General features: G+C 43.2%; 4 protein-coding genes across 5 annotated transcripts in view; 2 read left to right on the plus strand and 2 right to left on the minus strand.

The window, feature by feature from the left end:
• Positions 1-24,957: 24,957 nt before the first annotated feature.
• LOC310788707 (acyl carrier protein, mitochondrial-like) lies at positions 24,958-30,032 on the minus strand. Its single transcript, XM_083650253.1, has 5 exons — positions 29,840-30,032; positions 28,673-28,792; positions 28,267-28,354; positions 26,488-26,602; positions 24,958-25,174 (listed from the first exon to the last, which is right to left on the minus strand). The coding sequence occupies exons 1-4, from the start codon at positions 30,008-30,010 to the stop codon at positions 26,511-26,513; spliced, it is 471 nt and encodes a 156-aa protein (XP_083506379.1). The 5' UTR covers positions 30,011-30,032; the 3' UTR covers positions 24,958-25,174; positions 26,488-26,510.
• A 453-nt stretch (positions 30,033-30,485) lies between these two features.
• Positions 30,486-34,893, plus strand: dctn5 (dynactin 5). The gene is made up of 6 exons (XM_083650260.1): positions 30,486-30,626; positions 30,839-30,907; positions 31,720-31,838; positions 32,119-32,230; positions 33,549-33,651; positions 33,815-34,893. Exons 1-6 carry the CDS (start codon positions 30,579-30,581, stop codon positions 33,910-33,912), a joined length of 549 nt encoding a protein of 182 aa, XP_083506386.1. The 5' UTR covers positions 30,486-30,578; the 3' UTR covers positions 33,913-34,893.
• Positions 34,894-38,990: 4,097 nt separating this feature from the next.
• Positions 38,991-51,046, minus strand: LOC310787450 (HUWE1-associated protein modifying stress responses-like). The gene is made up of 5 exons (XM_083648874.1): positions 50,731-51,046; positions 49,534-49,614; positions 48,143-48,210; positions 47,529-47,739; positions 38,991-41,694 (listed from the first exon to the last, which is right to left on the minus strand). The coding sequence occupies exons 1-5, from the start codon at positions 50,924-50,926 to the stop codon at positions 41,360-41,362; spliced, it is 891 nt and encodes a 296-aa protein (XP_083505000.1). The 5' UTR covers positions 50,927-51,046; the 3' UTR covers positions 38,991-41,359.
• A 7,829-nt stretch (positions 51,047-58,875) lies between these two features.
• The window catches only part of usp7 (ubiquitin specific peptidase 7 (herpes virus-associated)), an 82,200-nt gene continuing 72,536 nt past the window's right edge, over positions 58,876-68,539 (plus strand). Inside the window, exon 1 of one of the 2 annotated variants that reach the window (XM_083649731.1) lies at positions 58,876-59,295. In XM_083649731.1, coding sequence (XP_083505857.1) covers positions 59,211-59,295 — 85 coding nt within the window. In that variant the 5' untranslated portion in view covers positions 58,876-59,210. The remainder of the gene's footprint in view (positions 59,296-68,539) is intronic. The other variant, XM_083649730.1, reaches the window with a different exon arrangement.

The raw sequence follows: 68,539 nt of genomic DNA on the forward strand, positions 1-68,539 counted from the left end.
CTGTGAAATTGGAATAACAGTTGTCAGAATTTTGTAATTTTTCCATCTACCTATTACTCTTTCAATGTGTATTCTCACATTAGACAAACGCCTTGATGTGTCCACTTCTTGAGCAGAGAGCTGCTTCCTACCTTTGGTAAAATGAGGGATCTTAAGGGTAGCACCATGTGCGGCAAGCTCATCTCTGATGGTAAAACCACGATCTGCTAATATCTCATCATTTACCTCTAGAAGGTCATAAAATCCAGATTCAGCTGTAATTTGTTTATCAGAGACACGCCCGCCCCAACCTGCAGACAGAAAAGTAATGCTTCCTGCAGGTGACATTCCAACCAAATACTTAACCGTGTTATGGCTTTTATAAGTCGAATATGTTTGGGCTCTGGACGTTAAATTTGCGGGTCTGTTCATAAAAATTTCTGTGCAGTCTATAATGCACCTGCAACGCTTGTATTTAGGTTTAAAACATTTTGGCATATGTTTTAATATTGCATGTTTGCTTGGCCACTTGATGAGCGGTTTTAATTTCTGAGATATAGCAGGGAGCCAACTTCTCAAAATTCTAGAGATTTCACATTCTGTAACATTAAATCTGAATGCAATATCCTTGTTGCAGAGCCCTAATCGGAGTTTCATTAGGATAACCAATAGATGGTCCTCACGGCTCATACAGTTACGCACAACCTCTACACTGTCTTTAAGTTTGTGGATCAACCACTCAAACATGACACTTGTCAGACCTGTGAAAAACAGAACTTGTACTGCTTTGCTCTTGATAGTGCTAAATGAAAATTGTGTGTTTCCGAGTGTTTGTTTGAGTTGCTCATTCTCAGATTTGAGTTTGTTAATGTCCGAACGCAGGTTCTCACACTCTGTGGAAAGTTGGCTGTACTTCTGTTTGAGATCATCATGGAGAACCTTTGGGACAGTGGCTTCTGAAATATAGATTAAGATTATAGTTTAGCATTCACCGTCTTAAAGATGCACTGTCACATTTGTTTCAAATGAGACTATTTGGATTAAATGCTTACGTTCTGTATGTTCCTATTCATATTAAAAATGTATTCCTACTTTACTGATTTTCTCTATTATTGCATACAGATGTTTTCAGACATTTAGACTGTATGTTCCAAACAGTATCCTGTTCCAACTTCCAAATACGTTCAAACAACACAGTTATGCTGAATTGACAAAATGTGTAAATGTGATGATCTAATTGACTGCCCTACAGTAGTATTTACCAGTGCAAGGACCAGCACCGGGCTCCATTCTGCAATCATTTGGAGACAGGCAGGCATCTGTGGATTCCGATGTTACCTCATCAGTAACTTTGGTGGACTGATGTCCATCAGCTGGTGGTCTGTGGGTGGTTCCATCCCGTATCCTTATTCTCTTAAATCTAATGCACAGAGAAGAGAACAGTCACTAAAAACAGTTAATTTGATCGGTAAACCACATGTTTTTCATGACCCCAACAGACATAATAGAAACTATTTGGTCTAACAGATAATCTTGAAAAAAGATAGTGACATTAAATTACTCGCCAGACCTTCTCTGCACTTCAAGGCATGCACTTCAAGGCATAGTGAGCAACTAAATCAAGCAAATGTGGGCATATTTACCTCTCAAGTTTTGCATCGCCTTTGTTGCATTGGGTTGAGTAGGAAAAGATAGACGGTGTAAAGTCGGGACTGCTGGAGTCCATCGATGACTCTCCTGAACAAATAAAGTTTATTCTAGTGAAAGATATGACAGTATGATATATTATATTGTAACAGTTAACGTTGGTCTGAGTTGTCCATATGGCTCATGGTAGTAGGCCTACTAGCAACAAGTCAACGTAGCAAAATTGAACCAAGGTGTTAGCTAAAACTACTTTGTCACAAGCTAGTAGATAGTTATTCTGTAACTTGCAAAGATAGATCGTCATGTTGATAATGCAGACAACTCAATAATGACATTATTTAACGTTACTTGGTTGTTAACTAACCAAGCGATGTGGCTGTTAGCAGCTTACCTGATGGGAAATGAGCACTGCAAAGTCAGGCGTTTTTAATCGTGTCCTCGTTCCAATCAGTTCTTCTAATCGCTTGCAACCAAAGACGCCTACGATTAGCATTAAAAGTACTATGATTTGACGGGATACGGTAAAACTTTAGTCCTTTGTTGATAGATCTCCGATTCTGGCATCCTACTGCACAACACGAAGACATGTTGAGGTTCCAGCCGCAGATCAGCTACTTCCAGGGCTGCGCGGACTGTGTCTTTCTGCCTCCGTCATGCGCATCTGACGCTGTTTGTTGTCATTGTGACGTAGGCGTATAAGGGGTCTATTGGAGAACATAAAATAAATAAAAACATCAAATAGATGTTACATTATATTCTCTTAAGTAGCATTTAAAGCTTGAATCGAAGCAGACACAAAGGAATTCCTATATCTATTTTTCTTAGCCAAGGGAGCACGAAGACGAAGGCCAGATGGAAGCAGCTCATATTCAGAGCTCAGCGGATGGGCATTGTCTGAGCAGATAGCCCTTGCTTTTTTCAGCAACTGCAAGTTGAAAATGTGGTCTAGGCTCCCAAAATGGATTCCGGCTATTTTTGAAGCCGTTTTCACAATTCTCCCTAGGGAGTTCCTATTCTTGATGTCGAGGCTGCCATACCAGCAGGCAATAGAGAAGGTGATAACAGATTCAATGAAAGCGCTGTAGAACAATTTCATCAAGGTCTTGTCTACCTGGAATTTGGCAAGTTTCTGGAGACAAAAAAGGCGCTGCTGACCCTTTTTGCACAGCGACTCTGTGTTTAGATCGAACTTCAACTTGCTATCAATTACAGTGCCCAGATATTTATATTCAGTGACCAGGTCAACTATCTGACCATTAACAATACTACCTTTCGGAACAGGGGGGGAGCGTCTGAAATCAATGCAAATCTCTTTCGTTTTTGAAACATTGAGTTGCAGAAAGGCATCTTCACACCAGGATACAAAGTCGTCAATGACTTGGCCATGGCCGACTTCATCATCATCAAGCAGGCTGACGATAATAGAATCATCAGCATACTTGATAATAAATCTATCGGCATAGCGACTACGACAATCATTGGTATACAAAATGTACAGAAACGCAGATAAAACACAACCCTGAGGCGAGCCAGTCGAGGATGTTAAAAAACTAGACAGTATCCCATTTACTCTTACCTGTTGAGATCTGTTGGTAAGAAAATCTAAAATCCAGCCAACCAAACATGGGTCTAGAGTCTAGACCAAAGCTGTCAGTTAGTTTTTCAACAAGAACATGTGGCTGAATGGTGTTGAATGCTGATGAAAAGTCAACAAAAAGCAATCTGGTGTGATTCTTACTGCCCTCTAGGTGTTTATACAGGAGGTTCAGCAAGGTGGCTGTAGCGTCTTGCACGCCTCTTTTCGCACGATAAGCGAACTGAAAGGGGTCGAGCAAGCACTCAGTTTTAGCTACGAGCTCAGTTTTTACTAACTTTCCAAACTGCTTCATGACAAGCGAGGTTAGGGCTACTGCCCTAAAGTCATTCAAGGTTTTGGGTTTGTTGCCCTTGGCAACCGGAACCACAGTGGACTGTTTCCATAGGGATGGCACCCTCTGCTGGCAAAGTGATGAACTAAAAATATAATTAAAAATAGGGCCTAGTTGGTCAGCACAGACCTTTAAAAGTCGCCCACCCAAATTGTCAGGGCCAGGACTTTTTTTGGGTTTGCACGCTTTGAAGCACTTGACAACATCATTTTCATCAAAGAAGGGGCTTACAGGGGGAGCTAGACGGAGGCTGTCTCTGATCTCCTGGTCTTTCTCACTAAAATCATGAACATCGAATCTACCATAAAAATCATTAAACTCTGAGCCAGCTGGACATCGGAGTTGTACCCATTTAACTGGATGTTTCTCCTGCCGCCCTCCTTGATCCCAGTGATTGTTTTCATGCTGTCCCACACTGATCCTAAGTTATTCGGAGTTGAGACTCAATTTTCTCTTTATATTTATTTTTACCAGACCAGATTGCACGTTTAATCTCTTTCTGCAGGTCACGCATGACTAAGAGGTTACCCTCTCTAAAAGCTTTTTTCTTCCTGCTAAGGAGCAATTTGAGGGACTTGGACAACCAGAGCTTATTGTTGGGGAACAATTTAACAGTTTTCACTGGGATGACAATATTTTCACAGTATTATGAGCAGCTACTGACAACATCGGTTAATTCATCAATATTCGAGGAGGATTCTATAAACATGTCCCAATCTGTAGCATCTAAACAACCTTGGAGAGCCAAGCAGGCATCATCATTCCAGTCTTTAATCAAGATCGACTGCACTTTCCGTTTTAATACGTTTTAATGCAGTCTGATATACAGGAATGAGGTGAATGCAGTTATGATCAGACATACCCAAAGGTGGGAGGGGGATCGATTTATAAGCCCCTTGGATAGATCCGTAGCATAAGTCCAGAGTTTTGTTGTGCCTGGTTGGACATGTGATATACTGGTGGAAATCACTCAAAGTTCTAATTATAACTATAACTATAACTATAACTCAAATGACTCTTGGGCCCACATACAGTCCTACCCTCTCCTTCCTTTCTTTTTGTTGTTTGTCTGTGTTTTATGTCTGTCTCTGTTATGTTTTATGTTCAGAGGTTGGCTCTGCTCCGGTTGAGTGAATGCTGGCGCGTTTGGCTGCCGCTGCTCTCTGGTTGCTATGGCCAACCCCCCCCCCCCTTTCCTTTCCTTTTGTTGTTTGTCTGTGTTTTATGTCTGTCTCTGTTATGTTTTATGTTTGACCCATGTATTCTGTAAAGCGACTTTGAGTTCTTGAAAAGCGCTATATAAAATAAATGTATTATTATTATAGTTCTCTTCAGCGTGCAGTGGTTCATGTCACCAAGCACAAAATTGGGAGCGTCAGGAGATATTGATTGGAGCCTCTGTACTACTTGATGGATGAGCTCACAGGCGTTCTTCTCGTTTGCCTTCGGGTGGATGTAAACGACAGTCACAAATAACTGGGGAAACTCCCGAGGCAGGTATGGGGGACGTAGTGAGACTGAGAGCAATTCAACATCAGCAGTACAGAGTTTCTCACGGACAATGACTGATTTACACCACCGTTCGTTAATATACAAACAAACCCCGCCACCCGCAGACTTGCCTGTTTTTATGGCGTCTCTATCCAGCCGGATAGGCACCCCAAATCCATCCAACTCCAGGTCCTTGTCCAGGTCCCTGTCAGACAGCCAAGTCTCGGTGAGAGCTAAAATACAGGCATCCTTGAAGTCGTGATTGTAACGGGCCTGAGCTTGAAGCTCATCGGATTTATTACGCAGGGACTGAACATTAGCAAGAATTATTGACGGTAGCGGTATGCGGGAAAGGGATTGCCTTTTCCTCAAACGAACACCGCCTCTCCTCCCTCGTTTCCTGATCTTATGTTGTTGTCCTCCGGGAGGGTTCTGGTAGTCGGGTCTCAGTAGATCCGCTGGATTGGGAAGAATAAGGTCCACTGGAGGGTCTTGTGTATTCCAGCGAAGTAAGGCCTCTCTGCTGTATTGAATACGGCTGGGGCGGGTGGGAGGCTGTAGCGTAAGGTGACCAGATTTCCCAAATGAAAATCGGGGACATTTTGTGGTCTGCTAGGGGGGCCGAGGGGGGGCTGTGCCCCCCCGGCTTTTAGAAAATTGTGTACATTTTACAGTAAAATGCATAAATCTGGTGCACTTTGAGAGCAAAAGTAAGAGGCTAGATCTATGAAGAACTTTGTGATTTTGAAACAATTGAAAAAGAAGCAGTTTACAATGGTTACTAGTTATCTGGCACATTTTACCACAAATTAGACAGCCTAGGTAATTCATGGGAAATAGGCTACTGGTGTATTGTGTAGAGTGGCAGGAACATAGAGAGGGACAACTTCTCTCTTTGACCTCACCAACTGGTGGATAATTTATTTCCACAAAACAAAAACATTACAGTAGTGATTTATTACCTCAGTAAACACTTTCCTTGAGTTTAGGGTGTTGCTCACCAGTTTCAAGTATTCAATGGCCACATGACCATATTAACTGCTAATTTAATATTAAATGCTGACAAAATAATTTAAAAAACCATGTTAATACTAAAAGGCAATTTTAATGATTAAAATTGTAATCTAGAGATAAATATGACCTATTGTGTTAATTTAAACCAGGGGTTATCAAAGTTTTGATGGCTGAAGGCCAATTTAGGGAACAGTAGGCTAATGACTAGATAACAATGATCCATCACCAATCATGTTAAAAATTGACATTTTTTTCAATGGAGTTTGGTGTACATAAAAACGTTACTGACTTCTTTGCAAAAACGTTTTGAGTTAGTTACTGCACTTACTTACCAGATAGTTTTACTGTACTTTTAACTATTCAAAACAACTGGGATGGATAACCCGCTGAATGGGGTCCGGTAAACAAGGACGGTAGCAAAAGCAGCAAGCAGACGGCCGCCTCTCGTTCGCCACCTCTGGGGCTTCGGTTGCGGGCGGCTGGGTCCTGGGAAAACCACGGCACGGGCAGAGGGAGAACATCTACTCTGTGATCTACTCGGTAACGCTTTAGAATACAGCCCGCAAATAAGCATGTAGTTAGAGTATAACAACGGGGTTTAGGGCTGTAGTTATAGTCTAACTACGGGGTTTAAGGAGTGAATTATAAGATCTGTACTTATAGTCTAACTACGGGGTTTAAGGAGTGTAGTTGTAGTATAACAACAGGGTTTAGTTATGGTATAACAACGGGGTTTAAGGAGTGTAGTTATAGTCTAACAACGGGGTTTAAGGAGTGTAGTTAGAGTATAACAACGGGGTTTAAGGAGTGTAGTTAGAGTATAACAACGGGGTTTAAGGAGTGTAGTTAGAGTATAACAACGGGGTTTAAGGAGTGTAGTTAGAGTATAACAACAGGGTTTAAGGAGTGTAGTTAGAGTAAAACAACAGGGTTTAAGGAGTCTAGTTAGAGTATAACAACGGGGTTTAAGGAGTCTAGTTAGAGTATAACAACGGGGTTTAAGGAGTGTAGTTAGAGTATAACAACGGGGTTTAAGGAGTGTAGTTAGAGTATAACAACGGGGTTTAAGGAGTCTAGTTAGAGTATAACAACGGGGTTTAAGGAGTCTAGTTAGAGTATAACAACAGGGTTTAAGGAGTGTAGTTAGAGTATAACAACGGGGTTTAAGGAGTGTAGTTAGAGTATAACAACGGGGTTTAAGGAGTCTAGTTAGAGTATAACAACAGGGTTTAAGGAGTCTAGTTAGAGTATAACAACGGGGTTTAAGGAGTGTAGTTAGAGTATAACAACGGGGTTTAAGGAGTCTAGTTAGAGTATAACAACGGGGTTTAAGGAGTCTAGTTAGAGTATAACAACTATAACTACAGCCCTAAACCCCGTTGTTATACTCTATATATGTTATACGTGTCTATTCCTGGTTGTCATCAGACGGCTCAGGTTCTTATCAGAGATACCGACGCAGACGAGAAGAACACACAGCTTACAACGGGCTGTCCACGGAGGATTCGGGGAGCGACGGGCCAATGAGGGGCTCCAGACGGGAGCCTTTTTTAGGCGTACCCCCACAACGCAGGTACCAGACCAGAATATGGGCTTCAAACGCCGCCCAACCCGAAGAGGAGGCAAGCGACACCGCCAGCACCGGCAGAGGGAGAGGGAATCGGCGGCAGAGGGGGAAAACGTGATCAACTTATCCAGCAGGTCCCTGTCTCCACAAGAAGCATCCATCCTCTCAAAAGCTTTATCCTTTATTCCCTCTGCTAAAGCTGATTCTTTTAGAACTAGGATTGAAATGTTTAAATTTTTGAGAAACATTAAACTGCGTGCTTTCTTTGATAAGGGAGCCCCCCACTCACGTCCTTGTTTGAATCCTTCACAGACTGTTCCTATTTCCACGTCTGAACCAGGCCTGAGGGCTAAAAGTAGGCTACTTTTGTTCCGCCTGCCCTGAACCCCTCCGTGGCCACCTTTTGCCGACTGGTTGAAGAGGATGTAGCTACAAAGGTACACTTGTACAAAAATAAAATGAGACTCTATTCTAATATAGAGTTGCAAGAAAAGAAAGCATTACGTGCACTTTCTATTGATTCGACTATTGTTATAAAACATGCCGACAAAGGGGGCGCTGTTGTCATCCAGACTAAAGAAGCGTACACAACAGAGATCTTGAGACAACTTGAGCCACTTCTTAACATGCAGTGGAATCCGTATTATAACCTGCTCCTAGCCGGTTGGCCTGCATGTTAAACAACAATTAGCCGGCCTACGCGCACTCCCGCGACTCCGTATCTTATCTACCTCGACCACCGGTATAAGATCCGCTTCCACGCAATCGCACCTCATGTTAAACAGTGGCAGGTCATTATCCGCAGATCTGAGTGGGCGGGTGTGACTCACTTCACTTCACTTCACGTTCACTAGTTTATTAATTAATGAATCGTTCGGGCAATCGCTTATATCAACGTGCAAACTCACGGTTTCCTCAAGTGCTGCAAAAAGGGCTTGAATTGTTTGGCCGTGTGGTCCCAACGCGCTTCAGCTGCAGCCAGGCAGCCAGGTCCATTGCATCAGGAGGGACGCTTACTGCTGCGCTGCTTGCTTGCTCCCATGTCAGAAAAAGCCTAACTTTTGTGGAGAGAAATACATTGAAAACTAGTCAGATATGACTTGAAATGCCACTTGTAAAATAAATCACCCACAGTGATTGACGACAGTCCGACCACTATTTTGACTGGGCGGCTTTATGTAGGTAACCTAGGCGAAGCGCTCATTTTTGGCACATTGCCACCCCTCGTTGGAATGGACTCCGTTAAAACGGCACGTTTTTTGAAGTCTCCAGATTTGTCGCTAACGTGATGCAGCCAATTCTATTGTGTGAGGCAGGCAGTGTTGTGTGACTGTGCGTCCACACTGCGGAGAGGATAGGAGCTGACGGACTGATAGGCTATCAAACTTTTGTGGGGAGAAATACATTTAAAACTAGTCAGATATGACTAGTTGCCACTTGTAAAATAAATCACCCACAGTGATTGACGACGGTGCGACCACTATTTTGACTGCCTCATAGCTAAAGCTGTTTCCTATCACATTTCTTGTTTTCGATCCCCCCCCCCCCCCCCCGGCCGCCCACTGGCAGAAAAAACGGCTCATATCCAGTTGTTTCTTAACAAAGACCCCTCATGTTTAGAAAGGCAAAACCTGAAAATATCCTGTTCTCTCTAGCTGGACATGATCCAGAGTTCATGTTTAAAAGGCACTTTGGTAATACAGATTTTTATACTCCCCTAATGGGTGACCCCACACTTAAATTTTTTCAGAATGTTGAGCATTTTCTTAGTACAGCCCTTGCTAATTCTCTTATCAGCCAAAACGAATTCAAATTCTTGTTACAGAAGCACCCTGTGCGACCTGTGTTCTATACTTTACCTAAAATCCATAAGAGCTGTGTTGAGCCAGTGCCTGGTAGGCCTATTGTGGCTGGCACACAATCTCTTACTGAGCCTATTTCTCAATATCTTGACAGACACATTAAAGTGTTGGTATCTGATCTTCCTTCTTATTTGAAAGACACCACTGACTTTTTGAATAGGTTAGGTGCTGTACAGCTCACTGATGAGAATGTATTCTTATGTACCATGGATGTCAACAGTCTATACACTAATGTTCCTCATGTGGAGGGCTTACAAGCTCTAACACATTTTTTGAATAGAAGATCGACGCTTCAGCCCCCGACTGACTTTTTGGTTGATTTGTCAAGATTGATCCTTAATAGCAATTATTTTAAATTTGAGAATTCTTATTATCTTCAATGCCAGGGAGTTTCTATGGGTAGTCCATGTTCCCCTAATTATGCAAACCTCTTTATGGGAAAGTTTGAAGAAGACTTTGTATATAATAACAACCCCTTCTCCATTTTTTTGAAGTGTTGGTTCAGATATATTGATGATGTATTTTTTCTGTTTTCTGGGACACACTCTCAACTAGAGGAGTTCAATATTTATATTAATTCCAGACTACCATCTATTAAATTCTCTCTAGAATACAGTGAAGACACTGTCTCCTTCCTTGATGTTTCTGTAAACAAATCTGAACAACTACTGACAAAGGTGTATAGAAAACAGACAGACAGGAATAGTTTCTTGGACTACTCTAGCTATCATCCCCCCAGCCTCAAAAGAGGTTTGCCATACAGTCAACTTTTGAGGATTAGGAGGATTTGCAGTTCTGACCACATGTTTGAAGAGCAGGCTGCTGAACTATGTACAAGGTTCAGGGTAAAAGGTTTTAACAACACAATCCTTGAGAACAGCCTACAGAGAGTTAGGGGGTTGAAACGTGAGGACCTGTTGGTCCCGAAGTCCACCCCTGCCCGAGGGTCTAGAATAGTGTGTGCTGCTACTTTTTCACCTGCTTCTCAGGAAATAAAAAAATGTGTTTTAAGTCACTGGAATATCTTACAAAGTGACCCCCAAGTGGGCCATTTATTTGGCGAGCCTCCCTTGTTTGCTCAAAAACGGGCAAGAAATGTACGAGATATGATCGTTAGAGCTGACTGCTACACACGCCCCCCTGGCCCCTCCCATTTTTTGTCTGATGTACAGAATGGTAATTTTCCTTGCTTTAACTGTATTCAATGCAATGCTATGATCAGAGGAGAGACATTCTTCCATCCTCACTCTGGAAGAAAGTACTCAATTAAGAGTAGGATATCGTGTAAAACTAAATTTGTTGTGTATCTATTGAAGTGTCCATGTGGGCTAGTATACATTGGAAAAACTATCAGAGAGTTGAAAACTCGCATTTCAGAACACAAGAGTAGCATTAGAAACAGAGATATAAAATCCTCTGTCGCCAGGCATTTTAATGAGTTTGGTCACGACGTGTGTTCCCTCAGGTTCCAGGGTATAGAACAGGTCAGTCCACTGAAGAGGGGGGGTGACAGAGACAAGGCCTTGTTACAAAGAGAGGCATTTTGGATACATACCTTACAGACAGAACACCCCAAGGGCTTGAATGAAGAACTTTTGCTAGGTTGTTTTCTTTAGGGGGTGCGTCGGGTGGATGTGCTGTGGGTTCACGCATGATGCTCTTGCACTGTAAGGCAGTGTGGGAGCGTCATGTGTGGACCTGCAGTATCTCTATCCGATGCATTCACTTATATGCATTTTATTATGTATTTTTCTAATTCTATTTTAATATTTTCTTACTGATTTTTGTTATTCTAATATGTTGACTTTTCATCTGTGCTTATTTAACACAAGTGTGGCCATCCAGCCTCATTCTTCTCGTCTGCAAAACATTATTGCATTCCTGCTGTGTAATATATACAGACTTATATACAAGTATACTGTTTAAAATTGTACCTTTATCTCTTTTTTGATATTCTCTGATGTTTTTGATATTATATTCATTGTTATTTTATGTTGTGAGATATTTCCTAGTACTTGATAATGTAATTGATTGTACTTCCGGTTTGACACTATTTATACGTCATGTCCGTCTTCTGTCAGCACAATGCTGAGGAAGGCTCCACGCCGAAACGTTCATTGTCATTGTCAACTTGCTTGAAGGTAAATAAAACAACCCAAAAGGAATTATTTTGAGTGCTGGTTTTTTGCCCCTCTCTTATACTCTAACTAGACTCCTTAAACCCCGTTGTTATACTCTAACTAGACTCCTTAAACCCCGTTGTTAGACTATAACTACACTCCTTAAACCCCGTTGTTATACTCTAACTAGACTCCTTAAACCCCGTTGTTATACTCTAACTACACTCCTTAAACCCCGTTGTTATACTCTAACTAGACTCCTTAAACCCCGTTGTTATACTCTAACTACACTCCTTAAACCCTGTTGTTATACTCTAACTACACTCCTTAAACCCTGTTGTTATACTCTAACTACACTCCTTAAACCCTGTTGTTATACTCTAACTACACTCCTTAAACCCCGTTGTTATACTCTAACTACACTCCTTAACCCCCGTAGTTACCCTGTAAGTATAGTGTGGTACCCCGTAATTAGCCTATAAGTACAAACATTTGTCCCCTGCTTCATAATACAGCCCGCGACCCCGTAGTTAGACTATAAGTACAGATCTTGTTACCCTCTAGTTAAAGTATTTTTTCACTCCTTAAACCCCGTTGTTATACTCTAACTACACTCCTTAAACCCCGTTGTTATACTCTAACTAGACTCCTTAAACCCCGTTGTTATACTCTAACTAGACTCCTTAAACCCCGTTGTTATACTCTAACTACACTCCTTAAACCCTGTTGTTATACTCTAACTAGACTCCTTAAACCCCGTTGTTATACTCTAACTACACTCCTTAAACCCCGTTGTTATACTCTAACTAGACTCCTTAAACCCTGTTGTTATACTCTAACTACACTCCTTAAACCCCGTTGTTATACTCTAACTAGACTCCTTAAACCCCGTTGTTATACTCTAACTAGACTCCTTAAACCCCGTTGTTAGACTATAACTACACTCCTTAAACCCCGTTGTTATACTCTAACTAGACTCCTTAAACCCTGTTGTTATACTCTAACTACACTCCTTAAACCCCGTTGTTATACTCTAACTAGACTCCTTAAACCCCGTTGTTATACTCTAACTACACTCCTTAAACCCTGTTGTTATACTCTAACTACACTCCTTAAACCCTGTTGTTATACTCTAACTACACTCCTTAAACCCTGTTGTTATACTCTAACTACACTCCTTAAACCCCGTTGTTATACTCTAACTACACTCCTTAACCCCCGTAGTTACCCTGTAAGTATAGTGTGGTACCCCGTAATTAGCCTATAAGTACAAACATTTGTCCCCTGCTTCATAATACAGCCCGCGACCCCGTAGTTAGACTATAAGTACAGATCTTGTTACCCTCTAGTTAAAGTATTTTTTCACTCCTTAAACCCCGTTGTTATACTCTAACTAGACTCCTTAAACCCCGTTGTTATACTCTAACTACACTCCTTAAACCCTGTTGTTATACTCTAACTACACTCCTTAAACCCCGTAGTTACCCTGTAAGTATAGTGTGGTACCCCGTAATTAGCCTATAAGTACAAACATTTGTCCCCTGCTTCATAATACAGCCCGCGACCCCGTAGTTAGACTATAAGTACAGATCTTGTTACCCTCTAGTTAAAGTATTTTTTCACTCCTTAAACCCCGTTGTTATACTCTAACTACACTCCTTAAACCCCGTTGTTATACTCTAACTACACTCCTTAAACCCCGTTGTTATACTCTAACTACACTCCTTAAACCCTGTTGTTATACTCTAACTACACTCCTTAAACCCCGTTGTTATACTCTAACTACACTCCTTAAACCCCGTAGTTACCCTGTAAGTATAGTGTGGTACCCCGTAATTAGCCTATAAGTACAAACATTTGTCCCCTGCTTCATAATACAGCCCGCGACCCCGTAGTTAGACTATAAGTACAGATCTTGTTACCCTCTAGTTAAAGTATTTTTTCACTCCTTAAACCCCGTTGTTATACTCTAACTAGACTCCTTAAACCCCGTTGTTATACCATAACTACACTCCTTAAACCCAGTTGTTATACTATAACTACACTCCTTAAACCCCGTAGTTAGACTATAAGTACAGATCTTATAATTCACTCCTTAAACCCCGTAGTTAGACTATAACTACAGCCCTAAACCCCGTTGTTATACTCTAACTACATGCTTATTTGCGGGCTGTATTCTAAAGCGTTACCAACATCATCACCATCAGAAACAGGGCAAAGGAATCCATGATTAAGTTCTTTAATCCGGGCCGAAAAGTTGTCAAGCTCTGAAACAGAGAGTTCTTGCTTCTCCTGATGATGAGACACTCTGAAGACGGCCCCGTCTAGCTGCAGTTAGCCTAGCCACGGTTAGCTTAGCTTCGCTGAGGCTTGGCTTCGCTGAGGCCACTTCACAGAGCAAGCTTGAAATTCAAGCAAGAGAGTTCAGGCTCTGGGTATGTCAGAGGGTTCCTGCTTTATGGAGACTTTCTCGTGCTGTCTTTGCTTTGCCTTGCGCTCTTCGTCAGTAGTGAATAAAAGGTTAAAAATACATGCTGCACTCTTGGCATTCAGCCAGCACAAAGTCGGTTGACGAGACACTTAGGAACTTAAACGGTGAACAGATAAGAACACTTTAAAACATAAAGGACGATAAAAACGGAACAAACAAACAGACGTCTACTCGCTGCGTGGTCGCTGCGTGCGCATGCGCCCTCTAATGATTATTGTCGTTTCTGTTCCATTACAAAATAGCGATAGTGATGACAGCAATAAAAAAAAAACAGAGTTGTTTGTATGCTGCCGTTAATGCCTGTAATAATAAACAAAAGAAAAAACGAGGTGAACAGACTTTGCTGTGAGGAGCTGTCAGAAAGTTTCACCTGTCTCTCCTAACTATCCACACATCTCCTATGCTGCTGACGTATCCTCTGTCTCGCTCCCTTCACGTCTGTGGACGGTAGAGATAGAAACAAACCACGGGGACTTTATTGCTGTCATTACTACAGCCGTGTGTAACGCAGGTCACCATCCGAACACAATTTGAACGATACAGGTAACGCTAACGGCGGCTAGCTTCCTATAAACTCTGCTCTTACATAGGCTGTCACTTAAAGCGGCTGCGCTATGTCAACAACATGGCGGCAGTGGGCATGCCCGTACGTGAGTGACGTCAATCGAATAAGGTCTATATCGGTTGGATTAACATTGGTATTTCCAGATCTTTTAGATATGGAAGCTCCCACATTCACAAAGAACTCATTGAACTTGCAAGCAATATCAAATGGGTTGGTGATGGTTGTTTCCCCATCTATAAAGCTAGGAAAAAAATTTGTGGATACCTTTTTCTTTTGCAGTAATTGATTTATAATTTTCCATGTAGCTTTGATATTACAGTATTAGTGGGACTTTTGATGTTAAAAGCTATCAGATACAATGGCATTGAAACTGTCCACTGCCCCCGGAGGGGAGGCGACCTTGACTCTTTACTCCTGAGGAGAGAACTTTTCTGGATCTACTGTACTCACTGGATACCCTCACACCTACAACAGTAGAAACAAGGATTTCAGCATCAAACCTTCTCTAATGTACTGTATGGTCCTAGTGGGCTACAACTGTCCTTTGACTGTTCATTATGTCATGTTAATCACCGCATAAAAAATAATATTGTAATGACCTTCGTCATGTTGTGTATAAAAGCATATTTAATGACCTTCGCCCTGTTGTAAAGGCAAATTCGGCCCAGGACCACGTGCGGCGTGTGGCAACCGCGGAGGCAGGCATCCCTCGGTTGTGGCTAGATGGGGTACAGCCACGGATGGAGTGACGCAAAATCTAGATAAAGGATACATCCCCCCAATATTCAAGTAGCGTATAATACAGTGTGTCAGTGACGTGCACAGACATTTTGGGGGGCAGGTGCTCAAGTGAAAAAAGGGCACCTCTCTCATAATTATTTATTTATAAAAAAAAATAACATGCAGTCCCAGATTAACACAATGTGGTGCCCCTGGGTGACCACACTTGAAGTGTCCCCCTCCTAATTTACTTTTTTAAATCCACCTTATTTCTAGCTCAGCTGCCAGGATGCCTTAGGGCCTGTGTCCACCTAGCGTCTTTTCCTCAGGTCCAGCGTCTTTTTTCAGTTGTTTCCAATGGGGTGAGAGCGTATGCGAGCGCACACGGACGTCTAGAGAAAGTGCACAACTCCCAGCGTCTTTTTTCGGCGTTTTTGTGCGCCCGCTCCCAGCGCTTCCAGCTGAAAATATTTTAACTTTCAGAAAGACGCTGGTGTCGGCTGCTCCTTTTCTGGTAACTAATTATATGGAAAAACTATCGCAACAGAGACAGAACGGCTCAATTGTGGGAGCAGATCGGCTAGACACTTAATATTTCTGGTGAGTGTTGTGCTTACTGCTTTTAATAGCGTAGCCTACCTGTGTTGTTAGCATGCTAGCTGTCAGCTATCAAGCTGAACTAACGTTACTTGCAGACTGCTTCCTTGTATATTGTGCGCTGGGATCAGCATTCCCCAGCGCACTCCCAGCTTTTAACGTCGGAAAAAGAAGCTAGGTGGACACAGGCCCTTACGTGAAATATGGGTGCATCTTCCGGTGTAACACCCCCCCCCCCCCCCCGCCGTTACGTTGCTGACAGACATACTGTAGCCTGTAGCGCATCCAGGTTGGCAAAAATCTCGTCGATAAATATCCCGAGTTGTTCAAAGAGCAACAGAAATAGTGGATGTGATAGATACAACTATTACATTCCCTCAAATAAGTCGTCAAATGAGTGTTATCTATTGTGACTTTTTTCCCGCCAGGGCAGGGCATTAAAAAATGAGGTGGATAAATTGACTATGTCAAAAGACCACCGATTTACATGAACTTATTGGTAAAGTACAGGCTCAACAACACATACGACAGAAAAATGTAAGCTACAATGTACTAACAAACAAAAAGTAAAGTACAGGCTCAACAACACATACGACAGAAAAATGTAAGCTACAATGTACTAACAAACAAAAAATTATATATATATATATATATATATATATATATATATATATATATATATATATATACAGTGAGGTCAAGAAAAATGATATCATGAAACAGCTACTATGGGGAATAACATCGTGACACATTAATACAATTGGGCTCATTGACTCCACAAGTCTCAGCTTTCCAGTTAAATTTCAATTCCAAGTCTTCAAATAGAATAGGCAAAAATAACACATTTATACTGCATGCAAAACACTGCATGGTTTTTGCCAAAAACTGCATGGGATTAGCATCAAGTGGGCATGTCTGGAAAGGGGCACTTCTGGGTACCCACAGAACCCATTCTCATTCAGATATCTTGAGGTGAGAGGTCAAGGGACGTCTTTGAAAATGGCTATGCCAATTTTTTCCCTCGCCAAAATTTTGCCTATAACTAATTACGTTTCTTTTCTTTCTTTCTTTCTTTCTTTCTTTCTTTCTTTCTTTCTTTCTTTCTTTCTTTCTTTTTCTTACACTTTCATGGACAGCATGAAGGAAGCAGACCTAACAGACTTACCCTTGTTTACAATGCAGTGACCTTATTTGTCACATACAGTGTTCACTGTGGGAAAGTTGTCAGTCAGCAAGTTAATGAATTGTGAAATGTAAACTAATAAATGAAAGGTGTGGACATCAGACGATATGAGGATCTGAGTCTTATCTCTGATTCAAAGGTCCTATTGATAGTATTCTGTTACATCACCACATGGCCATTTTGGTAGGAAAACAACAGGTGATTGTGATCAATTAACAATGTGATCAATGTGATCAATTACAATCAAGTGACACTTACAGCCAATGAGCTGTGTGTATTGTAGCACCATATTGGTAGGAAAAAGGCTTGTGACATCATCGGAATACTATGAATAGACCCTTTTCATGGGGGCTATTTTGTGTCGAAAAGGCAGAATAAATACAGGTGCATGTATGTATGGCCCCCGTGAGAAGGGTCTATTGTTAGAGAGAGCATGGTGATGGCACAGTGGCTCAGTGGTTAGCACTGTTGCCTCACAGCAAGAAGATCCCCGGTTTGAACCCCAGCCCATCCCAGGTCCTTTCTGTGTGGAGTTTGCATGTTCTCCCTGTTTTTGTGTGGGTTTCCTCCCACCACCAAGACATGTACTGTATGTTAGGGTTCATACTCCTGTCAGTGCCCCTGACCAAGGCACTGGCAAAAGAACTGGAGTTGGTCCCCGGGCGCTGCACTGCGGCTGCCTACTGCTCCTAGTTCTAGGAAGGTTCCTAGTAGAGGATGGGTCAAATGCAGAGGATGAATTTCCCCATGGGGATAAATAAAGGATAACTTAACTTAACTTAACTTAACTTAAGCACCAACATACTAATATTAATAATACTAATTATTATTTTGCATAGCCATCATAAAGGAGTTCATACAGTCTCATGTCAGGGTGAAGTAGGAGGCTAGTAGTAGTTTCAGATTTCATTTAGATTCCATATGTACTTTTTGATTACATTTAGATCACATTTCTATGGTATAGCCTAATTACTTTTGAGTTACATCTTCACCCAGAATATTTTCATCTATTCGCATTTAATTTTATTCTCATCTGAACTTCCCTGGCAAATTTGTCCAACTTGAAAAACAAACCTGTGCTGTAAAGTCGGTGACATTATCATCAGGTTCGGTGGATTCGTTCTTTGGACTTCCTTGTCCGTCTTGATATCAGGAGCAGTAACCATATAACCACCAGACATACCCTAATAGGTAACACGGCTTATGTTATGGTGTTTGCCAACCGCCATAAAACATTAGTAGAAGAAGAAGGCTAACATTACGTTCGCTAGTACCTAACTAATGAATAACAGCTGTTATGTTTATGTCACGGAACATTGTTTGACTGACTGATTGTTTTATTGACAGTAACAGATCTCTTCCGTTTGGTCGCATCCAGCTAACACCAGCACATTAGTGTCAGATTGTTGTGTTAGCTGCTGTGAGGCTGCCTGTTTAAAGTTATATTGATGCTAAACGCGGTTAACTAATATAGATAATCGATTAACACCAAGAAGCTCCACTAATTACTTTACCGTCTTGTGTGGATAATGTAACTAAATATCATAAAAATCATCAAAAATCATAAATATGCCTAACGTTACTACTGTTATGGAACATTTGACTGTTCAGTTTGATCGCAGCCAGCTCACATCAGGCCCAGGCATTAGACTGTACCATAGTATCCATTTCCCCACAGCCAATGCAAGTCAAAACACGACCAAAAATGCCACTGTAACGTCCACTAATTCATCCAGATTCATTCACGCTGCGTCCCAAGCGGGCGGGGGTGAACATTTAAGCAACACACCACTCGGTCGAGAAACGAGAGGGGATCTCACCAAGCGCCCCCGAAATAAGCGTCCTTTCCGGGACATGACTGACTGCCTCCAAAAGGTCATGCCTTAACCCTCATGATGGGTTAATTAATAATCGCCTATCCCGGTTGACTGAATTTGTGACCATTTTTGGTCACTTATTATGTTAAACATAAACCGGTGAAGTTTTTTTTGTGTGTGTGTGTGCCAAACCTTATACCTTCAGACGACATCATACATACCCAAATGTTTATTCATTTTCAGAATTTTAACCCTTAATAAGTCAGTTTGTCTTGATTATAAAAAAAAAAAGCTTTCTGTTTGTTTCAGCTTTCCACAATTTCCCACAAAATAAAATTCTAAGGGAATGTTTTTGGGTGGGATTAATGATGTTTTTTTTAAACCACAGCATCTCTCAGATGGGGAAGGACCACTCACCAACACTGAACACAGACAATAATGATCAACAATCAATCAATCAATCAATACATTTCACTCACAGCTGGCTTTATCCATTCTTTATACTGTCAATGGTCTCGTTTGACGGAGAGCAATGCGGAAAAGAGGATCTCTTTTCTCGCTTGGAAATAGCAAAAAAACACATCATAGGCATGTGTTACAGAGTTGGTGAGATAAAATGTGCAAGATGAACATAAATAATACTAATTCTTCAAATGAAAATGCATTATTTGACAAAAAAAATATATATATATATTGTGGGGGTGCCACACGTGTTCTTGACTATGGGGTCCCAGACTCTATGTATGGAGTCCCCAAGCCCCCATAGTTTCCCCTATCCTGCCTCCCTCGTGTTGTGTAAAAATACAGAATCTTTGTAATGCTTGTGAGATCAGACCTGCCTCCTCCCCCCCCCCCCCCCCCTCCCCTTTTCAGTCAAGCCCCTCTTGGCAATTACAGATGTGTGAATAGTCAGCAATGCCAGTTCAAAACCAAGACCTTTAACTAAACCATTCACACTCTGGAAAAATGTTTGACATCAAAGGAATTATAAAGTGTAAAACACAAAATGTCATATACATACATACATGCTACAATGTCCCTGTGGTTTGCCTACATTGAGAAAACATTGAAAGCTCTCAAACCCTGTATCACCAAACATAGGTGTGCTAGCCTATCTATCATGATCCATCCAGCCCTGTAGCTGTCCACTTCACAAAGGCCCAACACAACATGTCCACTCTCAGATACATTGGCATTGAAACTCAGGCACGTGCAGAGGGGGGTGCTGAGGGTGCCCAAGCACCTGCCCTTTTGCTCCTTGATATCCAAGTGCCCTTTTTGTCTGCGGCTGATATGATTGTATTTCAGAGGCTGTAGTACGCTGAGTTTTAAAGCGTGAAGATATCATATGAAACTAGAAGAGCTAACGCATCTATTGCTACCAAGCATGACATGCTATCAGGCAGGATAAATAACGCTTATTTTATTCTTCTTATATTTCTTATGTTGTATTTTTGCATGACTTATTGTAATATGGCCGGTGTCCATATTATTATTAAAATATAGACTGGTTCTGTTTCCTTCTTCCGGTTTTACCTCGTCAGACTGCTACCACTTCCGTGGTGTTCTGCCGCGTCACGAGCATTATCTTGCCGTCGCGTGTGTGTCTTTGTTTTTCTCAGGTGCAGCTCGTTGGCGAGTTAGGTGATGTGGCGGTAGCTGGTTGGTTCCTCGTCTTCTACTCCCGGCTACAAGATTTCCGGGTTTCCACAGAGATGGCGGAAGCAGCCTCAGTTCCCTCTCAACCGCCTCCTGTCACCATGATGGTGTTTCTCACGCACAACTAAATACTTTAATTCTACGTTTTGTTAAATTGTTATTATTATTATTATTATTATTATTATTATTTACGCCAGGAGATCATGTTTCCTGCGACTGCATCTGTCTGTGCGTGCGTGTGTTCCCTGTCTGGTCTGTGTGTTCCTCCTCTCCTCTAGCTTGGCCTTTGCGTATCTCGAGAACCGTTGGTCGGATCGACTTCAAACTTTGGGAGTGTGCTAAGGAGTATGTGGCGGAGTGCAGTGACCTGTTTTCGTGCAATTCGGCATAGCGCCACCTACTGGCAATTTCTTTTTTTTTATCTCAACAACTTATCTCAATATCTCAACAACTTATCTCAATATCTCGAGAACCGTTGGTCGGATCAACTTCAAACCTGTTTTCATGCAATTCGGCAGAGCACCACCTACTGGAAATGTTTTTTTAGCTCAACAACTTCTCTCAAACAACCGTTCATCCCATCCACTTCAAATTTGGGGAGTGCGGGAACTCCACACAGTGCAGTGCCCAATTTCGTGCAATTCGGCACAGCGCCACCTACTGGCAACACAAAAACTGGTTTATCTTGAGAACCGCTCATCCGATCAACTTCAAACTCGGGGAGTGCAGTTAAGCTTGTTTTATACTCGCCGTGCCGCGAAGGGCGCGGGGGAGGAGCAAGGGACGCGAGCGTCAAATTACTCAATTTGTTGGGCGCGACCCCCGTAGGCCGCCCACCGGCCGCGTAGCTGAAGATTTTTCTAGGAGCGTGACCTCTGCACGGCTTCTCTCCAAACGCAAACATGGATGCTTTCGAGCCACTGAGCTGTGTTTTCACCACATTTCTTGACCCATGTGGTAGGCTAAACTTTGATTTGCAACTGTTTGTTTTTAGTCATTTCACCAAGTAAATGTGTTGTGTTGAGAGCATGGTTGAGAGAGATTAAAAGCAGCACAGAGTAGGCTATCGGCTGAGAACCGAAACGGCTATTCAGTAAAAACAAGTTTGGTGATTCATTCATGTGCTGATATATGGTCGTTTGAGAGTGAAAGCGCACTCAGTACTGCACATAATAGCATTTGATTGCGACTTTTCACAGGCTGTTCTCACCATTACCATTGTACAATGTAACATGCTGATAACATAACCTCGCGGAGCCTTGCTCGAGTATAATGAGCCCTTTAGGGGGAACCAACGGAGTGCAAGGAGCTGAATTCCAGGCAATTCGCCATAGCGCCACCTACTGGCAACAAAAAAAATATCTTGCAATTCGGCATAGCACCATCTCCTGGCAACAAAAAATGCTTATCTCAACAACCGTTCGTCCGATCAACTTCTAATTTGGGGAGTGCGCTGATGGGAACTGACACAGTGCAGTGCCGAATTTCGTACAATTCGGCACAGCGCCACCTACTGGCAACACAAAAAGTGGTTTATCTTGACAACCGTTCGTCCCATCAACTTCAAACTTGGGGAGTGCGCTTAGGGGGACGCAACGGAGTGCAGGGAGCTGCATTCCATGCAATTTGGCATAGCACCACCTACTGTCAACACAAAAAGCAGTTTATATTGAGAAACATTCGTCCGATTGACTTCAAACTTGGGGAGTGTGCTGCTCAGACCCAGATGCACCCTTCTACGCGTAACCTCATCCCCTAATCAAAAAAACTAAACCACAATTATTCTAACACAAACGCACAATAAAAGACTTGACAAAAACACAAATACGTGCATTACAACACATACAATAAACCCATCATAATAAATACATCACCAAAACACTAAAATAAAAGCAGACAATAACAATATATGATTTACAATACCATCCCAGTATGACAACACTCACTACCACATTGCATTCAGACTATGTCTCGTCAAAACATGGTCTATGGATCAGCTTGGGGGAAAACACGGTCCTGGCGGAGATCTGCACTCCACCGAGTGCACTTTTCTAGTTATCTATGTGTTGGGCGAGGTGCTACTTGATGTGATAGGTAAGAATTTCCATTGTCAGACAGAGCACCCGCCCACCAATTCTTTCACTTTCTTTATTTTACCAATAAATTTATGTTTTGGTCAATTCAAGTTTGGTTTCTGTGTGAACTTTATGTTCCATATAAAGTTCCTTGAGGCCTAGACCTAGTTTAGCCCTCCATCTAGTGGTGAATAGTTGAAAACACAGGCTGTCCTCCAGAAACTTGTATTGGTGCAGCAAATCCAAACTTTTGTAAACAAAAAGGGGAGGGGGGGGCAAAAGAAGATTGCCAAACCAACCAGGACGATGAGAAAGGTGTGCCAATGTATTATATATATATATATAACATTGGCACCCTTTCCTGGGAACAAGTCATTGTTTTGCAAGTCACAAGTCAGTCTGAAGTCTTTGCACCCAAGTCTCGAGTCAAGTCACAAGTCAACACTCGCAAGTCCCAAGTCAAATCCAAGTCATACACTTTTAGTTAAACAAGTCATGTGTAAAAAAAGATCACCACGTAATATCGGAGTGTGTTTCTTTGTTTTGTTTGTTTTCTGTCTGAGTTTGTTTGTTTTTGTGTGTTGGTGTTAAGGGAGAAAGGAGAGCTGTACATTCTAAATTGCATGTTATCGTTGTTCTTGTAGAAAGATGAAAATATGATTGCTTTACTGTTTACCAATGTACAACTGTACCTTGATTTGTAATAAAAATGGTCTATTAATTTTTTTTCTTTTACATTTTCAATACTGAATGTTGGTGAAATTATCTAACCTGTTGGCACAGGAAAAGAACATTTCAAATCATACAGAAAAAACCCTTGTAATAGGTGAGCACATCAATAAACTATGTCATATATTTATTTAGGTAGAAATAGAAATGTTCATGGCGCAAGGCGTTTTCTGGTCTACCCCCCCCCCCCCCCCCCCCACACACACACACACTTTCAGTCTAAACAGGTTGAAAACTGCCAAACTTAATATTGAGTCGCTCCTTATATTTTTCTGTATGCGGCCAACAACCAAAAACGTTTGGCCAGCCCTGGTCTAAGTCCATGTGTGTGATGTGTGATGTCCATGGTGCAGCCATGGAGTCTCTTCTCAGCAGCAGGGCTGCGGTGGCTCAGGACCATATCGGGTTCTTTCCTTGCAGAGAAAGAACGTCTCAGAAAGTCTCTGAAAATGTTTAACAGCTGTTTTTTTTTTAGCCTGGCTAACACTGCTCTTCAACCTGTGCCTTGTATGAACAATCAGAGGGAGCGTAGGCTGTCTTCACGGTCTATGCTGCCTTCAAAGCGATCAGGACAGAAGAAAAAGTGTCCGTCTTGTCAAATGGCGTTCTGGTTCAACAGTAATGCTAAAATAAGATAAAATAAATATACTGTATATATTAATTGAATTGTATTGCCCAAAATTGTAGTTTGAGTAGTTAAACTACAAAAAAATGTCCAAAAACTGCTTGACTCACTACGGAAATATGAATGTAGTTGAACTACCAGCAAGTTACTGCAAAATGTAGTTAAACTATGTAGCTAAACTACATGTAGTTAACTACTCCCCAACACTGGTGACAACTTTGTAACTCGGAGTTACTCCTGTAACTTTGGAGATTATGTGCTCTTAAGCCCTCATTCACACAGGACGCCGAACGTAAGCAGAACTGAAGCTTGACGCAGGCACAAGCGGAACGTACGCCTTACCGTTCACACAAGACGCCTTCTCTTTTCCTCTCAGCGAATACTCTCGCGCCTTGAAGCCGCCCACAACTCTTATTGACTTCATGCTTCACGGCTTCAGCTTCACGCTTGGAAATTCGGCGTCCATCCTGAGTGATCGGCGTGAGCGTGGCTTCAGCAAGGCGTCAGCGTGGCACGCGGGCGGGTGGTGTGAACGGCTTCGCCTGTTGACAAGGACGCCTAAATTAAACTTGTGGGTTCAGCGTAGGTACAGCTTCGGTTGAGCGTTGCTTCGGTGTACTGTGTGAACGGGGGCTTAGGCTCAGAAAATAAACTCAAATGCATGGCCGTGTCAGGCTGAAACCTAGGCTGTTTTTGTTTACCCTTTGGGGAGGGGGAGGGTCTGAAAGATTGTGTGTGAAAAGAACACCAGCAATCTAATTGGACAGGTGGCAAACTTGGAACTATACAGCATGTGTCTTTATTGATCTAGTCATGAGAAATTATACATTAGAACCACAAGGTGGAGGTGGAACTCAAAACACAAACTAACAAAAATAATTCAACCAGTGGCGGTTTTTAAATGGTATTTACTGTTTTGTTTTGTGTCCAAGCTCACAAAGTATACAGACATGTTCATTTAAATAGTCAAAAAAAGAAACAGAACAAGGCAGCTGACACCAACAATGACAAGGACAGAAGAGCCGAAGGAGAGGGAATAGGACCATGGAAGTGCCCGTCTGCTTCACAAGTCCTTCCTGTGAGGTCAGGTCACGCTGGGGTCAAACTGTGTGGGAGAGGAGAGAGGGAAAACAAATGGGAGGCTATTCCAGATACCGTACATACATACATACATACATACATACATACAGATAGATATTAAAATGAATCTTGAATCTTGAATATACATATATTTTTAAGCAAAATACTTAAATATTTGAATACAATACAAGTTCACCTTCAACAAACTCATGTCATGTTCTTAAATAGCTAAGGCTCTGGAAGCATCCATTTCCCCAACTGTCTAGTAGTTAAATTAGCGTCACCTTGAGTTTAGGCCAACTAAGTATTTCCCCACAGCCCTAAACACAGTAGCCAACGACACAATCAACAGTCACAAATATTTAACCTGTAAAAATGTGCTACAATACTGCAGCCAAATACATTAAATGGTGGGCAACTATTTTTCATGGGGGGCCACATGAGAAACCCAGATTGTTGCCGGGGGCCGAACAAATATTGTCATGCCGTAACCCATGGATGGGCAACTTTGATGATAGAGAGTAACCTGACGCTGCCAGATGGACAGTTTAGCTTCACATTACGTTTCACTAAGGTTATCCATCTTGCAAGCAAGGTTAGATAGAGAGGGCCACAAAAACAAATCCTCGCTACCAGATTTTGCTGAGGGCCGAACGGCGCCAGCGCGAAGAATTTGGGGCATTTGAAGCCAGGTTTAGAGGAAAAACTCATTTTAAATTAACAGTTGTGATGTCATTATTCAGTCTTAACCACCAATATTTGATCCTTTTTTCACTCACTCCTATGTCACCACCTGCTCTCCCTGCAGGGCTTGAAATTAACTGTTTTGACCACCTGCCAATATGGCTGCTAGGTTTTAAAGTTACCAGCCAATTCGAATTTCCACTAGCCGAAATATTTTTCTTGAAATAAACCAGAATATGAATGGGTTAATTTAAGCATAAGTATCAGTAAGTGGCCCGGGATTCTCAACGCCTGTGTTGAGGGTCACACAAACAAAAATGCACTCTTGAAGCTAAATAAATCCTAAACCAACAAGTTAATTATTTAAATTTCTACTTCAATGTAGAACAGTCATTTCTTACACATGAGATAACTTTTAGCCTTTTAGTCATAGATTATTGAAAGATATTCCATATTCTAGACTGAAATGCTATAACAGAAGTGGAGTATTGGCCAGAATGACATGAACATTTGGACACTTATTCAGCAGGTATCTTGCATGTTGAGTTCAGGTGCACTGTAAAAAAAGATGCAATTCCATCGCGGGCCGCATTTTGCCCATGTGTGCTTTAACCTGTACCCTGATTGGAAAATTAGAGAGAGAGAGAGCCTTGCCTTCGAAGTGTGCTATAAAGAGACTATTCATAGACATCCTTCTTGTCTGCGATGTACTGAACGATCTCCTCAGGACTCATCAGTTTCTCTGCCTCCCCGTCTGGGATCTCGAACCCTGCAGGGGACACACACACACACACACACACACACACACACACACACACACACACACAAACAAAGGTTATTATAGTTAACGAAAAGACAAAAACTAGAAATGAAAAAACATGAAATAAACTGAAATAAAAACAAAAACTAAGCTTTACAAAAAAACGATAACTAACTGAAACGGTATTGTGTGTTTACAAAACTAACTAAAATAAAATCAAATTGAAGAGAAAATGTCCTTGGGAGTTTACAGTATTTCATACATAATAAGCCTAGTATTTTGAGTGGAGATGAAATCTATTTTCCTAGATCTGTCATCTTTTATGACCCTTTGAATCTCACCCCTGACAAACACCCCAAATTACAAAAAAAAGAGGAAAGGGGCAAAAAAGACTAAAACTAACACTGAAACTAATCAAAACTAAACTAAAACTAAGCATTTTCAAAAGATAAAAACTAAACAATCAAACCCACCTTAAAAACGAATGAAAACTAAACTGAAATTGAAAACAAAGTCAAAACTAATGAAAAAAAAAACTAATGAAAAAATGCAAAACTATTATAACCTTGACACACACACACACACACACACACACACACACACACACACACACACACACACACACACACACACACACACACACACACACACACACACACACACACACACACACACACACACACACACACACACACACACACACACACACACACACACACACACACGAGTCAGACTATTCAAAAATCGGAACCGGCCAAGAAAATTGCAATCGGTGCATCCCTAATCTGGATAGCCCTGTTTTTAGCCCAGTCCATGCTCGTACACCTGGCGTAAATACATTTCTCTGCACCGCTTAAAGAAACATGCAATAATTCACAATAGCTGCGACCAGATATGCGAATTTGTGTATACCAAACAACCAACCAAACAACCAACCGACCGACCGACAGATTCCTACAGTATAGAGCTGCTGGTTGCAGCTGAAAAACAAAACAAAAAACACTAATAGCATAGCTATTACTTCACTTTGATGGCGTGGCCACTAGGGACCGATGACATCATCACTGATGACATCACAATTGTTCAAGTGACATCACCATGCATAGACATTGCGACATCAGTGACAGTGACATCTGTGTTTGTTTATGACATCGCTGATGATGTCACAATGTTTTTATAGAGTCTATGGTGATGTCACGGAGCCTATGTCCACTTTATACGGTCTACGGCAGCACTTCCCAACCTTTTCTGACTCACGCCCCACTTGAAAATCTCTAAAATGTTCACGGCCCACATCCGACCATAAACAGTATGGAGGTCAAATAATGTGTTCTCAGGTCACTTTTTATTTTAACTATAAAAGGAGCTGTCCATCAGCACCACACACAAATCTGAAACTAAAAGTGATGGGCTGTCTGCAATAGGCCAATTCATTAATTGTGTCTAACAAATTAAATAACGGGGTCATTCAACAATGGAGAAATGCATTCTCATACATCATACAATTTTTTTTTTTTTTTTTATGTTTTGCAAATGATTTGGCGGCCGACTTGCAATACATTCGTGGCCCACAGGTTGGGAATGGCTAGTCTATGGAGCAGACAGACATGCCGACAGGAAGAGAGAATAGAGACAATACACACAGTGAGACAGAGCAGCTGACAGAGACTCACCAAACTCATCCTCCATTGCCATGATGATCTCTACCTGGTCCAAGCTGTCCAGACCCAGGTCTTTCATAAAGTGGGACGAGGTCTGCAGCTGAGGACCAGAGACCAACGTTGACGTTAGATACTATTTTCCCCCCTGAATCATTCGACGAGCCACTACTAACGAACCAGAGTATTATAGGCAAGAGAGGCAAGTTAAGCTCAATTCCACTTCTTCAACAAGTGGACTTTAGTACTCCTCTGGGATGAAAACTGGTCATCTTTAGGTGACAGTCACCTTTTTCATCCCAAAATAGGATCTCTGAGTACTTTAATGTCTACTCTGGTACCTGTCACATTTTTCCTTATCCATACATTTTGCATCCCTGACTACTACTTCACTATTGACTGTCTGAGTTGCTGTTCTTACCGTCTCAGGGCTGATCTTGTCGTAAAGCTTGAGGACGTACATGACACGCTCTTTGATGGTCTCCAGGGTGAGGGGGGGCAGGTCCCCATACTGTCGGCACAACACACCCACTGAGGAGATCTGAGGAGGATGGAAGCAGGAATGATGAGAGGGAGGGAGGCAGGCATAGCGGGTGAGAGGTAGTGAACAGGTTTAGGTTTGCAGAGATAAACAGCCCACCAGTTAGCCCTAAACTATCTAAGCTTACTACAGAGACACTGAGTATACACAGCAGAGTAGGCTACAGTTAGCCCTAAACTATCTAAGCTTACTACAGAGACACTGAGTATACACAGCAGAGTAGGCTACAGTTAGCCCTAAACTATCTAAGCTTACTACAGAGACACTGAGTATACACAGCAGAGTAGGCTACAGTTAGCCCTAAACTATCTAAGCTTACTACAGAGACACTGAGTATACACAGCAGAGTAGGCTACAGTTAGCCCTCAACTATCTAAGCTTACTACAGAGACACTGAGTATACACAGCAGAGTAGGCTACAGTTAGCCCTAAACTAAAGCTTACTACAGACACACTGAGTATACACAGCAGAGTAGGCTACAGCAGGATTGTTATTGTTGATTATTATTATTATTGTTGTGAGGAGGTATGGGAAAGTCTGGGAGATACAACTAAAACTAGCAAGTTAAACAAACTCTTACACACACTGCAGCAATAGTATTGGACATATCACACTCATGCCTGACAGGCAGGGACTTTCAATCCACTTATAATAATGTGTCAGCATTCGTTGGGTTAACTCAGCTGTTACTAGCGTTAGTTATATCCAAGTGCAAGTGACTCAAAATACAGGAGAGAAGCTAACAAGCTAGCAGTGCCAATGAACTCACTAGCTTGGGTAACGTTAGCTAACAAGTGCAACCCGGGTCGTTGTGCAATGAAAACCCGCCAAGCTTCCAGCGTTTCCCGTGACCTCGCTGCAGAGTTTGCAGAACAAGTGCTTCCCAGCAGGGAAAACAAAACTCATGCCTGCGGCTGCATGAACTTTAGCACAGCGGCTAGCTTAGCTTGTCAGATGTGAAAGGCGCAGGTAGGTCACAGTGGCCAGCCTCTACCGCTAGGCCGCGACGGTGAGAGGAGAGCAGCTCAATGTTATCCAAGACTCACCCGGCTCTGCCCGAGCCACCGCGTCCTCTGGCTGTCTGACACGAGGGAGAACGGCCGGTGGGCGGCTGAGGCCGGGGTGACAGCGGCTCTGACGAGGAGGTGACCCGCCGAAAGCCTCCCCGAGGGCCGGGCAAGAGAGCGGACACACTGCGCTAGGACACGGGACGCCATGATGAGAACTTACTGGCGGCTCCCAGCGTGCTAGGCGAAGAAGAAACAAGTGACTGCTAGCGCGCATGCGCACGTCAGAACCCAAGTTTATGTTTTGATTTTGGATTCCCCCCCGGTACACTTTATTAAAATAATAATAATCCAAGAATACAACATTAAACTCAATCTAAAGGGACTCCTTGATGACAGGAAAAATAAAATAGCAGTGAGGTTACAGACATACAGAACAGAGCTGGATAGACGGTGGCACAGGGAAGACCAATGGATCCTAGAACTATTATGTATTTTTTTGGTTAGTAATTAACTGGCTATGGTTTGTAACGTACAATGAAATTAAAGTATGATAACCCGTTCACGATGTCACTGAAATATACCAACATGATTGTGTCCTATCATCTACCAATTTATTTGGCTTGACATATTAAAGCCATCGATGCTTTTGCAATTGACTCGTAAGGACTGTCAAGCCATTCATGAATCGGAAGCAGGGAGCGGTTGAGAGCATCATCCATGGTTGGGAGCAAAACAGTTGCACATCGTTTACAGATAATCTACGAAATCCTCCGCCATGGAATTATCTGAAATACTGTACAACAAAGCGGAGTATATTGAAACGGTAATGTGCTGTTTAATTGAGCTGTTAGCCAGTGCCACTAACGTTAACGTCACTTGCTACTTTGCTAGCTAGCTAACGTAGCTAATGTAAAAGTCGACGGGTCGTTGGGTGGGCAAAAAGATACATAGAAACGTTATATAATATTTACCTTTCTTCAGCATGCTAACATAAAACACACTTGTAAAGCAATGGTCGCTGTCTTTTCATTTCAGGCGTCTGGCAACAAAGTGAGCAGACAGTCAGTGCTGTGTGGGAGTCAGAACATCGTCCTCAATGGCAAAGTGAGGAAAACAACGTTAAATACCTGTCAAGGCTAGTCCAGTGATTCTCAAACCGTTACCATGAACCTCCATTTGATGAGATTGTCTCTCAGCCCCAAATCTGAGATTTATTTTGTATTTTTTTTTTTTTCGTTAGGTATGATTTTGTCCAGAATTCCATGACTGTGTTAAACACAGTCATGGAATTCTGGACAAAATCATACCTAACGAAAAAAAAGTGTTGTACTGTAGGTAGAGACAACAGTCAAACTATGTATGATCAAAACACTCAGTCAATCTCTAATCATGTTAACTTGGCCAGGTCTTGCTCGAAAAAGAGATCATTGATCTCAAGTGACTACCTGGTAAAATAATAAATAAATGAATGCTTAGGTTAAGTTGAACATTCCATCAATTTGCTGGAGACCCCCTCTGGAACCCCCTCAAGGACCCAGTGATCTCGTCTGGACCCCACATTGGGAACCATTGCTGCCTGACCTGACGAAGAGCCTGCAACGGCTCGAAACATTGTCTTTTAAAATGCAAAATTAAACAAAACATTGGGAGCTAATCAGTGTCGCAAGTCTTTTTTAATCTTGATGAATTAACCACTTTGGACTCAGCACCTACAAGAAGAGATGTGTGTGTGTTTACTCTAATTTTTCTGGAACCACTGGCCTAGTCCATAAATACAGAGGGAAATAGATTTTACAGCTTTCCTCTGGAGCCGTGTATTTGACCTGTACTGGACGTTGTGACGTAGCAGTGTGTATGTTATTTTGATCTGTACTGGACGTTGTGACGTAGCTGTGTGTATGTTCTCCTCTCTCCAGACTATTGTAATGAATGACTGCATCATCAGAGGAGACCTGGCTAACGTCAGGGTGGGCAGACATTGTGTTGTGAAGAGCCGCAGTGTAATCCGTCCACCTTTCAAAAAGTTCAGCAAAGGGTGAGTGACTTTTTTCTTCTTCTTCTTCTAAATGTCTACGGTTGTTGTAGCTAATTGCTCTGGTTTTCTACATAGCAAAACACCCAGGCGTTAAACTGGCTGTAATACCGCCATGATAAACAATTCATATGCTGTACAAGGAATGTCATTTTTACTTACGTACGCATGTACCGTATAGAACTTGGAATACAGAAAGATAGTTTATTCTATTTTCTGCTTGTCGCATGCCTATCTAACAAAGCCTTGACCCCCATCTCTCTCCCTCTCGCTCTCTCTCCAGAGTGGCTTTCTTCCCCCTGCATATCGGAGACCATGTCTTCATCGAGGAGGACTGTGTGGTCAATGCGGCACAGATAGGTTCTTATGTCCACATTGGCAAGAACTGTGTCATAGTGAGTGACACACACGCACACACACACACAAACACACACACACACACACACGCACACGCACACCTAGAAACTGATCTCCAGAGAGATATAAATATATACTCAGGGAGAGAGGACATTTGTTATCCTCCCTGTGCCGGAGGGGTTGAGCAGTCACATGAGAGTTAGTCTCACAGTGCCAGCCGTAGATCATATCTACGTCTGGAGCACAACTCTCAAAAGTGGTGAACGCCCACCCCCCAAGGGGGGGAAAAAAGCATACGTGACAGACATATGAATTGACCAACCACGGACCTCGTGGGCGGTGCATGTATATGCGCGTGTATATATGTGTATATATACCCCTCGCAAATACAATGTGATATAGTGAAGTGGGAAAGCCCTACATGATCGGCGAAGGGTTGGCCAAGCCTGAAAGACAACAAGCTAGGATGTCTCTCTTCTCCATAACCAACTGCAACAAACACAATTGTTGCACGTCCTTGAGAGCATCTACGCCGTGGACCTGGCACACCTTCTGTAACGCAGCCGTTGAAGTATCTTACCCACTCATTCTTCCTGCAAGACAGCCTATCGCTACTTTTTGGTCGCTCCCTTATCACTTCTCTCTTCACGGTGGTCCACTCTGAACTAGGGCTGGGCAATATAATCGATACGGCAATATATCGCGATATTTTATTTCCCGATACTGTATCGATACTTGGACGCCAAGTATCACGATATAATTTTTTTTTTTTTTTTTTTTTTGCAGGCCATGCCAGGCCTCTGCATCTGGTGATTCCCACCCCTAATCGATACTGTATCGATATTTCCCATATCGATGCGTTCAGTAACACTCAACACTCAGTAGTTTTGACTAAATTTGTTCACTAACTTATCAGTATAAAGTGATGTACATATTATTACACTACCTGGGTGGTACACAGTGTGTTGTATCTTTAGCTCTATTATTTAATTTTGAGTAAATTCTGTAGAATATCGCAATATATCGCAATATGTATCGCATCGCAATATATCGTGATACAACCGTATCGTGACCCAAGTATCGTGATCGGTATCGTATCGTGAGATCCTTGCCAATACCCAGCCCTACTCTGAACGTGTTTCCTTGTCGGACTGTAATATGTAATACATGCTGTATGACGCGGTGTACTTCCGTCGGGGGCTACCAGGCTAATCTGCCTGATACATTTAGCTCGGTTCCATACAAACACACAAATAAATAAACATTTGCAGAGGCAGATTTGGGATCACATAGATAATGAGTTAAGTACAGAAACTTGACGACTTGCTTTGCTTCCACATTGGTTCTTCCGTGCAGGGTCGACGGTGTGTGCTGAAGGACTGCTGTAAGATCTTAGACAACACTGTGCTTCCTCCTGAAACCGTGGTCCCTCCCTTCACTGTCTTCTCTGGATGCCCAGGTCCACCATACCACACACACACACACACACACGCACGCACGCACACGCACACACACACACACACACACACACACGCACACGCACACACACACACGCAGTGTCAAGAAGAAAGCAAAACCTAACATCTCTCTCTTCCACTGTCTCTCTCTCCCTCCCTCCTCAGGTCTGTTTTCAGGGGAGCTCCCAGAATGCACTCAGGACCTGATGATTGACGTAACCAAGAGCTACTACCAGAAGTTCCTGCCCCTCAGTCAGATCTAAGTCCCGCCCCCTAACCTTCAACTACTACTAGCCCCACCCCCATTACTCAGCCAATCCCATCGCGGGGTTCAGGATCCCTCATCAGACTGTCATGGACTGTTTGAGATCTCACCTCCTCTCCTTCAGCACCCAGAAGCCCAGAGATTCTCTCATTTTAGTTCTGCACTAGGCAACATGTGTGTTTGAATGGAAACTGTTTGAAAATGTTCAACTTTAACACCCAGAAGTCATGTAAGGTGACGACAGTAAACTCCACTAAGCTCGCTCATGTTTACCAACCCCAGCCAGTCTGTGATGCTCTCTAACAAAGGGACAAGAGAGGGGAAAGAATGAGATCTTTAGGCAAATTAGGTGAATCTGTCTTCATTTTTACATTAAAATCTGCCCTAGTGCAACTTTAAATTGAGGTCTTGTGGACCGAGGTTGAAAGCTGAATATTGTCTTTTTTATGAAGTAGGTTTGATGCATCATTCCATTTTGACATGGAGAAACTCGAGGTCCTCTGCATGGCTGCTGGTAATCGCAGAGAGAAGAGAAACACGTGTGTTTGTGTCTAACTGTGAAGTTTGGAGGAAATCTGGGCTGAAGGAAAGGAGATGGAGGAAGGATAGGAGGCGAGGAATGGAGGTGGTCGAGGAGGACTGTCGGGACGCGGCCACGTTTTATCTCAAGTTCTACGGACCAAACAGGAGCAGCAGCGGTTGCATTTGATGACTGCACATCTGAGTTCCTTACATCCAGTTCATTTACCAACTGACAGCAAAGATGAAGGAGATCAGTTGTGCGTGTGATGTTATGCCACAAAACCATTATTTAATACCGTGTGTATTTTTACGTCTTATGTTTCAGACGATCAAATTAATTGTAACATTTGTTTGCCTATTTGGTGTTGCGTTTGCATACTTGGGTCCTGTATGTTTTGCTTCTGGCGCTTTGTGTGTGCATACAGCAGCCAACACCTCATATAGTACAGCAAATAAATAAATGCATAAAAATCTGCTTGAGATGAGCCTGGCTCTGTCTTGTACACTGATAGAAATCTATATAGCTTTTTTTTATTTTTTTTATCCTTCCTCCAGCAGCCTGGGACATGCATAATACAGTAGAAAGTCATGCTCTGGTCCTTCTGATGCTCTCCTCTGGCGCCCCCTAGTGAGGTGCAGCAGGACTAAAGAAAATGTGATTTCCCCTCATGCACCAAAATCTAATCAGATCATCTACTGCATACATTACTTACCTGCTACCTGTGGCGTGAGTATGATGTTTCTATCACGTTCTTGAGTAGGGACGCATAATATATTGGCAATCATATCCATATCCATATAGGCCGATGTTAGTCATTTACTCATTTTTTAACCGCTATTGGTCCAATGAGCAAAATAACAGCAATGTTAATATCGGTCAGGGGCGGTTTTAGCATCAGAGCTTTGGGTGGGCTCAGCCCACCCAAAGGTCATGGACCACCGAACCCCTAAGGGGGTCCGGGGGCATGCCCCCCCGGAAGAAAATTTTGTACAGTTTCAAGTAAAAATGGATCACTGGCGCACTTTGAGATCAAAATGAAGAGACTAGATCTATGAAGAACTACACACATCAATATCTTCTTTACCGTTCTGTGGTTTTACAGCGATGAAAAAATTATTGTTTCCCTATATATACTATATATATTCTGCATACAGGTTACTATATGGTAGAATTATGCTTGCATAAATAATACCAAAATCACTTCAGGGGAGTTTCAAGTAAAGTAACATTTTGCTTTGTAGGCAAAACAAAAGTAAAATGAAATCAAAAGGGAACTTCCTAACTTATTGGCTGGAATAATATTCCGACAAGATAATAATATACTGTAAGCACTAAAGCAGGAGTTTGCAGTCAACTAGTTGAAATTAATATGTGGCAGTATCTGGGGGGGTCAAAATCTATGTAGGGTGTACCACCACAAATAGATCAGTGTATGGGAAACACTGACTATTAAATTGTGTGACTAGAAAGACACCAATAAATCTGAGAAAATGTACTGTAATTTTGAACAACAGCACTACAACGGTGGCATTACAAATGGTATTATGAAATTATTGTGGGAAAAAACAAGAATGCCACTTTTTTTCATGAACTTTAAGCAGAAAATTAAAAAATAGTTTTAAAGCAAAAATAAATAATAAATAAATATAATTTTAACAGAAACTGCTACTAATGACCACCATGGATTTGGAGAGGGGGAAAAAAATGGGGTGGGCTGAGACTATTTTTGGGTGGGAGTAATAAGGTGTTCCTAACAAAGTGCTCGGTGAGTGTCGCATCAGAAGAGTTGGACAAAGAGAACACATTTCTGATCATCTTGAGACGTCACATGATCCCTCACCTCAACACAAGCTTCCTTTCTCAGGGTTGCCACTCTTTTGTAATGATAGATTTCAGGCACTTTTCAAGGACAAATTATTTCAAAATGACAGGCCAATCATTCAGAGATGTTCACACATACCAGGCAGGTAGCCAGTCTCCTAACTCCTCCAGTGCACATTTGTTTCTGGTCATACTTACATATCGGAATGAATAATTAGCACTTCAACAACAAAAACTCAAAGCAATCTGGACCAGACGGCACAACATGGAGAGTGATACTGTAGATAGGAAGAAAGTGTATCAAGCTTGGGCCCAGTGACTTTGAGATGATGGCGCGCACAACGCTCAAACTCAACAGATTTCAGGAGGCTAAATTCAAGCACTTAAATTTGTTGTGTTAAGCGACAGTCAACTGGGCCACATCAGTCGCTCTAGCTCTATAGCAAATATGGCTGCTTTTCCTGCACTCTCTCTCAAACACTTGCAAGTAGGGGTGCACCGATCACCTATGGGAAATATCTGCCCAACCGATCATCGACCGATCACCGATCAATATAAACTCCTCAAAAAAAGTTAGGAAACGTTATTTCGGTCGATTATTTCTCCCCTTTAATAATACCAATTGGCATTGTATTTTATATTGTTGGAAAGCCTGATTAGTGATGGGGCTTTTTTTTATTTAAAAAATATCGGCAATCAGCCGATCGCATATTTCAGGTCAAAATCGTCCGATACAGATTGCTTGCCGATCGATCGGTGCACCCCTACTTGCAAGGTACATTTATTATCTCATCACTTCCAGGCACATACAGGAACAAAGAACCACCAAATGAAACCAAACTTGTCATTTTCCTTTTTTAATGAAACATAGTACATCAAATTGCAATTCAATGGTTTTTGTTTTATTTCTTTTACAATGTGAACCACATATATCATACCAACACCTAAATGTTAAGTATATAGATTAGCCATTTATTACTTTTTAAACAAATAAGTATCAAGAAACAGCTGATAATAGTGTTGGCTCCAGAGAGACGTGGCAAGTGTCAGCCTTTTCAACAATGTGGATGAAGTCCGGTGATTGGTGGAGGGGCAGGAACACTCACGCTGCCCCCCCTCTGTGATTGGTGGAGAGGCAGGAACACTCACGCTGCTGCCCCCCCCTCCCCCCTATATTAGAACAGCCTAGTCAGTGGGGTCTTAGCGGCAGGAAGGACCAGTGGTGTTGGAGAGATGGCACCATCTCCTTCTGTGCTATTAAGTCTTCACACACAAAGTATACAGAGATGTCGAGTTTAAAAGACCACAGGCCTGTGGTCAAGTCTTCAGTCAAGGATAGAGAAAATAAAATGGCCTCTTAAAAAGGGCTACTCTTGATATTTTGACTTTGAGTTGGTTTCTTTCACCAGGCACTTTACACTGGGGAGATTTGTTGTTTTGCTTCCCTTTACTTGAGCTGGGAGCATTTATTGAAACCGCGGGGGGAAAGCGATAGCTACAGGTTTGTAGCTAACCATGCCGTTTGGTTTCAATGCGGAATGCTACCAACGCTATTGTGCAATGTTCGACATAAAGACGCAGTGTGCCAAGTATCTGGTGAGGAAACCACCAAAAAATTCAAGATACATTCCTTTGATTTAATGCAGAACGCATGGATGAGATGGCTGCTAAAAAAAAAAAAAAAAAAAAAGGATTCGCCCCCGCTGCATCTCCAGACCTGCGTCTGCTCCACGCAGATGATCCTGCCATGAGCACTATTGCCAGGTTGAGCCCCACTGGTTCAACTGCACTGGCTTCAAAACGGCTTCACTTTTACAGCCACGTTCCTAACAAACGTGGATCCTTCCTATGTTATCGTTGTTCACAACAGTTGTGAAGCTATTGGGAAAGAATTAGCGAGATTTTTTTGTTTTGCAAAAGATATATTGTCAAAGTGGTGACATGATGCAAACGGCCTCACTGTTGAGTTTACTTGTTGACCCTCCTTCACAGTAACCAAGGCGGTTGGGTTCCCCTGTAGCTAACTCCACCTCACTCCTTAGGTCTTCATTTCCCCCAATATGATGCCGTTACGTTCTCCTTGATTTCACTCGGTGGTTACACTACGAGGCGAGGAGAAAACCCTAAAGACGTTCTTTATTCTGACAGTCGAGGAACGTCTCTTAACCCGCCTTCGTTTCCCCCCCCTCACTGGCTACCCAGCGATCATGTAGGAATACAAAAGCCAACCTACACAGACATGAAATCTTTGACCAAAAATGTAACAGAAGGTGAAAACTGGCATGCTTAAAAACACAAAGAAGGAAAATCCACTTTCCTGCTGGGAAACGTGAAGGCGAGTGAACAAGTCAGCAAACACCAGGAGAGCAGAGAAGGAAACGGTGACACCTCACAAGTCAGTTGTGGGGGGGGGGGGGCTGGGGGCTATTGCAAATATTAAAGGAACACTCCGCCCATTTTCAACCAGCTTTGTATCATTAGAACATCAGTAGTATATCAGAAAACTGTAAACGGTTTTGAAGTCTGTCATTTAATTTGACAGTTATTGAGTGTTAAAGTGTGGACCAGTGACATCACTGGTCCACACTAACTCAAATTAATAACTCAAATCAACTCAATAACTGTCAAACTATTCATCATTCATTTAGTTTGACAGTTATTGAGAGTTGGATTTGAGTTAATAATTTGAGTTAGTGTGGACCAGTGATGTCACTGGTCCACACTTTAGCACTCAATAACTGTCAAATTAAATGACAAACTTCAAAACAGTTTTCTGATATACTACTGATGTTCTAATGATACAAAGCTGGTTGAAAATGGGCAGAGTGTTCCTTTAACTTCCTGCCAAACAGCTCAGTGAAAACTGACTGCAGCACTACGAGGGCAGAGCATCACTGGAAATCTTTAGAATAATGTTGTTTACCAATTGGGTAACCAACTTAAGATTGCCTATGCTGAAAGAAAGCATACTCCATGATGCACTCGAGTACATTATGCCCACAAACGAGTGGAATCCTACACGTTGACACCCTCAAATATGCCACAGATGGTACAGCAGCAACACTAGGCCTTATTTTCCCCAATCCTCAAAACACGCCCACATTTCTTAACTGGCGTTGGCATGACGACGACGACAGCATCTCGCGCTCCTCTGCTCTTCCCGACACAAAAGAAAAAGGATGGAAGGCGAAACGAGCCCACGAGCTGCATCAATCAATCATCTTCTGGACCAAAAAGCAAAAATCAAACGATCCACATCTCAATAATGCACACACCCCTTATACAAACAGCAGGTGGCGCCCCCACGCCCCCAGCCCCCACTCTAGCTTGAGTTAAGAGTGGCTCATGTGCACTAGTTCATATGTTCGGCGGGGAAGGGGAGAGGAGGAGAAGGGGAAAGAGGGGGGGGGGGGGGGGTCGCTGGGAGACGCTGCCTCTGCAAGAACATTTCTGTGATTTATGCTTTTCTAACAGCACCGATTATCTTCCAATAAGTTAAATCATTTCAAGGATGAGGGTTGTCTGTACGGGTCGGGGCTGGATGAATAGAAGCAGAGCCCACGCGCACACAAGACGCTCCGGCACATCAACCACCAGCCACCGGGAGGAGGCGCACGTGGGCTCAGTTTCTCTTCATTGTACATCTTTTTGCCAAGCGTCCATCGTGGAGTAACACGTGTTATCGACCACAAGGGGGGCCTGTTGAGGGCCGGAGACGGCTACAACTGGGATACAATGGAAGAGTTGATTTGTTTGCATGAGTTAGAGGTGAAAGCTAAGTGCAAAAATCATTATTGCAACTCTCATTAGAATAATCACACCATCACATAAAACAGCAGCTGCTTTTGTAATAAGACTGGGGGGGTGAAGTCTGTAAACAGGTCTGAGAAGCTGTGTTGACAAAGAAACATTTTCCTTTTGATTACCAGGGGGTGGAGAAAGGACGTGCAATTAACTTGGCTATAACTGCTGCAAACTGTGGCAACAAACCTAGAATTGTAACACTGGTGGTTGAAACACAAAACAAAACGTAAGAAATCTAACCACTGCTGAAGCAGAGTAGTTAGCAGAGAAAAAGGTCTAAAGATCAAAACGTCAATAGCCTGCTATTGGTAGATGAGCCGTCGATGGAGCAGCCAGTAGTGATCTAACTGGTTACGGGCGGCAGATGAGTCGGGAAGACGCCGCGGACGTGCTGCTATCGGGCGATGTACCTCTAGCGCTGACAGGCAGTCAGTTGAGAACTGCGATAACGGTTGACGTAACAGAAAGAACAGGTGGGTCGGTTTGAAGATGGTCTCTGACAAGAGTTGGGTCCGACGTTTGGCGAAACAACTGAATTGACTTGAGTGAGATGATTTGATCATGGCCCTCATTTCCTTATTAAGGGGGTGGGTGAGGATGAGCAAAGGGCACAGGTGTGTCGAGGGTCAAAGGGCACAGGTGTGTCGAGGGTCCAGTGGCTTTTAAAGCAACACAGTGCATTTTCACCCCTTTGAGAAGATCTGCGTCCCAGAATGAGTCTGTGTGGTATCTTCTTCTTTCGTTGTCTCCTTTCCGGCCGTCTGACCCCATCAGCGGGTTAACGGGAGGACCGCACCAAAGAGTATTGAAGGCAAGAGATGGAGCTCCGGTGCTTTCTGGACAACAGCCGCTGCCGCCATTTTGGCCTGAGAAAACGCCTCATTGCGGCAATGGGGGGGGACAACATCACAGAACCATGACAGCAAATCAGAGGTAGTCTCTTTCAGGCCAAAATGGTGGATTTGCTGTGAGCTGATGTTGCAATGGAACAACCTATTAGCCTTCAGTTCTTATCAATGCAAGTTCTTTGAGCGCGTGACGTCCTCCACCACACTCAAGTGCTTTAATGTGAGATCAGTGAGCTCTACTAAAAAGAGTGAGGAAAGGAGACAAGGAAAAGGAGTCGTCCACCATTTAAATACACGACACAGAAAGCCTTCCATGCCCCTTCTCATTTCCAGCCCAGATGCTCTGCACAGCCAGCCATCCAAACGTCTTGTCCGTCAGCATGTCTGTCATAGGCCCATCCACGCCCCTTCTCCAAGCCTCAGCCCCCCTTACGCAGCCAGGCAGCAGATCAGATCATCCTGTTGCGTTTGTGAGTGGGGGAGTCCGTGATGACATCATTGCACTGGGTGGAGTTTCGTTTCCTGGCCCCTCCCCCTCCGGCCGAGGCGGAGCCTGTAGAGTCCAGATGCAGCGCCATCTCCTCGGAGATGAAAGTGTTCAGGTCCACGTCGTGGAGCCCGTTGCGCCGGCTGCGGCACACCGGTCCCGAGACCGCGCTGCCTCCACCGGCGCCGGCGCCGCCTCCGTTGCTGCTGCCGCCGCCGCCGCCGCCCCCGCTCACGTGGGTGGGAGACCCCGGGGCGCCGGAACGCACGCTGATGCTCGCCATGGCTCCGCTCAGACCTGGGGGAGGACGGGGAGGGAGGACGGAGAGGAGAGAGCAGCAACAGACAAAGCACATTAGTGGATGGAGAGATAAGCTGAAGCTGGAAACATGCAAAAGGATTTCAATGTCTAGAGAAGTTAGCCCAAGGAGAGAATGTAGTGCATATACTTGGTCATAGCTTTCCCTCTCTCCTGTTATCTCCCCGTCTACATTAGTATACTTACGCTGTTTACGTCAGCTGTCGAGTCACATTTTAGGGGAGCTGCCGGCCCTCCGTGCGTACGTCAAGGGGTTTGACACCCGACCATGATTTCCGCTTGAGCTAAGCTACCTCATTGACCTTTTTTCACAGCAGCTATTTTGTGTCTAAAAGGCAGGAAGTAACTCAGATGCAAGCAAAACATGAATGAGGGTTTCCAACTTCCAGTTCCAGTGGGGGGTCCTCGTTAATATTTTGGTTGCACCTGTGTTAATTCCTGCCTTTTAGACACATACTGTCCCAGACCATATGAGGCAGGTGAGTGTCTGACCTGTCCTAGACCAGACCGTACGAGGCAGGTGACAGGTGCCACATCAAACCAGGCTGCAGCAAACCAATCAAGGAACCATTTGATGAATGTGCTCATTTTCCCAAATGTAAAGTTCAGGAAAATACTTTCTAGTTGGCAATAAACTGCTTTCCTGGTGCCATTTTTCTTATTTAAAATCCAACCGATAAAATCCTTTAAAACTTGCCTTCATCACAATGGTGAGAGGCTATGAAAGAACATACCAACTGGCCATGTGCACCTGTGCACCAGATTAAGAGTTGTCAACGGTCCTAAAAAATCGAACCCGACCCGCTGCGCTGAGTGACGCTGCTCTGTTTCAAGTTGAATTTTGTTGTACCAGCACACATTTTCTTTATCAGCCTTTTTAAATCCCTTTCTATTAAAAGAGATCTAGAAGTCTGGGTCAGATTTTGTCCGTTTTTCAAAAAAGGGCAGGGAGTTTTCAGGCTTTCGAATCCGCCCACTCCACATTTGGATAGGATGAACTTTTGTGGGGCGGGCAAATTTCAGAGCCAATGGCAGAGCTCTGTGCAGTTCCTGCTCGCGCATGTGTAGTTTCAGTTAAAGCCAGCTAGCACTGTGACTGGATCTGCTGCTGATGTTCCTGTCCAAACCTCGCGTCACCAGGCTCTCTCAGTCCAAACACCAGCATACCATTTTACTTCATCGAACCAAACGGTTCAGCTAACGCTATAATCGGGAGAGACTATAGAACATTTCACTCTGATCAAAACTTAAAGTCCCTGGAAACCAAAATCCACAAAAACGTTCTAACTATGTTATTTAGGGTCTTATGTTAGTAATTGTGTGGCTCAGAAATTATGATACATTACTTTCAACCCAAAGCCTTAAAATCGACACTTTTCTACAAGGTCTGGATGTCCACTTCCTCATTGAAGAGAGCAGTGCGCGAGGTGCTAAAATGCAGGAGCTTATGACGTCATAAGCTCTATATAACCTTTGTACACGCGCGCAACCCGCCCTCCTTTTGTCTGTTCTTTGCCCCACAGCGCTCGCTCAGTGTCTGTCTGTCTCCCTCCCACTCTGTGTGCTGTGTGTCGAGCACTATGCTGCCTGCTCTCTCTCTCTCTCTCTCGGGACTAGTGAGAGAGAGAGCAGGCAGCATAGCGCTCGACACACAGCCTGGTGACGCGAGGTTACTCACACACACACACACACACACACACACAGTAGCGCTGTGCACTCGCAGCGGCAGAGCAGAGATCTCTTCCTCTCAGTACGGTATGCGCGGAGCAACGCGCGAACACACACACTCACCCCATCTCTCTTTCCTTCTCTCTCTCTCCTTCTCTCCGAGAGGTCTCCTCCTCCGAGAGAGAGAGAAATTTCCCTGCTGCAGACGGGACACGCCCACACAGTCCGCAGGAGAAAATACACTAAAAACTAATTGATTCTCATGACTTTTGCCATGACTGTCAAACCTAAATTTGTATACTTTGCGACGTTCATCATCGTTCAAATTTGGCTGGTGGCTTATTAACATAGGGTCCTGTGATGTGATGAACTCAAAATGCTAAATAATAAAGAAATATTTCTGGTTTCCAGGGACTTTAAAAAAACATAAAAAATATATTTTCTTAAACACGCATTTTTTTTACGTGTTGGTCCCAGTGAGATGTTATGCGATCTCCCCTGTTTCTAAATATATCTCTACCGTTTAGTTGAACCAGTAAAACTTTTAATAAGCATTTTACGAAATGTGTATGGGAAAATAAATGGCAGATGAAAATCGCTGGTTCAGTGCTGAAGCAGGAAGTAGGCGGTCACTTTGCCTCTCTATTGTTTGGATATTACCCAGAAGGCTTTGGAGCCGCTAACTTTTGACAAGAAAACCATCAAATCTGGCTAAAAAGTTAGATAGAACTAATACTTATTTGTAACACAAAATGCAATTCAGGAATATTTGAATATTGGACAAAATAAAATAAAATAAAATGGCAACCCTACAGAAACACACATCCACCAGTGGGCTGGCTGTATATATACCCCTCGCAAATACAACGTGAATAGGGAAATGGGTAGTTTGTAACATGTAACGTAACATGGTTGCACACTGTGATATCCACTCCAACAACACTTGCTTACTTGACGCCACTTTCTCAATAAAAAACACATTTATGCAATGACTTTACATAATGTATATTTATCATTTAGCCTGTGCTGTGATGTGCATGAGCAGCAGGTAAAAGTTATAAAACTAAGCCTGAGCCTTCATTGTTGTGAAAGTGTAGTGAGTGTGCTGCAGGGGTGTTTGACTTGTTGACGCCTCGGCTGACTGTGCTCGCCTGCTTTCCAGGCGAGGCGGCAGTCAACTCAAACGAGCCTATTGTCAACACCAGTCAAAGCTGTCGGGGTACCCCCCCACGCAGGACAAAAACCCGGAAAAGACACACGGCAGACGTGCTGTGTATTTCTGATATAATTTTGTTTAATCCTGGCTTCTTCCGACGTGAATAGATCAATAAAATGTTTTCCAGTTATTCCTAGGCTGCAAACATACAAATCGGAGTGGTTTCTGACGAGAATAAAGTAACGTTAACGTTACGTTATGTCAGACTGTTCTCATCCCCATGGCAAAGCCTTTCCTTCGGCCATGAGAGGATGAGAGCACTGCTTCACGGCTGTGTGCGCCCCCGTGGCCTGGAGCTTGCGGCTCGTGCATGTGCAGAGGGGAGGCGGCCATCAGCGCCTGACTGGCCGGGAGAGAGTGCTTCCAAGTCGGACTGATAATATAAACATCATCATTTGAGCTTATCCAGGTAAGATATTAATAAAGTAATGACACATTCAGCGGGAAACTAACTATAATTAAGACACGTGCCAACTTTGACGTTTGGTTCAGTATTTTAAGAGCAAACAGGTTTTTTTAACTTCCTGAAAAGTTGCTGTTTTGGAGATTCGAGGTCCTGCCGCGACAGCGATGACATACTACAAAGAGATACTCAACACTTTTTCCACTTTTTTCTGCTGAAAATCAATATATACTGTATTGGAAATTAGCTGTGTTCTTGATGAATCCAGGTCAAAGTCCTGACATTTACTGTAAAACTGAGTAATTCCTCATCTCTTCTCACATACCTATGCAAACAGATTAACATTTATTTATTTTTTACAAACAAACAACCTAGGCTATCTGACATACTCTAAAACTAAACCTAGACTACTAAATACAATTTACACAATGCAGTCTAATCAAAACGCTCCACAAATCTCTCTCTCTCTCTCTCTCGCTCTCCCTATTCAACAATTCTCCACACTCCATAGTCCCAGCATGGTGTGCAGCACCTTTTATAAACTTTGGCTGGGAGGGGCCTAGGCACGAGAGATGGGCGGGCTGGGTTTGTGGACGTCACTGATCAAGACCTCAGCCAATAGAAAGGGAGGAAAATTGGGAGTCTACAGCTGGCCTTTTTGCCTTTTTGGTTTGCATGGAACTGCATGGGTGGGTATGTGAGAAGAGAAGAGGAATTACCGTACTCAGATTTACAGTAAATGTCAGGACTTTGACCTGGATTCCTCAAGAACACAGCTAATTTCCAATATATATTGATTTTCAGCAGAAAAAAGTGGAAAAGGTGTCGAGTATCTCTTTAATCTATATTGCCTACATTGAAATCGGACCAATTTAGTCTGATAATTCATGAGATAATTGGGAGTATCTCTTTATTTCTGCCAGCATTCGTCATTTTCCCCTTGGCGCACATAAAGACACATGCTTCCCTTCCGTCACTGTCTGCTTGATGGCGAGAGGGACTTTAGCTGTAGGCTACTCGTGACAAAACCAGACATGGATTTCTGACCTGAAGAAGGGGTGGCAGCGCAGCAGGTATGGCGGCTGAGGGAAGAGAGGTGCCGGTCTTGGAGTCGTGTTTGAAGAGCACCTTGAATTACTTTGCATTGGACGTATCCCTACTGCCTCGCCGTCTGCGTCCACCACAGCATCAAGAGTTTTCCAGACTTCGGACGCTCACCGCCTCCCGACGCTCCAGGTTGTATCCTTTGTCTAACGTTTACTTTATCGTCTTAGCATCCATTTTGTCAGGTGGTCTTCTTCACTCACAGTAACTTTCACTTTCTTTCTTACCAGTGAAGTCATGTCACCCCATTAACTCCCCGCCCCAAGCAAGTAAGCATCCTGCCATAGCTGCAGGGCAGCATAACAGCTCAGCAAATGAGAGATGATAATAAAAGTTAATAGCCTAACTGCATTTAACATAATAAGAAGATAATTAATTCTTATTTGACTCAAACATGAGCACCACCGTGCAGTCTCTGTGTGTAAATAGCGTATTATAGTCCTAAATATAGCCTATAGCAATATATTATATTTTTCCCAGCCCCGAGCTCTGCCTGACCCGGCTAATTAAGATAAAATCTAAGCCCGTGCCGACCCAAACCCGTCGGACTGAGTGGGACTGAGTGGGACCCGGCGGTACCCGTCGGGTTCGGGCGAACATTGCGAACTCTACACCAGATCAGATGTCTTAATTAGGGGATGTTTTGATCACCTTGTGCCAGACAGGAAAATCACAGTGTGAATCCGTGCGTCAAGGCAGAATGTCAATACGAAATACAATTTTCTATCAAAATCAAAACGGCTTTGTCTGTGCCAACACACACACACACACACACACACACACACACACACACACACACACACACAAAGTCATGCACGCAATTGTGAAATGCAGAAGGCATCTGATGATTGAGAAAGGAGACATACTGCCACGCCCTGACACAGACCAATTTGCATTTCTGTAACCTAAACCACTACATGCCCAACATGAACCACCCTAACCTCAACTCGGCTGCTAAATGACATGAGGGTCAAAGCAATGTGCTGATGTAAACACACTCAACGTTACCTGTTAAATCCTAGTCGTACCATAAAAACATTTTATACATTTCACAGTTATTTATGACGTTACGGTATTGATTTATTCAAAGAAAAAAGTTAAGACCTTTGTCAACACAATTGAAAACCTTGTAAACGAAATTCAATACTTTTTAAGGCCTTATTTTGAGGACTTCAAATGTCATACTTTTTTAATACTTTATGACCTCCGCGGGGACCCCGAGAGAATGTAAAGTGTAAACTACAGCACACACACCTCTACCAGTACCAGACACATAACCAAGGAGCAGGACAGTACCAGTACCAGTACCAGACACTACCAGTACCACTACCAGTACCAGACACATAACCAAGGAGCAGGAGAGAGCCCGTTTAGACTTTGCACAGGTTTGTAAACTGTGATGCAGGCTTTGGCTTTCCTTACCATGCAGCGCTATGGCCTCCCTGAAGGGCTGGAGGTCTGTCTCCACAGATGAGCCAGTCTCGGGTGACGGGTTGGCCCGGCTGGGGGCCACCATGGCCAGCCGCGGGTTGGCCCTGCTACTCCTGGGTGGTGGTGCTTTGCCACAGAGGAAGCTGATCAGATCCTCCCTGCGGATGGTTCTCCGGCGCTTCTTCACCCAGGCCAGCACGTCCTGTAAGCCAATACAATAGCGATCCACCAGTCAAGACATTTCATTTCATTACAAGGAACACAAAATGATACACTTTGTATCATTACAACATCAGTAGTAATCAACTCTCAACTGTCAAACTAAATGAATGCCTGAGAACTGTTTACAGTTTTACTGATATACTACTGATGTTGTAATGATACAAAGCTGGTTGAAAATCAGTGGAATATTCCTTTAACTATGAACAAATTCCACAGTTATGCGTTTTCCCACATTGTACGCCATCTCTTTTATGTGAAACTAGTGTAGTTTGTTATTATCTTGTTCCCAAATGTCAAACATGAGCTGGGAAGTTTAGCAGATGTTGTTCAGATAATCACAATGCTAGTGAGGTGCATCACAAAGATAATAAGATAAGACAAACCTTGTTACGGCGTTGGTGGCCTATCTGGATGCCCAGATCAAAGCTTCTCTGGTGGGCCTCCACACTCTCTGTGGTGTTAATGGACAACATACATAAGCATGGGGATGGAGGGGTTGTGTGTGGGTAAAAAACAAACATTTATCTTGCACAGCAAAGCAAATCTGTTCTGTACCTGAAACAGTCCTACATTTCATTACATTTCGTCATTTGGCAGACGCTTTTATCCAAAGCGACTTACAATAACACACTTTTTGTCAGTAATAGAGCAATCAACTATGGAGCACAGTCTATGACAACTACAAATCCTGAAGGAACAGTGGTTCGAGTTTAGTTTAGGATTTTTTTTTTTTTTATAAAGAGAGAAGCAAGTAAAAGTAAAACCACACAACTAAAAAACTCACCAGTAATTGCAGCAGGAATATTTAGCAGATAGACGAGCACAGCACAGCAAAGCAGCTCAGTTAGACAACTCAAAGTGTGTCCTTTAATCTTGAGTTCATAATTTACCAGATCATGAGAACTATCCTCATAAATAACAATGAATACTACCCCCCTGTGCACTTTAAGGAAAAATTATTTTAAAATGATGCAGAGTGATACTGTAGATAGGAAGAAAGTGTATCAAGCTTGGCCCAGCAATTTTGAGATGACAATGCGCACAAGCCTCAAGCTCATATTATGGTAGGCTAAAATCAAGCACTTTTAAGGCCCTCTTTATAAATCCACGTACTTTCAAGTACTTGATTTTTTCTTCTTAAATTCCAGACCTGTGGTAACCCTGCCCACATTCAGATTTCTCCTACCTCAAACCATTACCAAATCTGAACACGAGAAAGATTTTGTTCCCCCAACTTTGTGTGAGCTGAAACACACGTGACTGACAGCTTTGCTACTCACTTCCAGAGGCTACCAGCCAGTCAACACTGGCTAACGCTGCTAGCATAATCTACCTTTGCATCCTCTGTCCATTTCTTCCAGAGGCAGAGGGCCAAATCTAGATTCAGACCTAGATCCTATTCACAACACACCACTAAAGCAACCTCTCTTTCACTGGAGAATTCCTAACTATAGATTCCAAAAGCCAAATGCTCCATCAGTGTTGGTCAAATCTAGGTTTCAGCCCAAGGTTTATCATACAATAGTAGTTGAAGAAAAAGGCAAACAAGCCCTGCTGCAGTACACATCAATATGCAGAGATAGTGTCCAGGTTTGTTTACCATTTGATGGATGGGCCGGTCAATGAAAACATGTCTACAGTACAAGTTCAGTGATAGCTAGCTCATCTTAAATCAATAGAAAGATGATCGAAACAACTGTGCAAGTACGTGGCAAAACAAAAACAGTCAAACTGAAAACACAAGGAGTAGGAGAGAGAAGAGACATGTAGTTACCTTTGTAGAGGTTGGTAACTGCCGTAGCAGCATTTTGAAATGGCACCCACAATGACAGGCCCTGTTGATGGCATACTCTGTCTGTGGGAGCAATGCGAAAATGTGTTTCAATACATGATCATGGCTAATGTGGACACTACGTTTTGGTTAATGCCTGCAGCCTTACCATAATAGAAAGATTAATGCGACCATATGACAACAAAACACATGAGAGGCACGGGAGCTCGCTGATTATAGGGCTGACGTTTAGACCATTTTCATTCGCCATTTTGTCGTGATCTAGAATTGCAGAGACGGGCTTTGACATAAAAATAACTGTCAGCCAGGCAGGGCTAGATGGCCAGCTCGGCAGCTTGTTGGTACGAAAGCACCGACACACCAACTTAACTGCTCCCTCAGCAGTAAAGTTGCAAAGCCATGTCAAACACACTTCCCAAACTGAGTTCCTTTAACTTCGACTTGAGTTTGAAATGGCGTTAGTCATACTAGCATGGTACATTGACAAATCAACAATTCCATACTATAGCCAACCAATATCCTCGCCATTTTGTCCGATTTTATAACGCTGGCTATGCGTTGCTATAAAACTGCTCACTCAGCAGCAGACCAGGCGTTTGAATGTCAAGTGCGCTAAGTGCCACTTATTTACGTTGTCTTTAACCCATGCTAATAAACTGTTAACGCTACATATAGTCCCCAGTTAAGGAGGAGGTAACACTGACAATGTAACGTTATGGAAATCTCAACAGGGTATGTCGCGTAGCTATGATTGTTGTTGCCATCGCCATTTTGTAACTTAGCCTAGCTAACGTTAGCTAGATATAGCTAGTAAACAGTCGACGTTTGGTGACACCAAGGGATATGTCTACCATGCTAACGTTAGCCACATTTGGTTAAGTTAGACAATTTAGCTAAAGGTGGCCATCAAGCAAAACAGTTGTGATCCGTTCTCTTTGTAGCTAACACAAGCTAAATTTAGCTTTGCCCTAGTCAGCTGCTACGTCGCACTGGCTAACAGGTTAGCTGACAAGCTAACGTTGGTTAGCTTTCTCCTGTGAACCAGCGTTAACGTCAGTTCACAGTAGCCTCGGTAAGTTAGCTAACGCTAGCTTGCTAACTAACTCGCGTTAGCTAACGGTACTAAACTACGAAGTTAACGTTAGCTAAACTATGAAACAGAAAGCTCTGGTTTTGGACCTTTGTATAATTGTGCAACAGCAGTGGCAGAGTTCTGGAAGAGATGCCACAGTTTGTCCTGGTCGTTATCGGCCTCCTCCTCGCTTGGTTCCCTTTGCTCCGCTTCGGCCAAACACTGCCGCTCCCATTTTGAGAACCAATGTTCGGGTCCGTGTTCCTGAATCTCCGCGTCCCCGTCTTCCTTCTTCTCCTCCATTTACTGCACCCAAACTTATGGAATCCCTGCCTCAGTGTGCTAAAAGATTAATTGCTAGACAGGGTAAAAAAAACTACGTGAGTAAATGCATTAATACTAATAGTGTTTTTACTATTTCGCAAGAACGTATGCTCCGCCGCTACCGTCTGTGAAGAGACGCTAACTATTTTTCCTAGTTGCCGACGTTGGACTATATACAAGGCAAACTAGCCTGTTTTGCGTTGAGCCCACCCTTTCGTCACATTTCCACCGTCGATTGGCTACAGTTGCACTGCAAGGTGGGCCTGGGTTCTCAGCGAAACATTTCATTGGGTCAGCGACACATCCGTCACTGCAATGACACAAAAGAACCTCCATGAAAATTCCTCATTAAAGCTTGCGTGAGAGTGCGAGTTTTATCATAAACTACACACTGCTAGAAATAAAAGGTGTGTGTCTTCTTGCACATAACCTGTGAATGATGTAGAAGGGGAAGCGCCGGGTATTAGAGACAAACTAGCAAACACATTTATTTTCCACAAAATATAGTATAATAGGAAATAGGCTACACCCATCTTTCAGCAGGAGTTACGGCGATTACTCTAATAGGCCTACTTTATCCAGCTAATAAAATAGCGACCTATTACAGAATAGAATAGAATATAACATAATAGAATAGAATAGAATAGATATTGTATTTACACACACCATCACTAATGAATTCATGTCTTAAGCGCCTAATCGTATTTTTCATAGCATATGGGACACAGCAACACAGATATCACAGCTAAATTATAATCCCTGTTTTGGAATACTAATAGTGCTGCCGTAGTAGGAGAAACTAAATACCGTAAAGTAGGCTACGATAAGATTATGTCATGAAGTTGTCGGACGGACACTATATAAATCTCTATGGGGTTATTACAAGAATATGTGAGTCATTTCTCGTCTGGGCTCGCTTCCTAGGGAAGGATTTGCGTATTAAAAACCATACGGCGACTGTAATAATGAGCACCAGACGAGACAAAAGATGAGATAAGATAAACGAGAGTGAGTCAGCTCAATAAACCCAACTGCGACTGCCTCTTGGCCACAACAGGCCGGTGTATTCCCGTATGTCTCCGCTAGATGGTGGTATTGGCGCACAATGTGACGGCTGCATCTGTTTCGACCATAGTTTCAACTGTTTCATCACTGCAGCTAGGCGTCTTCTGACTACTGACTACATTACAGAGCGTCTGATACTCATTCTTATATGAGTGATTTTGTAACCCAGCACGCAAGTGAGGTTATTATAGTGTATCATACTTTTTCGTAGGCCGCTCTTTTATTTCCTGTTAGTATCACTATAATATATAATATCACTATAATATATAATAACACTATAATTTACTATAATATTCTATAATAATATCATTCATCATTTTGCTGTATGATATTCCCCAAGACAATCTAGGTCTAGGACTATTTAGTTGTTTTTATCTACTTTTTTAAATATTAATAATAAGTAGAAATCCAACAGTTAGTGTATGGACTGGTTAATTTAACCACTTAATAATTAAAACTGTGCAGTGCTGCCCAGCAGGCTCCATCCATCCACAATTATTCATTTACACACACACTCACACACACACACACACACACACACACACACGCATGCGCGCACACACACACACACACACACACACACACGCACACACACACACACACACACACACACACACACACACACACACACACACACACACACACACACACACACACACACACACACACACAGAGTGAGATTTACATAGCTTGTGTGAAAATGTCCATTCTAACCATGACTGATAGACTTATTGACTTTTGGTATCTGAGAACTCCCCACCCCTTCTTTGATAGCAATCTCACAGATTGGTTGGGTAGGCTTATTGGGTATTAACATAATAGTCTACGTTTCTTGAATTCATGTTTTACCTTGAAGGTTTTCATGTAACATGCAATATAGAGATATCTGGAAATATAGCCTCAAGCTGCATTTGTATCACTGAGAATGTAGGTTAAATAGTAGCAGCCAGGGGCGGACTGGGATCATAAATCAGGCCGGGCATTAGATACCTAGCAGGCCAGGCCGATATGGCCGACGCACGTGCCGGCGTCCGAAGGGCGGCGGCGAAAAATGTGGGCCGTTTGAAGCCCAATTTGGGCCATTTGAAGCCAGATTTGGGCCGTTTGAAGCCCAATTTGGGTCGTTTGTAGCCAGATTTGGGCTGTTTGAAGCCCAATTTGGGCCGTTTGAAGCCCAATTTGGGCCGAGTCCAATTTTACAATGAGATGCACCCACTTTAACCCTGAATAAAGTAATAAAACCACTAGTAAACCAGTAGGCGGCGCCTGGCCTGCTGTTCAGTGAGTGGCCTGACTGCGGGCACCAAAAAAAAAAAAAAAAAATTCAGGCCAGGCCAGGCCAGGCCACCGGGCATTTGCCCGACGTGCCCGATTATGCAGTCCGCGCCTGGTAGCAGCCCTTTTTTCCTCCCTATTAGCTAGACGCCTGATATTATTCAAGTGGAAGGCTGCATGTCACTCCTCCATCACACAGCCAGTGGATCAGAGACATGATGCAGAATATAAAGCTGGAAAAGATCAGATGTACCCCCAATGGCTCTGTCAAGAGATTCCACAAAACCTGGGACCCCCTAATGCAGTGGTTCTCAAATGGGGGTCCGCGGACCCCCAGGGGTCCGTGCCAAAATGCTAACCCTAACCCTATGTTAATTATTCCTTCTCAAACTACTTCCTACATGGTGCTAGTCTATCAAAATATCTTGGCTGTCATTGATTGTGTTGCATAGTGGTTTTCTGTACTGTTGACAAATTGTGATATTGTAAGTCGCTTTGGACAAAACAAAAGTGTCTGCTAAATGACGTAATGTAAATGTAATGTAATAAAAAAAAAAAAAAAAAATTTTTTTTTGCAAAATCTTCATAGTTCAACGAAAATAGTTTATGCTTTAAATCTAAAATGGTTCATGGATTACATTCTAATAACAAACCTATCAAATTAAAAGTCAAGCACGTTACCGTGGAAACAATTAAGCTTAGCCCAAAATCACAAATCAGAATGAGGGGGTCCCCGGTATATTTTCTATCTTGTAAGGGGTCCTTGGCTGAAAAACATTTGAGAACCTCTGCCCTAATGAACTATGTGAATAGTTGACCTGGTCTGGAACTATGAACTATGAACTCCTACTCATTCCTGTTGACTGTCCTATAATGAATATGCTATGGTGCACCTTTTTTGTTTTCTCGCTTATATGTTTCTTTTGTGTGTGATCGGTCATGTTGATTTTGGTTTTGTTCTGTCTATGGTTATTTTTGGGATTATTTTTCTGTGAATTTTTGTGACTCGAGAAAGTTGTATACTCAATGTCATATCTGTTTCAATGAAAAAGTTACAAATAAAGTGTCGGAAAAAATAGTAGCAGCCCTTCTCATGAAAATACAGCTATCTCCTCATCAACTTTAATAGGCCTATTAATTTTAGAGCAAAACTATAAGTCGCTATAGTGAAATACACCACAAAGTTCCTACTAACTTTATTGAGTAGGCCACCACTGAAAATGTCAAATCCTTATATACAAATATACTAACACCATACAGTTTGACAAAGGCTATGTCAAGTCACTTTTGACTACTACTACCACACAGTACTGTAAGGCTGGCTTTAGGGTGAAACTTTCATGCAATTTTAGTTGAAACTGGGGTTTGTTTGTTTATTTATTTATAAGGACAGAATCAGAATCAGAATCAGAATCAGAAAGACTTTAATGATCCCCAGGGGGAAATTGGGACAAGTTACAGTAGCTCGCTCACAGAACACACATAGCATAAAATAAACAGTAGTAAATGCGATATTAAGCAAAATAAGCAGAATAAGAACACAACATAGCATAGAATAACAGTAGTAAATGCGATAGAAGCAAAAATAAGTAGAATATGTCTAAGTAAGCAAAATACGTAGAGTAAGTATACATTATGTGCCAATTATCATTATTGCACACTGGACTTATATTAAGTCGGCTTGCCCTATACGTTACACGTGGCTCAGCCAGGCACAGTTAACCTATCGGCTGGCCCTGAGACTGAGCGTCTCCGAGGTGCTCTTTTAAGAGAGGCATTAAATAGACCAATGGCCACAGGCAGGAATGATTTCCTGTGCCTCTCCGTATTGCATCTAGGTGGAATCAGTCTCTCACTCAGCACACATTAATCAACATTTCTGTAAATGTGCCAGGGCCAGCTGGCAAATTTTCAACTGTAGCCCTTGTGGCAAGATGTAAAAGAAACCAACAAATCAATAAAACCTCCAAAATCAATAAGATTTACAGGGTGAAACTAAGTTGCAAATGATTCCCATGGTCTAAAGCAGGGATGGGCAACTTTGATGATAGAGAGGGCCAAAAAAAAAAAATCCCCGCTACCAGAGGGCCAGATTGTGACCGTGCCCTTCCACCAGTAGCCTACTGTAACACCATCACTCCCAATTATAGCTACCGGTACTAATTTGATGAAAAGGACTGGTAATCAAAGTTTATTATACCAACATTTATATTTTTCATATTCAAATTGAGTAATTATTCCATTCAGATGACACCAGCAACTTTGCTCTAGCTTTAAAACAGCCCGCTACAGCAATTTGATGGGGTACATCACCCAAATATGTAATATTAATCAGATTAGTAATGTTGCATGTGCAATGTGCATCCTGGATATAGTTTGTTACAATAGTGTTAGCTCAAATGCTAACATTAAACAGTATGTGGATGGAGATTGCTAACACCATTAGTGTCATGTTCCGGGATGTACAGTAAAATAAAAACAGATTTGGGTGGTCTAACCCAGAGCCGTATAATAGAAGAGTTCCGACATCTCCATTCACTCCAATGGACCAGTTTTTTTCCAGGAAGTAGAAAGTGGAACTCTTGAGTAAAAAGAGCAGCACTGTCGAGTTGCAGCAAAATAGACAGTTTGTGTTGTACTCTGAAAGGGTTTTTCATCCCTTGAATCAAATTGTACATTATCAGCTTTATTTTAGCATGCAAAAGTAGGGCGAGACCCATTCCTGGCTGTTCATTGGCTAATGAGTCTCGCATTTTGGTCCTCCGCTGACGCCACTCTCTTACTAGAGGACACTAGTCTAACCTAACCAAAAGCGTCTGTCCGCCTTGTTAAAAAAAAGGGCGGGGGGGGGGGGGGGGGGGGGGGGATTGACCCAGGGGCCACACTGAGTGAGGTTGGGGGCTGCATGCGGCCTGTGGGCCGCCAGTTGCCCACCCCTGGTCTAAAGCCCTCTGTAACAGACTAACAGTTGCAAAACTCTCAACAGCCAATCAAAATGTTGTTACATTAGGCTATTGATTGAGGCAATTGATGATTGATTAAGAGGCTATTGATGATTGTGATGGCTCTCTTCCTATTCTCCGGGACAGCCATAATCAGAATCAGAATCAGAATCAGAAAGACTTTAATGATCCCCGGGGGGAAATTGGGACAGGTTACAGCAGCTCGCACTCAGAACACACATAGCATAAAATAAAACAGTAGTAAAATGCAATAAAGTAAGCAAAAATAAAGTAGAGTAAGTAGAGTAAAGTATAATAAAGTAGGATGTACAAATTGTGTCAAATTGCAGTTATTGCACACTGGACTTATATTAAGTCAGCTTGCCCATTACATGTGGCTCAGCTAAGGCACAGTTAACCTATCGGCTGACTCAGTCTCAGGGAGACTGAGTGTCTCTGAGGTGCTCTTTTGAGTGAGGCGTTAAAGAGTCCAATGGCCACAGGCAGGAATGATTTCCTGTGCCTCTCCGTATTGCATCTAGGTGGGATCAGCCTCTCACTGAACGTGCTCCTGTGTTTGACTAGCACACCGTGGAGTGGGTGCGAGTCATTGCTCATGATGGAGCGTAGCCTGGACAGCGTTCTCTTCTCCGACACCGCTGTCAGAGAGCCCAGCTCCAGCCCCACAATGTCCCTGGCCTTACGGATCAGTTTGTTGAGTCTGTTGGCGTCCGCTGCCTTCAGCCTGCTGCCCCAGCACACAATAGCATACAGGAAGGCACTAGCCACCACTGACTCATAGAACATCCTCAGCATGGTCCGGCAGACGTTGAAGGACCTCAGCCGTCTCAGGAAGTAGAGACGGCTTTGCCCCTTCTTGTAGAGTGCATCAGAGTTCTTAGTGAAAGAAAGTAGCCAGGCAGTGGCAGCTGGAAACCTGATACAACACGTCCAAATTGATATGTCCAGCTAGAAAACGATACAAAATAAGATACAAAGATGCAAGTTACAATGAATGAATGAGGCCATGAGGCCTCACTTGAGCCTGAATTCCATTTACACCTGGCGTTAACATGCATTTTCTGCAATCTGATTGCAATCAGATTGCAGAAATGGTTGTCCTCTCAATCCGCATAAAGTTGCTGTATCCAGATTGAGAGGACACATTGCATTTACACTTGTGTTCAATTGTGTACACAATGCTTCCCTGACCACCTCCGGAGGTGGTTTGGCCGATCAGATTGCAATCCTTCTTCAATGCGTTTTGGGGGTGTTTACACCTGTACTTTCAAGTGATAAAACACAATCTGATTGCAATCTGATCACAGAAAACACATGTTAACGCCAAGTGTAAATGGCCTCATTCCCCACTTGATACAGTATAATATAGGCCTACTGTAGCAAGAGAGAAAAGGAAAAACAATATCAAAGATGAAACGCATTACCAATCTAGCTAGCTTGTTTTAGGGAAACAAGTATTGCATGAGACTTGATTATTTTTGAATGGCATGAAAATTATTTTTCATGCCATTTGCAACCTGCAAATACTGCCTGAAAGGCACTAGTTCTCAACGTGGGGTCTGGGGACACCCAGGGGTCCTTGGGGGGTTCCAGGAGGTGCCCAGCAAAAAGAGATAGGCCTATAATTCCATCCATAAGTAACACAATGACGAAATGTAGGACTGTTTTGGTCATGGGTTTCATACATTTTATGGTAGGCTAATAAAACATCTAAAAGCAAAATTATTATCAGATGGGGGACGCCGGGACAAATCTTAGGTCCGTGGTGTAATTTGTGTTTGAGAACCACTGTCCTAAGGAACATTACAGTAACATTATAGTGATTTGTTTATTCGGGCCCTGTCAGCCCTGAATGGGGGCCCAATGCATCATGCTCATCAGCAGGCTGTCAATCCTACCAAATGAATGAATGAATAAATATTAATAAAAAAAATACGCGTTTTGTGATAGATCATGATTCATATGCCTAATCCATATCATATACATCATATCATGTGTAGAGTTTGTGGGTCTGGGCTGAGTCGGCCCAGTGTTTGGAGCTCCATGCATGCGGATGTGACATTTCAGAAAAGACCACGAGCCGCCATTTTGAGCTTGCAGAGCAGAGCACGGGAGGACCAGACCGAGGCACGCAGGCTGTGACCGGCCACACTTCTTCGTAGAAAACAAGCGGATAGAAATGCGACGAGGTGCCGCGTCTGCTCGTTGAACCGTGTTTAGGGCGCTTTGGATGCTCGGGGAGATTGTTTTGCTGTGGGACCGTGGGCACTGTTGTCTCCGCGAACTTCTAAATTAGTGCTATTCCATATTAGAAGCTGGTTTGAATGGATTGCTTTTTTCTTCTCTGCTCTCCCCCAGACGAGGGACAATCGGAGGAGCACACGGACTGGGGATATTGCAGACAAAGTTGTTGAATGTGTGTCGATAGTGACTCAGCCTTTTGTTTTCATTGTTGTTGTTGCCTTTATCATTATTGGCTGCCCAGTGTCAGGTAGCTTAGCTATAAACAGGGTATTGTGCTGTGACTTGGCTTTCCCACCTCGCATATTGCTGCCCCACATTTCCCGGGGTAACGTTAACCGTTAAAGCCGGGTTGTGATTGAGCTAATTCAGCGGGCCTCCCTCCTTGGAGTCCCGGTCATCCCCTGCCGTCAGCGACTCGCACCCATCAAGGCGCCGAGATTGGGCGAATAGCGAGCAAATACGTCCGCGTTTCTCTGCCTGCTCCCCCGCCGACCTCCCCTCCCCAGTCCCCGGCGCTGACAGCAGCAAAGGCCGAGGTCGTGATAGAGCAGGCCCAGCCGCCTAGGCTCGACCTGTCTACCCCACCTCCGCATCCCACAACCCCCCAGCAGCAGCAGCCCAGAACCCGGCTCCCCACAGAGCCCACCCTGGACAAGGTCGAGGGGAACAAAGATAACAGGCAGCAGCAGCACATCACAACAACAGCCACTGCCGACATGAACCACCACCACACGCAGCAGCAACAGCAGCAGAAAGCCGGGGAGCAACAGCTCAGCGAGCCCGAGGACATGGAGATGGAAGGTAAGGGATGGTCACCACAAACAGGGACGAACACCTCCAAACGGGATTTGTCCGAATTTCCTGGCTGCGTGAGTGATGCATGAACTTTTATGGCGCAAGCTGAGCTCAACTTTAACAGTAAACACCAAGGCCTAAAGTTTAGCTGAGATAGCCGGCTACGATTTTGCTGATGGTGCGTCCATTGCAGCATACTTATGTGCAGCTGACCTCATTTGCGTTATTGCGAATGTAACGTTAGCGTTACTTCGCTCTGTATACTTACTGTTTTTCAAATTGCAAATGCCCGAAAATGGGTTATATTCATCCGCGGAATTTCATAGTTAAGCCACACGAATCATTCATTCCGATCGGTCGCTTTATTTCTGAACCGTGTTGACTAAACTGTCCAGTTTTTGTTCACGTTTTCGGCTAACGTTACAAACTTAGCAGATAGGGCTGCCATATAATCGTCGTTTAAATATACTAATGTGGCCATGGAATTACATGGAATGGCCATGGAATGTTTGTAAACAGCGTGGTTGTGCCTCTGGCTTTGCAATTAACGTGAACATGGCAATTAGCTAATGCCAGTCGCTAACGTTAGATAAACGATGCTGTTACTTTCACTTAGGATAACGTTAGATGTGGACGAGTTCTCGGCAAGTTAACGTCACTACGGTTCAGCAACGAAGCGAGTAAATACCCAGTGGATAAAGTAAGGGCTAGTGTATCGTTAGCTGGGCTAGCTGATACAATATCACCGTTAGTAACGTTAACCTTCGATCAGAATACGTTCTCGTACCTTGTTAGCTAGCATCGTGTCTAATGGTTTGTGAATGTCTGGTTGTGGAACTTGCGGCCCTGCAATGTATGTTGACGATTAACGTTACTGGAGTGAGATCTGTCATTTTGATTAAAAAAAAAAACATTAAGTCAAGTCGGTGGAGCCAATTTATTTTGTGTGGATGGCGCCAGACATCTTTTAGTCCATTTTGCATGAATAACGCAGATTAAATGACGTTATGCTAATAACTCAACTAGCGGGGCAGCTAACAGCAAGATAGGGCAATTAGCCCCAAGGCACACTTGCTCACGTTCATTTGCAGGTTAGCATGCTAGTTAGCTAATAAGCTAATGCTAGCGAAGGGGGTGTGTGTGGTGTTTCAAAATGGTGGCTTGTATGTGTTTTGCAACGATCGATTTATAGCTAGCCAGTCGGGCCTTTCCCCGAGTGCAACTTTGTTTACATTTAAGATTGAATGTTTTCCCCAAATAAGCAAGAATTGTACAGTCGCCCCTAATACTAGGTAGCTGTATATGTGAACATAGCTTGTTTTGCTGGTACAGTGAATCTAGCTGGCCAATTAAGACACGAAGACGAAGCTGTGGCTAATGTTAGCTTGATGGCTAGCTAGATGCGTCAATCCTGATTTGCCAAATTGGCTGTGCTAAAACAAGTTGAACCGTTCTTGCAGAGCATCACGATATAAACGGTCAAAATTATACATCGGGTTAGCTTTAATGGTCCTTAGGTTGCTGACGTCTGACAGTCTGCAATGTAAAATGTGTTAAAGTGCTGGCAGGTAGTTGCCGCTGCGGCAAGCAAGGCCCGCATGGGGGCTCGCCTTCACTGGCAGTCAGCGCGGGGATTTGCTGCTTCATTGTATGAAGGACCAACGCGTGGAGCTCGCCATTTTTAATGATCTCTGTTTTGTTAGTCCGCTTTGGACTCAAGATCACATCTGTCAGCCTTCAGCAAACGTTTCAGCCGCAGGGCGCATTTTATTTATTTATTTATTTGTTTATTAATGACAATTTTGGATTAGGCATGGCTGGAAGCCCTTAGCATCACTGCGTCATTCAGTCCGTGATTGTGTGGTCTGTTGTTAACACACACTGTTGCTTTTATCTTTTCCTTACTCAACAAACAAATGTTCCAAACAGGAGACCGCTCTATGCAGCAGTTAAATTGTAATCGTTTTTTGTAGAGAACCCACTTTCCACATTAGGAGCAGGTGCATCCACTAGACTTCCCTTTGTGCCTTCCTAACCCCTGGAGTGCTGGCTCTCTCACCCCACTCTTTGTCCCCTGATATATTGATCACTGCCTACCATATATATTGATCGCTGCCTAGTGCCTACCCCTGATATATTGATCATAGGGCTGCAACTAACGAGTATCGATTAATCTGATAAAAAAATGCGCAGATTTTATTTCCATCCCATTTATTCAAAAACAAAATGTTTTCTTAATTGATTATTAGTGTATAAAAGTGCACACAAAACATTTTTTCAGTTGCTTGAACCTAAAACACAAACTAAGTGCCATCAGATGGCCTTTATTGCAGTCTTCACTTCCTGGAATGTATATCTTGATATTTCCTCTCCATCAGCTTTGTAAAATGAGTCCTGGAAGTGTAACAGGGTGGAGGGAGGGGGATCATTGCTCTGAAGCTTCAACCATTGACAGTGGCCCCATCTCTGTGATGAGCATGTTCAGGATACTATCTGTCAAAACAGTTGGTTGCTGTGGCGTGCATGGCGCTTTATTCCCCATCAAGATGCCATGAGTATTTTTTTTTTCTAAAAATGAGACGGTATGAATGTGCATAATAGCACAATTTACATACAACTCAATACATGCATTGTTGATTTAGTTGATAATTATTGCTTATGTAAAGGAATTTTTTTATATAACAGATCTGATATGCATAATTAAATTTGTCCTAGTTCACTCCGTATATAGAACACGCACACACAGACACACACACAGCTAACGTAACTAGTAGGGATGGGCGGGAGTACTTGGGTACTCGAGTACTCATTCATAACGTCAGTACTCGAGTAACATTTCCGCTGTTCGGGTACTCTCCCTACTCCCCACCCCTTTAAAAATTGTCTAAATCTATGCACGCATCGTCATGTGGATCTGGCAGCATGAACTGCACGGGCGTCAAGTCAGCCAAAATGTACAAGTACGTCATCCCCTTTGTTGCTTTCAAAATAAAACGCTTATAACGTAGCCTTATTTATTTTGAGTAATGCGTTACAGCCACAGTTTCACGCCATATAACATCACAAGTATTTTGATACAAGGTTTTCTGCTTCGTTCATTGAAATACCTTTTTCTCCTCCAACGTGCATCAATAAGCTATTTACTTTTGTTTAAGTAACATTATTTTGAAAGTTTTTACCAGAGGTTTTCCAGCTCATCCCGAAAATGGTGGCTGGGGTCTGGAGATATGCTCCCGAAGGAGACAGATGCACGCTTCTTCATAGTGCACGCCCGATAAAACTCATTCAAAACTTTGCACTAGTTTACTGACTACACTGTCGTTTCCCATAACGTTAGTCACAAGAAATGTGGAGAAAGAATCACTTTTTGGGAGACAATCGCTTCATGGTGATCACTATTTAGCTACAGCTGTAACGTTAATCACACTGGTCAGTGGTCAGTTTTCACTTTTTGGCAGAACACCGCTGGACCTTGTAATCCGTGGATTTACGTTAGTGTAACAGTGATCATAAAGTAAAATGGATGATACTGGACAATGGACATGTATTGGAAATGAGCCTTCGCTTGTTTCACAACACTATTGTCTGCTCCGAAGCGCTAATGCCATCCATCCAACCATCAGAGATACTGTCTGAGGTAGGCTTAGACATTAGCTTAGCGTCACCTCACCTAATATCACAGTCAGTCCCTCTCCTCACATGCTCCAGGTAGAGCTTTCTCCATGCAAAAATGCAAACGTCATGTGTGAACAGCCCCATACACAGCAGAGATTACCCCTGCTCCGTCATTACCATAGTAATCACACAGACACCCCCCCCCCCCCCGCGAGTACCTGGTTACTCATTCATAATAGGAGAGTACTCAAGTATTTAAATGCCCAATCCCTAGTAACTAGTGTTGTTAACTAGCTGGACGGGCCGGCTAACGTTACGTAAACACAAGCCATGCTTGAAGTTGTCAACCTGGTGAGCAAACACCGGATATTAACGTTAGATAAACAAAACTAACTATAATTTCAACACTTCAAAACTAGGGCTGTGAATCTTCACTGGCCTCACGATTCGATTCGATTACGATTAATCCGATTCGATTCCACGATGCATCTCGATACAGCTCAAAAGTATTGCAGTTCCAAGTATCAAATCCTCAATTTTCTGTATTATTACTGCACATGGCTACTTTTTCATCAATTAATACAAGCAGTCAGATAAATATCAAGTCCCTTTTTGACTTAGGAAGTGCTTTAAAATATGAATGTCAACAGAAAGCAAAACATCAACAATTCATCTGTCTTCAATTCGATTCACACGTCCGCATCGTGATACATCGATTAAACGATACATTTTGACACCCCTATTCAAAATGCAACGTACACTTCAAATCAAACTCCCATACTTTGGATGACCGAACGACTTTCCTCCTCCGCCATGTTTCAAGTTGTTGTTTGTTGCTACGCCTGCGCGCGCCGCTCACGGAGGAGAAAGCGAGTGACGTAGTAAGTCTCCGCGACACGGGGAGTGACGTAGCCAGCTCTGCGCCACAGCAACGGTCAGCTGTTTTGAAACAAAACAGCCATCCTGCGGCCCAAGTAATCGCGACCCAACGAATCAATAATGACATTCGTTGCCAACGAATTTAATAATACATTTTTATCGATTTTATCGATTAGTTGTTGCAGCCCTAATTGTTCACTGTCTACCTGATATATTGATCACTGCCTACCAATTCTGCCTCAAAACTATTGGGAAAACAAGAACGCATCATGCACTCACTATGTGAGCCGTACCAAGCTGCAGCCAGCGTCATGTGACCACAGGCCAATACCAAGCTGCAGCCAGCGTCATGTGACCACAGGCCAATACCAAGCTGCAGCCAGCGTCATGTGACCACAGGCCAATACCGCATTCATGACAACTCGGCACGCAGGAACAAATGTAAAAAATGAATTGAACAGTCGGAATTACAGGTCGGAAATTCGGGTATCATTTTGAGCTCCAATTTGTCCGAGTTGACGGACACCATCAAAGTGTTTGTTGACCTAATTTGAGGTGTAACTATGCAATATGTGATTATATTGTTTTAGATTTTGCCCAGGTTATACCAATATGTTGAATTCAACAGTTATTTGTCCTGAATGCGGTATAAGGACTTGTATTACATGTAGCTCATTCCATTTGTGCTATTAGGTACAAGAGATTTGCAGTGAAATGTCTAATGACATATTTCAGCCATAATGCCAAGTAGGGCTGTTGAAACAAATTTCATAAGCAGTTTGAAAATTGCGTGTAGGGATTTAATTGTAACGTAACTTACTTACAAACATGATGTCCCGTTCTTTTTAATAGCCTGTTTTTTTGTTTGGTTAGGCTGGTTGGTAGGGCTGCCCTCGACCAAAGATGATCCTGGTCGACCAGAAATCGACCACTCTCAGGAGGGGGCAGCCCTACTGGTTGGTGTGGCTGTTTGGTGGCCTTCACCTGTCTTTCCAACCACACACCTTCATTATAAAACACAGATTCCCTCCTATTATGAATATTTGGCTGTACAAATTGAATAAGGAGTTGGTAAATAGTTGATTTCAAGTCAGATTTAATTTCAACTCTTAATTACTTTCTGCCTCATCCTCCCTCATATTGTTGTCTCTTGAATGTAGAGAGACATGACTGACTGTGGTGCGATACATCCGATGACGTTGGATTCCAGTGCCATGTCATTGTAACAGGATCAGCTCTGCTGTTGTAACCTTGTAGGTTAAACACAGATCTAAGATTTTTCTTGCTGCTGTTGGTCCGGTTAACTTAAAACTATCCGACATGATTATTGATAAGTTTTTACTCCTGGCTTTCTTCCATGTTTTCCAGTGGGCATGAACTATTATAATTAGAACTTTTTTTTTTGGTACCGACTTGGGGTGGGAAAATGTGCACAGTTAACAGCATACGGTAACAAGTTGTCTTATTGCTGTCCATTGTCCAAAGACTTATACGCTATTCAGGCTATCGTTGAGTCACTTATTGTGCTAGCTTATTGTGCTGGTTGCCAAATCTTAGAAACATATGTTTGAAAATATTATTTCAACCACTTAAGATGCACTTTGCTTTGGCCCTGCCAGACACCATCCGTCTTCAAAAATAAAACACTGTAAAGTAAGCCAAATGAAGGCCTCTTCATGTCGTTGTTGTTGTTGTCCCGGGTCTGGCTCTCTTGGGTCTGGCTCTCTTGGGTCTGGCTCTCTTGGGTCTGGCTCTCTTGGGTCTGGCTCCCACTGATTCCAGCGACTTGTTTAGTACCATATCCTCGCCTCTGTGCTCCTGGGGGAAAGTCGCAGGAGGAGGAGGAGCCTGGAAAGGTGGGCGGGGCATGGAGGTCGTCACAGAGTTGACAAGCAGGGTGTAATCCACTTTGGGAGAAATTAGGTCAGTCCCCTGGGCAACAGGCGCAGTTCAGTCAGTAACGTTACCTGGAGACGTGTGCACAGGCGCACCACACACACACACACCGTGGCGTCTGCCAGCTCGGAAGGAAGATGGCCGACCGTACACATTTGAGGGAGACAGACAACAGTAACAGTTTGGCACGGAGCTGCTGAGCACTGAGGAGACATTTCCCTGGGTATTCATCACATCAGCGCTGCTGTTTCTCTCCAGTCTATCGTCCGTGTTGTCGTCTCCGTCGTCACCACAGGCTTCACTCGCAGACTGGGATTCTGTCCCGTCCGAACACGCCCCCCTGGGATTCTGTCCCGTCCGAACACGCCCCCCTGGGATTCTGTCCCGTCCGAACACGCCCCCCCCCTGGGATTCTGTCCCGTCCGAACACGCCCTCCCCCTGGGATTCTGTCCCGTCCGAACACGCCCCCCCTGGGATTCTGTCCCGTCCGAACACGCCCCCCCCCCCTGGGATTCTGTCCCGTCCGAACACGCCCCCCCCCCTGGGATTCTGTCCCGTCCGAACACGCCCCCCCTGGGATTCTGTCCCGTCCGAACACGCCCCCCCCCCTGGGATTCTGTCCCGTCCGAACACGCCCCCCCCTGGGATTCTGTCCCGTCCGAACACGCCCCCCCCTGGGATTCTGTCACCGGCGCTGTTTTGATAGACGAGACGGGGGACGCGCGCCGATCCATCCCGTTATTTGGCCGGGATAATTCCTGTCCTCTGTGTGCGCGTGTTTTTGTTTGAGAGATGACTTGCAGCTTAATCCTCCATTGTGTCCATAATTACCCAGCCTACTGTTATGTTGCTCAGGGCTTTGTTATACACACACATACACACACACACACACACACACACACACACACACACACACATTCTCTCCCTCTCCCCCCCTCCCCCTCCCCTCTCTGTTACCCTCACTCTGTCAAACAGGCTGAGTTTGACAGTGTCCCGGCTCTCCCGGGGAGGGAGTGGGGAAAGAGACTTGTCATGCTGTCTCAGCACGCAGGCTTTTCCCCACTTCAACCCATGCAAGGGGAAAGGAGGATATGTCTGCTGCTGCTGTTGACGCTGCACACGGTGACAGTAGCAGTAGGGTGGAGTAGCAGCGGAGAGGACCATGTGACACGGTGACAGTAGCAGTAGGGTGGAGTAGCAGCAGAGAGGACCATGTGACACATTTCCTAAAAACAAACAAAACGATTGCCCTATCTTCGTCGGTGTCATCTCTGTTTGCCTTTATGCGGGATTACCAGCTTTTCAGCATTTTCCCCCTTTTAAGAGGATCCAAAAAAAACAGGGGAATAGGGCCGGGCGATATGACCAAAATCTCATATCCCGATATAGGTCATTTCATATCCCGATAACGATATACATCACGATATAGTAGATTTTCTGTAAATTCAATTGATAGTTTATATAAAATGACCACATGGCCATTTATTTATGTAGCGGTTAAACCAGTTAAAATGTCAATGTCAAATCCCACAAAGGATACATGCATTCAGAATACAGATATGCATGGCTATTCTTTACAACACAAACAAATGTATAATTAGTTGCAAGGTAGTAGAATGAAACACAAACTGAACCACACCACCAGTTACATTTTCAAAGATTACATTAGAGCAAAACGGGTAGATTAAAAGTTATTTATAGTTCAGTCCAGTTCTCTCAGTTCGTTTATAAAGGAACAAAAATCCTCCACTTCGGGATTTCCATGTTACCAGTTCAGTTCACTCAACAAAAATACTCCACTCCGGGATTTCTCCGGGATTTCCCTAACAAACACAACTCAAGGCAAGCTATAAGCTAAATAGCTAGCTTTAGCAAGCTAGACGTTTGGTTGTCGGCTCCTCAATGGATTTCCTCGGGATGACAAGAGGATGAGAGAAGACGTTTTGCCAGGTTTAGCGTTACGAGGACACGCGCAAATATCAAACACGGACTTAACACAGCGCAAATGCCTGCGGTAGACTAGGCGGGCATAACTTCTTCCTGCTCTTTACTCACTGTCTGATTTGTGCCACTCAGCTTGTTGACAAGAGTCTGGTGCGTGTGTGGACGTGAGTAAAAAAACACACAGAATGACGAAAGCACAGCGTTGTCCAAATGACGGACAATATTGCCATAAAGAGTGATTTGCAACCATTGATAGTTAATAAGATCTGGATATAGCGAGCTGATTGGGATTTGATAAGAGAAAGTGAGGCTTGAATCTCCTGCTTCCTGCTCATCGTTGATTGGTTGAATAGAGTAATTCTACACGGAAGTACGGGGAGAGGGGGCGGCTACCCCTAGTGGCTGCCGGGGAAGTTTCCGAATTTGCTCTCTTATCGCCGTAATGCATTATGGGTAGTCAGCTACTTTGGCTAATGCTAGTGGCTGACGCTACTTACTTTACATTGCAGTAAAATGCCACTGAATGACCAAATTGATTGAACTTTTAACCATTTTGATTAACACTGTTTCCATACGGACCCCCAGCGTTGGTTAGTTGTTTATAACGTGACTATATTTATAACGTTTATAACGTACTCCGGTTTCTGGGATGAATCCAATGGTCTGAATACAGAGAAGGCTTAAGGCTTTATCTAACGGTATAGATAACGTTAAATGGTCCGCCATGTTATGAACGTTAGATGTATGGTATCTATATAGTTACGTGTGTCTACTAACATTAAAATATCATAAAGTAACGTATTTTCTGATAATTTGCTTATCTATTAGTTGCTACCTGATGCCTTGCGGCACATTGCTGCCTCTACCGGTCGGAAGTATTACTGTTCTTATTATCCGATGTTTGTCGTCAATTTT

The sequence above is a fragment of the Poromitra crassiceps genome (genome assembly GCF_964638095.1).
Source record: "Poromitra crassiceps genome assembly, chromosome: 13".
Lineage (NCBI taxonomy): Eukaryota > Metazoa > Chordata > Actinopteri > Beryciformes > Melamphaidae > Poromitra > Poromitra crassiceps.

Bases quoted from the DNA above. Each gene is read 5' to 3' on its own strand.
- dctn5 (XM_083650260.1), top strand. From the start codon at position 30,579: ATGGAATTATCTGAAATACTGTACAACAAAGCGGAGTATATTGAAACG. The intron at 30,627-30,838 runs GTAATGTGCTGT...TTTTCATTTCAG, and splicing joins AAGCGGAGTATATTGAAACG to GCGTCTGGCAACAAAGTGAG. The intron at 33,652-33,814 runs GTCCACCATACC...CTCCCTCCTCAG, and splicing joins TGTCTTCTCTGGATGCCCAG to GTCTGTTTTCAGGGGAGCTC.
- LOC310787450 (XM_083648874.1), bottom strand. From the start codon at position 50,926: ATGGAGGAGAAGAAGGAAGACGGGGACGCGGAGATTCAGGAACACGGA. The intron at 47,740-48,142 runs GTTTGTCTTATC...ATTGGCTTACAG, and splicing joins GCCACCAACGCCGTAACAAG to GACGTGCTGGCCTGGGTGAA. The intron at 41,695-47,528 runs GTAAGGAAAGCC...GTCCTCCCCCAG, and splicing joins GGAGGCCATAGCGCTGCATG to GTCTGAGCGGAGCCATGGCG.
- LOC310788707 (XM_083650253.1), bottom strand. From the start codon at position 30,010: ATGGCGTCCCGTGTCCTAGCGCAGTGTGTCCGCTCTCTTGCCCGGCCC. The intron at 28,793-29,839 runs GTGAGTCTTGGA...CATCCTCCTCAG, and splicing joins GGTGGCTCGGGCAGAGCCGG to ATCTCCTCAGTGGGTGTGTT. The intron at 26,603-28,266 runs GTGAGTCTCTGT...TGTCCCCTGCAG, and splicing joins GGCAATGGAGGATGAGTTTG to GGTTCGAGATCCCAGACGGG.